We start from the raw sequence: 54,097 nt of genomic DNA on the forward strand, positions 1-54,097 counted from the left end.
ACAGTGCTGCTATGCACTGGCAGATATTGTAGATACTAAAAACTGAGGATACCTCTGAACAGTTTATAAGACCCACAAGTGTTGGGGTCCAACATAAATCCTTATGTTGGATTTTTCTGCAGCAATGCCAGAAATAGTGGATGTCACAAGATGCTGTAAAGAAGAGATACTTCCTGTTGCAATGGTATGGAACTACCATTGTGGTCTGGGCATGTTGCTAGGATATACCCCTCATCTGGATTAAATAACCATCTATTTAGTTAGTAGGATCCATATATTCCTATGGTAATTCTGAACGACATGTGCCAAGCTGCCTTTTCTTCAGAGTGCATCATCCTGTGCTGTCCAATGGCCATACGGATAGCAATATTTATGGTTTGGCCATTTGTGGATGATCACCAGACTTCATTGGGAAAACCACCCTTTCTTTACATGGTGCCTTCTGGATGGATTGGACTACAGCTTCCATTATCCCCCTGTCGAGTTGTGGTGCTCCACTAGTCAGTGTGGATTAGTAGTGAATCTGGAATCCTGACTACATGCAGATTTTCTATGCTGTCATTAAACTTGAGTGCTTTAATTCAGAGAGCTGAACACCTAGAAACTGCAAGATCCACAAGCCATCAGATTTTAATGATCCACCCTTGATTTTAATCTTTGATTGTGGTTTTACTATCGTTTTGGTAACACACAAAAAATGTGGAAGTGGAGTTCTAGGGAGATGCTATCCAGGTTTTACCAGTATTTTGAGACGTATTCCGGGATATATTTCTGTAGCATGGTGAAGCAGGCAGGATAAAATGAGCTTTGGCAGCTGCTCATACTTCTGTTGCCTTGAGCAGGAAAACTGTCCGTGCAGCAAGCTGACTTCCCTCAGCCTCTAAAGGCCATTTCGTTCACTGTGGAGAGGTGGAGGGGAAGTCTCCGCATAGCTTTGGAGCCAGCTGAACATTCTCCGAATGGGCCCACGCTCAAAGCTTGGCACTTATTTGTTTCAGGCTTCTCGATCTCACTTGAGAGGGAAGACCTCACTGTACAGAAAGCAAAACCCACATAGGGTCCTATGGCGACTTAAAGACTAATGAAGGCTTTTGTAGTGTGGAGCTTACTTCATCACTGATGCATATATACTGGTATGCACAGACACAATATCCACATGCTCCGCTGTACGGGGAGATGCAGACTGCATCGTCAAAGGGAACGGAGATGCAAGGATAACTGTACTTTTAACAATTGCCATTCATAAAGTGTTAGGCGATAGCACTGCCATCATCAGAAAGCGAGGTTTGGGTGTCTACTTCGGCTCTTTAACTCTTCTACAGTCTTACTGGTGATAAAGCGTGCAATCTTATGCACCTTTTGATTTAAGAAGAGCCTACATCTCCCAGCCAGTCACAGCCCTGCTGGGAGTTGTAAACTATCCTTCTTTCGGAACATGCATATAGTATCGTGCCTTAAGAATGCGAATTCCCAATATTTTGTTTCTTCAGTAATCTTATATATGTGCTTCTTTTTATAACCTTTTCGTGTTCAACTTAATTTCAAAATGAAGTAAAACTTCATGAAGGGAAATATAGGGATCATTCAAAGACGAGCCGACTAACACGCGTATTGTGATTTCAAACCTTTTGTCCACACCACACCGTTATTGAAGCCATTTCTCCGCGTCTTTCCTCTATGGCATACTAAACCGAAGGCGGAGCTAATCAGGCATGTCACCCACAATGCCTTTGGATAATCGAAGGCGGGTGTCTCGGCTTCTCTTCCGAGGAGTGAAAACTAGCTCCCTTGGCAAGCGCAGGGTGAAAAGAACCCAAACGCAACCAGCGCTAGGCCAGCATTCCAAGCAAACGTCCGAAGCGGCTTGTGATTGGCTGAGACTGTAGATCTCGGCAGCTTGCTGCATATCTTTTTCAGCCCCGAGGATGCTGATTGGTAGAAATGGCGGCTCGGGCGGGGGTGCGCGCGCGTGGCCCGAGTGGGCGCGGGAGCGAGTTATTGTTGCTGAGCTGCGCTGGGTGGGCGAGGAGCGCAGGCGGTCGGGGCTTTTGAGGTTGTGGCGGTCCGGGAAGGACAGTTGATCGTGGCCTGGGCGCTGGTGGCAAGTAAGGACGTGCTTCGGTGCTAAGGGAAGTGGTTCGGGTTGGTTCGGGTTCCTTGGGCTCGAATCGGCTGCTCGGGCTTGAACTCATCTCGCCGGGATAGAGTCGGGCCCAGCGCCGTCGGGGACGTCTTTTTTTTTTTTCTTTTTTCCTTTGTGTGCTCGGGCTTCCCTTCCTCCCTCCGTTCCCCCGCGGGATTATTTGGAGTGAGAAACGCCAATGGGGCTGCCCGGAAGATCATTTTCCTAGCTGCTTGTTTTTGTTTTCTTGCCCTCCTTACTTGGGTTGTGTGGGCAAACCCAAGCCTTTCAGGCTGTTGCGTTTGCAACAGGCCAGAAACCGTGGCGGGCCTTTTGCGTTTCAAACGCGGTGTTCTTACTCCGGCAGTCTTTACCCACGATCGTCGCTCTGCTCTTTTCCTGCGTTGGAGATTCAGGCGCCGCCGCATCTGTGCGCGACGATCGGTGCTTCCAGGTGGTTAAAAGGACGCAGTTCACTGTCTGTAGGGACTAATCTTTTAGCCGAGGCAGGATCACTTTAATGGCAATCAAAGCTCACCACGGACGTGGAGGAACGTCGCGAAATACCTCTGGCCAGGGACTTGGCTCGCCTGTTTTCGAAGCCTGGTAGCTGGTTGCAACCAGCAAAAGGAAGGATTCGCATTGTGTAGCAAAGACCGCGTGCATCTCACCGCGTCACGCCCCCTCCCTCTGATCGTATATTCTGTTCTCTGAGTTTAATTTTGGTCACGCTTTTTGTACACTGCCTTGGTATCTGTAAGGACAAGGGGTGGTTTAAAAATAATTAGATAGACCAGAGCATGTATAGTTCTGGCTTTTCCCTTACTTTCTATCCATCCGCCTTCCATTAAAGTTCCCAGAGAAACTTACTCAACTATCCGGTGGTTTCATGGTCTGGTCAGTGTCTCATTGTATCAAAGCAGCAGTCTTTGTAGTCGGAAGAACTAATACTGTGCTTTGTTAAGAGTCACGCTTAAATTTAGACTAGGCCATGTGTTTAGTGGTTCTCCATAAAAGCAATTGGAAGAGAGCCAGCACTGCGAGGAGCAGGCAAGCACAAACAGCTGGTAAGGGAAACGTGACCTGCCATTTCCCTTGGGTCCACTTTGTGTGTGTATGCACACTCATGGATAGCCAGAGTGTAGCTTCCCATTTTTGTAGAGTGCTTACAGGTGCTGAGAGGCTGTGCTTAACTATAATGAGGAGTTGGCTTCCTTGTGGACTTGTGAACTATAAGGCTGTAGATTGTTGTATCTTCTCTAAGATTGCTTGTTGATGGACCTGAGTTATAGCTGAGTTCTGCCTACTGCGGGAGACCCCAGTCTTTATTCATTTATATATTTATATCTCATCTTGCAAGAAAACCAAGGCAGATGTTTTAGATCCACTGGCACATTTAGGAATTTGATAAACTGCAAGGGGCATCACCACAAAATGGCTGCCCTGGTTGGATGTGGATAGTCACACACAATAGCTGCCATGGTTAGTCAAAAGGAGGGTGGGGAAAGAGAACAAGGTTGCCAGTTGTGGGGAGGGAGAAGCAACAAGGTAAAGGGGTACAGGGAGAGAAAGAAGAAGCATTGCTGGGGGTTAGAAGGGTGGGGAAAGAGACTGCTGTTGCATTTTCCAAGGTTTTGGAACATTTATTTTGAAGGATGTGGGGACGAGTACCATAGCGGGGACTCCTTGGCCTGAGCACAAAATCCTTTCTTATAACCAGAAGAGCTTAATTAATAATGGATCTTAAGAAGATCTGTCTTATGGACTCTGCCTTTCTAAAAGTTCACTTTCAGGTTTCCTTCAGAACCAAGAGGAAAACAGAATAAAACACAAGTGCCTCTACCACAGTGGACTACTTGGATCACCAGTTACTTTGACTTGCAGAAGCATCAGAACAAACAGACGGTGGTTCTTCACTCAAGACATCATTAATGTAAGGAATTTACTGGCACAAAATGTTGTGATGGCTGCCAAGTTGGGCAACTTTGAAGTGGAATTAGAACAATTAATGGGAGTGAAAGCCTGCTCTTGGCTAATAATTATGATGGATTTCTGGAGTCCCAAGGCCAGGGTTGGGAAACTTGTAGCCCTCCAGGTGTTGATGGATTTCAGTTCCCATAAACCTTCATTGGTTATACTGCCTGAGGCTGATACGAAGTGTAACCTAGCAACTTCTGTAGGCCACCAAATCCCTATCACTGCTACTCTGGGTTCATGGGGGAGCGACTGTGAGGGAGTCCTGCCCTGCTTGTGGGTTTCTCAGAGGCACCTGGTTGGCCACTGTGGAAAACAAGATAATAGACTAGATCAGGGAACTGCAGGCCAATTCCAGTCCATTGTGGTTCCCCAAGAGACTCCACCCTCTTTCCCTCAACCACCCAGCAATTGATGGTTTCATGACATTTGCTTATTTTGCCCCCATTCTAGAAGGTGCAAATGTCTGTCCTAAGGCTTAGTTACTGTCAGCTGCAGTAAGCCGGTGCTCTTTGTATTTTTGGACTTTGCCCTGCTGGCCACTAGTGTGGCTGCCAAGAGTTTATCCAAATTGGATTTTGTCTCTAGGTTTGAAATAAACTTGCATCCCTGGGTTAGATGATCTTTGGTTTGATAAGCCAGGCTTTTCTTATGGTTTGAAATGCTAAATTAAAATGTAGCCCTTTCTGCATTCTGATATGGGGTGAAGAAGAAAAGGGAAGAGTTGGTGAGACTGCACAGGCTTTATGCCACTCAAATGCTTGTCAGTGTCTCATCTGTCTTTGAATTACAAGCAAGCTACCCTCAGTAGGGCTGGACCAAAATATTGATACATGCAGGAGAGCTGCAAATTCCCCCCACCCATCAATGTAAATATTATCCAGACTGGTCAAATCAATCTTGCATCTGAAACAGAAAATTCCACACCTGCATATTCTCTTCCCTGTCAGTAATGGTGATGATTCCAAACATTTTGTTGCCCTTTGATGATACCCAAAATCAGCTGCAGGAAAAAGCCACCTCCTCTGCCTCATCACAGGTCTGGCTGAACTAGCCGTAACATGAGCCACTGTGGTGGGTGATGAAGAACATGCAAGCCAGAAGTAATGCAACAGGATTTATTCAGGATAATGCTGAAGAATCTTCAGCTGCCATGGAGAGAGACAATGAGGCCTTGCATACTTTCTCTTTCCTCCCTGTAGCAGCTCTCCCCAAAGGTGTCCACTTGTTGAGGGAAGCTCTGAAGGGTGAAGTGTGGTACATGTGTAGACTGTCCCCATGGTGTGGAATCTGGTGTGCACTTTAGCTTATGGAGCTTTATGGAGGAGTCAGTGTGGTCATTACAGTGGGGGCAAACCATTCAGCTCCACTCTTCTTCTCTTCACACAGTCTCAGTTGCATGGAGAAAAGTAACACCTTAATGTACCAAACACTTGTATACATGCAGGTGGGATAGTGAGAGTGAGCGCAGGCACTCCCCGAGTTACGAATGTCCCAGTTACGAACAACCTGTACTTAGAAACAAACTGCAATACAGCCTATTTTAAAAAATAACTATGAAAAATTGGAATCACATGAGAGAGACAGAGGAAGTGAAAGGGGAGAAAGAGAGGACTTCAAAGCATGCCTTTCTGCCCTTCTTATCCAGAGAGGGAAATCTCTGCAGCATTTCCTTGCTGCAAAGAGGAGGACTGGTGAGTTTGGGTGGAGATAGGGCTAGAGATATTTGTGTTTTTCCACTTTGATGGGGTTTCTGTGCCCCCCAAGCTCTGTGAATGTGGAGGGCTGACTACATGTTACTTGAAAGACAAATTTCCATTTTTCTCTGGAGTGGAACTTGTTTGTAAGCCAGGGATTCCTGTATTTGTTCATGTCCTTGTGTACTGATGCAGCGATTTAAACAGAACTAGTGGTTTTGTGAGTTCTGAACCAGATGGTAGCAGTTAATGAGAACTGGCTTATTCAGAATGAATGGGGTGAATGAATTTTAGGTGGGTTTCTGAAAGAAATTGTTATGTGATCTAGCAAGATAGGTGGGACTCCGCAGACAATAAAAGGTTATTTTAGTGCTATGTTAGCCGCAGCCCTGATCTAGTGATAGGATGGGGAGGGATGCCTGTTGCAGTTCAAAAAAAATACAGGAAAGGGAACAATGTAGTTCAGTTTATGAGGCAGAAATTCTCACTGTCCAGCATCTCTGGCTAGGACAAGAAAAGCTTTTGGCTGAAACTGTGGAAAACCACTTCCAGTCAGTATCAATAATACTGGACTAGGTGGTGCAGTGGTCAGCTGCGTATGTTCCAGGATTTTTATCTCTCTGTGCACGTGTACTTGTTTGTCATTCGTTTGTTCATTTGTTCATGTTTCTAGGGAAATGCATGTTGGCGATTGGTGAGAGGAAATCACAAAAGTTAGATCAAAAGGCTTGGCAGGTTTTTGTTTTTGCAGGGGGTGTGTATGTTAAAGCGATTTTCTTCAGCCTGGAGACTTCCAGATGTTTCCCACCCAGCCAGGGTGCCCAGTCATCAGGAATGACAGGAGTTGTAGCCTAATATGTCTGAAGAATATTAGATTGGGTAAGGTTGGTCCAAAGCAACTTTGAGCGGCTTACATTAGATGTTACAGCATGGAAAAGTTACCCTGTTACACAGTGTGAAAATAAGTACAATTAGTGCGTACATTTAAGAAGTTTTAGAAGCAAGTATGTATGATGGAGATAGCAAGGAAGTTGTGCATGGATTGTTGTACATAGGTACTAACCAGCTGGCTCCTCTAATATATGGTCCCATTCGATACAGGAGTTTGTATACGTTGGTGTGGGATTCCTGCAGATAAAATACTGTGTTATGCTAGGGAAAAACCCAGGTGCTATCTTTGGGATGTCTGAATCTCCCATGATGATGCAGTAACAGGTGTTCTATTAATGTATAAGAGTCATCTGAAATGTGCTTCGTGTATAGTCTGTCCAGCCTAATACTTATGCCACTGTCATATGCTTTTGTGATGTGGTCAAGATCCCCTCAGGATTACTTTTTTTGCATCGTGAGATGATCAGCCATCAATGAGCACAGCAGCTTAGTGATCCCTGGTGGTGCTTTCATTCTCCTAGGCTGAGCAATGTGCTTATTGCTGTAAATTTTATGGAGCATTAAATTTGCCTCTTTCATGCTTTGTAGTACAGGGATTCAAGTGTGCTTGGCAACAGCAGTGCTTGCCCACAGCTTAGGGATATCAACAAAATGCTTAATGCACAGTATTGCCACCCTGATAGAACGCCTGCGTGGCAAGACTGATTTGCCACAGCAAGTGACAGACTGTGTATTAAGAGCCCGGAGGAATTCAACCAACAGAGCAGCAGCTTGGAGAGGTAGCGGACTGCAAGGAGAGACGTGCCAAGGCTGGGCGATACAACAGTGACTCTAATGCTGGCGTCCTCAAGGGACCGACTGGCATGTGGGAACATGTCTGCTGTACCCCACTCCCACTATATGTTTGGAATTATTATGCTGTCCTTTGCTAGCTGAATAAAATGAAGGCTTTCCTGCTTTCCCCAGCACTGGTCTAAGGTGCACTCCTGTTTTTCATATCAGGGAGACTGCTCTTGTCACTTGCTGTCGTGTCTAGACTGGCCTCATGGGAAGACTCCAAATGGAAGGCAGCCCTGTTTGTTCCCTGAGGAGAAAATCCGGAGCAACAGTAGCTTGGTGCTTTTAGCCAGAGAAGATCAGCCAAGACTGGAGTGCCCTCAAATGCTCCGTGTTCCAGCTTGAAAATTGGCTCTTCCCTTTCCTTGCACTTTGTTTCCCTTACAAATTAAAATAAGCCTAATGGCAGCCCCCCTGCCCCCCGTTGGTCAGTTGTCCTGGGAGACAGTTGTCTGCAAAACACAGTAGAACCACAATAAATAAATCACATGTATTGCATTTGGCTTAGGAGCATTTTACAAATATGGTAAATGGTTTATAAATCTTTTAGTAATTAAAAGATGATATATAAAAATTAGATCCCCTGAAAGTAGTGGGAAGAGTTGACATACACCGCTGTTTCACATTGATCTATGGGTGGAAAAATTTGGGAGAATGTCATACTCAGAAGTTTTAAATTTATCATAGTTCCTGCCCAAGCTCATTTCCCTTCCCCGTCGCCTCTCCCAAACAGAATTATTGGTGGGAGCATCTAAAAGCCAGAAGCCTTCATGTTTCTTCCTGAGGAGAATAGCACAGAGGCAGGAGAGGTTGCCTGCTTCCTTCATTCACTGGAATGCATGCTCAGATGAGCAGCCCCTATTTCTTCCCTTTATTCTTTAATATTTGCCCTCCAGACCTGGAAAGCAGGGACAGGGAATCCCAGGCTCAAGGACCAAATCTAGCCCTCCTGGGACCAGGAACGAGTTAAGTGCTATGTAACTAGTTACAGTGTACTCTGAGCAGTTGATTTCTTTTATCACCAAGCACTGGTCCTTCCAGCTTCTCTTTGTGGATGCCTGATCACCTTACTTGGCACATTCTGTACAGATACGACAAAGGCTATAGAATTCTAGGACTCCACGAAGAGGGCCATTCCCCATTTCCTGTGTGCTGAGGCAGGACCCTCCTTATTATACAAACATTCCTTGCAGAGTGGTTCAGTTGAAACTGTGCTTGTGGCGTGAAACTTATTCTGTGCTGTTGATTCAGACCTGCAAGAGAGGAACAATGATCACTTGACAAGGCAACTACAGAAATTGGTTTTTCTTCTTGTTAATGTTAATTGAAGACCTCGAGGGGCACAAAACAGAGGAAATTGGGTGGCAACATAAATTCAAAAAAGTTCTCCCTCCTTTTGTCCCAAGAATGTTTGAGAAATTGGAGGATTCTCCCCCCACCTTGTTTTCGCCATTTTTCTAGTGCTTTTTCCCAGAAGGAAAGCATTCATATTTCTAGCTATGCTACAAGTTGCTGGCTTGGATTTAAGTACACTGTTAATTTGGGGATTTATTGGGAACACTGTGCTGATCCAGTTAATAAAAGATGCACTATGCCAGTGGCAACTGTAGGTTGAGGAACCCATTCAAGATACAGCCAAATCAGATTAACTGCACTGAATAACCCACTTCTTCCTGCCCATATGAATGATTCCTTTTGTATGCATCCTAAGGAGACACATCTGAAATAGGAAGTTAATATTGCTGTTCTTGTTAAAATGATTGTGTGAATGGAATTTGCAGCATACAAATGCATTCATTTATTGATTACTTTCATATGTCATCCCATAGCAACATTCTATATGGTTCACACAGTGATAATATTCTGGGGGTAATAGAAAGCATTTGCACAGACTTGGAAATAAGATTTGAAAAAGGATGTGCTAGATCTGTTCAGAAGCATTATTTTTGGCACACAAATGGAATTTTGGACAGGTGGTAGTCCCTAAACATCTCTGCTCAGCCTCTTCTATTCAGTGTCTGTTCACTGGCCCTCTTTTTTGAAGCTGTTGCAGCACCAATTTTGTTTGCCTGCTTTTTAAACTGCTGTAGCTTCTGGCTGGTTATGCGATTCAGCTGTGTGGCAATCCTGAAGCGACCACATGTTATCCAGGAATATGGTATCAGTGTAACGTGGATAGTCATGTTTGATCCTGTGATGTCACTGAGAGCAAACGAAGTTCATTCTCTTGCTGGTCTAATTCTATGTGGGAAGTGGAGGTGAAATGGGTTCCCATGCAAGGGCAGCCAGAGCAGTTCCAATCATTTGCTGCTTTGCCTATCAGTCCCTGCACATTGTACGAAGATGACATGTCTGCTCACCTGCCCTTCACAGCGTGCCCATTTGCTTGTTTGCTAGATTGATAGCCTGCTTTTTTCTTACAACAAACTCAAAGCAGCTTTTATCATTCTTGTCCTCCTGCTCTCACGCTTATCCTGACACGAACAAGCCTGTGCTTGGGCTGAGAGACTTTGTCTGGTCCAAAGCCACCCATTTGGCTCCATGGCCAAACAGGGACTAATGTCAGATTAGTCCCGTGCTCTTAACCACTACCTGACACTAGTTCTCAATATCTATATATTTTGTCATCTCCCAAAATATCACCTAAAGGGAAGATGCTTTTTAGGGAGTCAGAAATGTCCTTTGCCCCCTGGTTTGAAGCATCACTGGTTGGATGTTTAGCACAATCCTATCATGCTATTAGCAATCTTAGTTTATTCACTGTTGGCTTGATCATGTGGCAGCTTCAGCCAGAATGTGGAAATTAAAACAGTGGAACAAAAAATGACAGGTAGCAGCTTGTGTTTATGGTGGCTTCATATGCAGGCTTAAACACATATGTACGAAATCCAGGAAACCTAAAGCAATAATACTGTCTGTACTACATAAAATAATAGAGGTCTTCAATTATGGGAAGGTATTAGGTGATGCCCACCTCCTCCTCCTCTTTATTTCAGAAATACTGAGTAAAATCCGGTGAAAGTTTTCTGCTTACAGGACTGTTTCCATCCATACAATTGTGACAGTTCCACCTTATTTCTGTTTCTGCTTTCTATTACTCCTTTGTGCCCGCAAATTCTTCATGGGATTGGGAGCCCCTCTGGGGTGAATTTTCAGGGGTTATTACAGTAACACACATTCAATATAACGTTTCTAACATTTCAGAGATTTGACCCCTTTCAATCACCAGGATAGTACACAGCCAAAACGAATATTTCTGCCCACCAAGTGAGGAAGTGCCGAAAGAGAAATGGTTTCATTTTGCTAAGGCTTATCCTGTTTTGGAACATAAACCTCCTCACTGTATTTCGTCTGTCAGAGTGGAAAGCTGCAGCTGATCGTTTGAAGACTGCACCTAATATCTTGATAAAATTACGGAAGGACCTTCACTTGAGTTCCACACTCTGTAAGCCTCCTGAGTGGGAGACATGGAAGAGAGGGGTAGATGGGGAGGTTCGTTTGCTTCCCAGTAAGCTCTGGGTTAGCCTCCAGTTTCTAATACTGAAAGCAGTGGGGCCCTTAGCAAAAGTTTTCCATTAGGCGCTGTAGATACGCATGTGCAGGAGTCAGTGGGTTCAGAAGGGCATCATGAAGGAAGGGCTGCTGCCAGTGCTGCTCCCATGGAGGACGAGAGGATCAAAAAGGATTTACCTGGCGGGGCTGGTGTGTATTGGGTGGGTCTCTGTATTGGGCTCTGCTGGGGGACAGACAGGAGCCCTGCTTTGTAGCATAGGGGCTGCCTGTGAGAGCTTCTGTACAGTGCCTTGCAGAAGTATCCACACACAGCCTCAGCATGTCCATATTGTGTTGCTCTACAGTCTGGAACTGAAGAGGGTTTAATAGGCATAGATACCGCTTGATCTATGGAAGATACTCAACAACTGTGAAGATGCAAAATATTTTTATTATGGCAAAAAAGTTAAGTAAAAACAAATTGGCACGTCTTGATTTCATAAGTATTCACCCTCTTTGCTCTGGCATACCTAAATAAGCTCTGGTGCAGCCCAGTGCCTCCAGAAGTCACACACTGGAAGTGGTTGATTGGAGCCAATTTGTGTGCAATTTTATTGCTGCATGATCTTGGATTAAATACAGCTATTTCCAGAGTTTGTTGGGGAGCATATCAAAACAAACAACATTGCAAAGACCAAAGAGCTACTAAAACAACTCCAGGATAAAGTTGTAGAGAATCATCATCAATCAGTGTTGAGTTATTTAAAAAGAAAAAGATGCCAAACTATGAACATGTTCCGAAGGACTGTTGAATGCAACATTACAAAACTGAGAGAAAGGACCTTGCCTAGAGATGTTCGTCTGCCAGAACTCAGTGTCCAGGTAAGGAGAGCCTTACTCGGAGTAGTACCCAAGAGACGACTGGTAACTCTGAAAGAGTTGGAGAAAGGCTGCTGAAATGGGCAAAACTGTTGGCTGTTCCATAAAGCTTATGGCTGTTCCATAAAGCTATTCTTTATGGAAGAGTGGTGAGAAGAAAGCCATTGCAGAAACAAACATGGGGGAAAGGGGGGAGACCAAAGCCTACAGTGCTGATTGCCCTGAGAACACCCTGCTCATGATGCAGGTGGCAGCATCACGCTGTGGCGGTGTTTTTCCTTGGCAGGGACTGGGAAACCAGTCAGGGTTGAGAGCATTATGGATGGAGCCAAATACAGGACAATTCTAGAGGAAAACCTGGTTCAGCTTCCAAGAGACTAGATACTGGGGCAGAGATGCACCTTCCATTAGGACGTGACCTTAAGCACACAGCCAAAGTAATAGTAGAGTGATTTGATGTCCTGGAATGGCCCAGTCAAAGCCTTAGAGCACAATCTGAGAATCTGTGGCAAGACTTGAGAATTGCTGCTCAGCAGCAGTCTGGAGTAGGAAGACTGGATCCAGATTGTGGGATCCAGATGCTCACACTTTCAAGAAGATTCACAGCTGTAAAGGTGTTTCTACTAACTGGCCAGCATGTGCCAGTTTGGTTTTGTGCCACAGTAAAACTTTGCACCTTCACTGTGTTGTGTATCCAGTGTCCATCAGCAGTAACCATGTCAAGTCTTTTTCAAATCCAGTTATTTGAAATTAACAGAATGAGGAAATTCAAAAGGAGGGTGACAACTTCTGCAAGGTGCTTGGTATAAGATCGAAGTTTCTGGCAGCCTAAGTTTCCTAAAGCTTTTGTCTGGATGGCTAGTTGTTGCTTTTTAAAAATCACCTTAATCAAGAAAATTTGTTGCAGATAATAGTGCCACCTAGCCTATTTAATAGGGGAAAGGCCAGTATTAGTTGATTTTTGTTTCTTGGCTTGAGTGCTCAGTTGCTGAAACATAAGACACAAACTTATATAATAAATGGACTTTATTTAATATAAAAATTAAAGATTTAAACTCATTCAGGGTTTGTGTGCATGAGTTATGTGTTAATGCTTCCTGATATATAGATATATAGGGAGGAAGGAAGGGAGGGAGGGGGACAGCGAGAGATCAATCTGGGAGTTTTTTCTCCTGTTAAACAGGAGTAGAAGCTTGCGGTTAACAAACTTAGAGCAGTATATGCACCTTCAAAAATTTTTTTTGATTAGAAATGCACGCTGAAAATGAGAGCTTTATTAACATGAGTTCAGCAATGTATACCCAATTCAGAAAGGTAAGTGTTGGGGGTCCATTTTGGCCATCCCCCCTCCTCTGTCTCTCCTCCTTTGCATTTCTCCCTTTCCTTTGGAGGCCTCTTCTGTGGAAGCCATTGTTAGAAAGAAAGTGGAAGTAACCCTTTCCTCCTTTGTATGAAAACAATAGGCAGTGGTGGCGGGCAGGAAGGAAAGGACCAATGCTGAGGAAGTTACAGTTGCTGCTGGCAGGACGTGGGAAGGCAGTCTGAAGGCCAACACTGACAAGATGTTTGGCATTCATATGCTGACCTCATGAAGAGGTCCTTGGAGAAAACTTAGACACATTGGGTTGGAGCAGTTGTGCAGATTTTCTGAGGTTTTATGAGCAGGATTGGAGATTGCAATTGGACCTTTACCATGAATATGTCTACAGAACAGTTATGATGTATAAGGCCAGCTTGGATGTACCTTTTAAAAACAATTGCACACAGAAGGAACCTTTTCAAAATCCTCATGTGGACTCTAAACATTTATTCTGACTTGATCCCTGTATCATGGGATGTTGATTTTAGCAAACCCAGCATTGACTTAACTGATAGGGTATTTTATATAATGACTGGAGAAAAAAATCCTTAAAAGTTACCTGTGACCTCTAATGATTGAATATTCTGACTTCATGATTTCAGGAAAACATGTACAGGTGGGTTGACACAAATGATGAGAGAGAATTCTGTTTGGATAATACTGGCTCAGCTAGTTAACAGGGCATTGATTAGAAATGCAGTCACAATTTAGGCTCCTTGGAGGATTCTAGTACCTGCTGTAGTGCTTGGAGAACTTGTTAGTTTATGGATCCAATTGGAAGCCCGCAATAGGAAATGAGTGTCATTTATTGTGTCATTTATAATGTGTACCTATAATGCACGATCAGGTTGGAGGCAAAATATTCACCTTGCTTCTGGACCATGGCTCTTTGTTAAAGGCAACTTTTCTGTGTAACAGTCTGTTTGGTAGATGGTTTTAGTTTGGTTTTGAGAGAAGTGTGCACTTTTAACATTGTTGTGTAAACAGTGTCTTCCCTTAAAGTGAAGACTTCACTTTAAGGGAAGACACTGTTAATAACAGATATTTCAGCTGGTTTTAGTTCAACAGTATTAACTTAATCATTAAAGTGAATTTATACATGCACCCTGGGAGTAGATCCTGCTGAAAACAATATGACTGCCCTACAAATGGATATGCATTGGATCTTGATAGGATATCCAGGGGAACAACTGTGGAGGATTCTAGAACTAGGGAGCAACTTTGTGCCAGTTTTCTTGGATCTTCCATCCCATTGGAGCTTGCTGCCCAGTTAGTGTGCTTAAGATTACAGTCTTACTATTAGATATGTGGAGAATGATCATTTCTGCTGTGCTTGCTTGGTTTATTTCAGGTTACAAGACCTCATATTTTGGGGTCCTGAAGCAGATGGCTTTGGAGCTGGAAAAGTCTCCTTTTGATGCTGCATTAAGTTTGAAGGCAAAAAACTGTGGTCGATGGAATTACACCAAGCTTGAGATGAACTACTCTGCTTTGGTTAACCAGACTCACCAGCCCTCGGAGGTGGAAAAGGAAGCCCCTTTGCTCAGAGGAACTGAAGATGAAGAGCCCAGAGGTGTAGAGGAAGTTTGTCATTCAGCGCCTAGCGTTTCCAAGAAGAGTGGAAAACATTATGAAATGCCTTTTATGCCTTCTGGCAGGTTTTGCAAGGTAAAAGCAAACACAACATATTTGGAGAGACAGCCTCTTGGTGGCAAGGCTAATGACAGCAGTGATGGCCCTTATCATTTCAGCAGGGGTGGCTTGCATCCCGAAGAACAGCAGGTGAGAGCACTTTAAATAGCCATACTTGGGCACTACTGCTAAAGCACTCCCATGGAGGGAGGGTTTTGCACTTTGTAACATTGGTACATGTAGTCAGGGTAGAAATGCAGGGGTGATAGTCAGTGGGGAGGATCAGGTAGATTGAACCTACAGTCTTAGGAAATGTCACGGGGAGTAAGCCCCATTGAACACCATGAGGCTTCTGACTTAAGAGCACAGTAGGATTGTGCTGCGAATCACGAAAGTTAGTGCAGGTTTGCTATGATTTGCCTGTGATGTATAGCTGAATGCTCAAAGGGGCCTAATGCTCATGGATTCACCACCTTTGGCACAAGCATGTAAATCAGCCTTCCTCAGGCTAGTGCCCTCCAGATTCCATTACTAGAGAAATGCCTTTTGTAATAAAATAAATGTGAACAGTACTTCAGATGCATCTACAGCAGCATTTAACCTTGTGAATGTGGCCTTAAGCACAAGCCAACTAAGCAGGCCTTACTTGAACTGATAGGAACACCATTAGCTGGCCTATGCTTTCTTGTAAGATCAATAAGGCTAGTCTTCTTCCCTGCTTTCTTCTTTTCAAATTGGCTTGCACAGATGAACGCAGTCAAGCGCTCCAATTCTGCAGAGCTGCTTCCCGGTTGGCTGGAAGTTCCTGAAGTCCTCCCAGTGAAAGCTGTGGACTCCGCCTTTTACAGCCCTTCTGCTGGGACCCATCGCAGCCATGATGCCGGCTGCAGGAGCCACATGGCCTTTGCCCCTTATTCGTCCACCCCAAAACATTTGTCATATAAAAGAGACCCTTATTTCAATGCTGGACTGCCTGCATTCACTAGGACTGACATTTCTTCACAACCTCCAGAGGACTCTGACTTGGAACAGCAGGAAATGACAGGATCCAAGAGCTTCTCAACTGGTGGGGCTCTTTTATTGCCTGAAACATCTGCTCCATGGTATCGGCACAGTCTGTCTGATCTGGAAGACACTCCCATGGTAGGCACCCGCAAACCAATGTCTGTGGATTACTGTTCCCTGCTGGGGCAAGTAAGAAAAATGTCCTCCTTCCAGGCAGATTACTGGGCATGCGCAATTCCAGATTCCTTGCCACCATCGCCAGACCGTCGGTCCCCTCATTGGGACCCAAATAAAGAATATGAGGACTTGCTTGATTATACCTACCCTCTGAGGCCAAAATACAAGCTTGCAAAGAACCCCAAAGACTCCACTGTCCATGATTCTGGGGTTGAACTTGATACCCTTTCCATTTCTCCTGAGAGCACCTTGAAATCTGGGAGTGTGCAAGACCAAGAACAGCCAGCTGTGGGGCTCCAGAGTGTACAGCGGTTTTCAACTCCATGGCTGAAAAGATCTGAGCGCTTGGCTCCAGCTTCTCACTACCGACTTACACCTGTTGGAAAAGTCTCTATTGCAGATGCCGGTCACTCTGCCTGCAGGATTGGCATCTCCAGAGAAATGGCGGAGGGGTTGTCTCCTCAGTGCACTGGGCCTGCTCCATCCAGTTCTGCCAACATAGGCCAAGGGGGCTGGAGCTCCAGGGGACATGACTGCCTTCAAAAGAGGGAGGCCACTGCTAGCAACTTCATACCCTCTACACAGGTGCTGCCCTTAAAGAAGGCATGTTCTAGTGATGAGGAGTATCTCTCATTACCCCCCAGACTCAAGGAGCTGGAGACATTGGCTCAGCAGTTGACTGACCTTTCTTTGACCGAGAGGAAATCTGAAGGTGACCATGTCCATGATGACTTACCATGCATCAGTATGACTGGAGAGCATCAGGCTGAGGGTGGCGGTAAGGAGAGCCCCTGGGAACTGCCTTGTGACCCTTGCCCTACCTCCAGCCCCCAAGCACATGGTAAACAGGGCCTTCCGAGGAATCAAGACTGCAGGGACCGGGAACATGTGCTCCGAGGGACTGCCTGCCTTGACTTCCTTGAAGCAAGATGCTTGGAGTTCCTGGAGGGTGGGAGCCAACCTAATGAGCAAGAGAAGGACCATTGCACAGACTCGCTTGCACAGCATATTAAGGTAAATGTTTAAGAATTCAAATCTGAATCTGGACAGTTCATACAGCTAATGCTATGATACTTAGGGTGAGGGGCACTCCGGGAAGGTAAGTTTTGCTGCAGCCCAAATCAGGTATACTTGCAAGTAGTTTCAACAGGGCTTATTCCCAAGTAAGTGTGCATGGAACCACAACCTTGGTCATTTTGAAGGACTGATCTTGCTGATCTCAAATTTTGTCATTGGGCTAACCCATGCAGAATATGACAGCATCCAAGATGCTCATCCATCATAGTTTAGTTTATCTGTTTGACCAAATGATATTTATGTAGTAAATACTTCAACTTTTTAAAGTTTTCTTTGTTACATTTATAACCTGCCTTTCCTCCAAGGTGGAATTTGCAGTTGTCTCCCTCTACCCTTACCCCAGGCCTCAATTTGATAGTTGGAGTACATATTAGTGTTTGGATTAGTTTATCAATCATATCAGGTGCTATGGTATAGGGTTTCTTCATTTAAGTTGATAAATGGAATAGTTGTTCTCTCTATATTAAATGTTTGTGTGTTCTACTTCATCAATTGAGAATAACACAGAAAGTAGTAGTAATATTGATGCTGTTCATAACCTAAAACTGAGTTCCAACATAAAGGTGCGTTATGGTTATTTGGGTACAGACCTATTGAATGGTTAAGAGAAATTTATTTTATTCCAATAAATAAGGCTTAAATAAATTCAGCTTTGTGGAATTCTGGCAAGCAGTCTGATACACTTGTTCAGATCTTCTCACCTTGAAAGTTTGATTAGCATCTCTTGAAATTAAATTGCTTAAATTTAATACTGCTGCAGCTGCTCATTTGGCTAATGGATGCTTTTGTTCTGTTTCATCCAAGTAGATATTTTGCTGTCAATTAGAAGAGCTCATTCGTTGGCTCCACAAAATAGCAGAAGTCACAGACAACTGGATTCCTCCCAAACCAGATATTGAAAGTGTTAAAGCATCAGTACAACACTACCTGGTAATAGTTTTCCTTCTGCTTTCTCAAATTATGAATTTCAGTAGCAGGGAAGTTTGGCCTTTTTGTTTCATCATTCATAATGGCTTTCATGGGCTGCTTAGATTCACAAACTGGGTGTTGGTTACTGACCTTTGTTTTACTGTACTTGGTGGGAATTGGGAAATGACGTGGATAATGCTTTGTTTTGTCTCCCTTCCTAACCTGCCTGCTGTAATGTGAACCGGTCAGTCACTCTGAAGGACAGGGCAGGGTTAACTGACATGAGGGGTAAAATGCTGGAAAATCCAGGTGGCAGCCTTTGTTATTACACATAAGGAAAAAAATATCGAAAATTATACCCCAAGGATACAGGAGATAGATGCAATGAGGGCAAATGGTCTGCACTAGGAGGCTGTCATGACTATTACCTCATGAGTCAACTGACCTGGGCTGGGAGGAATAAAGCCCCGGGCCTGGAGAGGCTTGGTGTCCGTCTTCAGGGAGAAATTCTGCTTCTGCTGCCATTATTCTGTGCTACCCTGTGCTTGATGCTGGTATAATAATTGAGTGCCTAGGGTGAACTTTGTTGTTTCATGTCTGAGGGGGCCAACAAGGCCTGGGAGTTGGGGGTCTTGGGTTGGCTGCAATTCCTGTTGTTGCTGCTCTGCAAATCCCTTCCCTTCCCCCCTTCTTTCCTTCCTTAGCCCCTTTAGCTGTTTTAGTACCCTCCACCCCTATATGTTATCCTTTTAACAAAGCTGTATTTTCCCCTGACACTTGTGTTTATCGTATGCTGAATCCAGTGTCTGGTCTAGGGCCCTGGGACAAGGGAGTTACTAGGCAGGATTTTTTTAGCCTGGTTGGCCATGGGAATGGGGCATCTTGGTCTGTTTTCTGCTGTACCTGCTTCTGGCAGTAAGCTCAGTCGTCTCTGTGCTGGCTTTCATCATATGGGAGGAACTAGTTGCTGAAAAGTGGTCTGTTTAAACCCAGAGGGTTAGGTGCACACGGGGGCTGGGTTCATGCAACTGGATTGCTAGGAAGTGGACTTCTCTGCCCCCCATTTCTATGGTTAATTCTGGTAGACCAAACAGCTTGCTCAAACACCAGGGAAGGATATGAGCAATGTTTTTAAGCCCATCCCACGCAAGCAACCTTCACCAGCTTGGAGCCCTACAGAATGTGCAGCAACACAGATCTGAAGGGATAGGTCAGGAAAAGCTGCCCCAAATGATGCCCACTGTCATGAATCAGTGTCCTGCTTTGGAATACATCTATTCTTCTTCTGTGTTCCTTTTCCTTGAATAGTGCTGCTACGCTTGATGTGCAAATGAAAGAAACAGAGGTACAGATATGCTACAGCCCTTAGTTAATCTTCCAGCTTTGTTTCATTCACAGGACAGGTCATTATTTGCTTTACAGCATATGCAAAACAGCAGCAGAAATCTATGCCTTCTGTATTACTGAAGTGAAATTAATTGTGCTGGCTAATAAAATAGCTCCAACTAGTAATTGTTGTGGGGGCAGAGAAAATTGGATTAAAAATGTTTAAATTATGCATTTAAAACTGTACAGTCCTAAATGAGTCATTCAGCTTATGTCTCAGCTCCCAAGTGATGCATTCCAAAGTAAGAGTAGGTAGGATTGCAGCCTAAGTTGCTGTTTTTTAAAGTTAAATTTTGGTGCATATTATATTTTAAAATAAACTTACTTTGCAAATGTTTAATACCTTGTGTGGTATCCAAAGTCATGCAAGCAGACTTCATCTCAGGCAGTGAAGCTTCCCTTTTCTCCCTGCATGCCTCTGTTCTGGAGGGCCCCCCTACCATCCAGTGTAAAATTGGGAGGGGTGACAAGCTGCAGTGAGAGCATAGTTATCTCCACTAACTGTTTATTTTGTGTGGATGGATGGACATAATTGGATTTCTCTTGTTTTATTGACTCCGGGTAGCTGCCTTTGGATAATGAATAGTTTTGGATTCTGAGGGGCTCACAATTTAATCACCTTGATCATAGAACCTAATTTAGGCAAGAATTCAGTGGCATTCTGAGTCTTCAAATGTTTTTCATGTTGCAGTTCATAATGTCAAACACATTTCTTGACAGGAGTTCAAAAAGGATTTGGCTGACCACCAAGCACTCTCTGAAGGTGTGTTGCAGGATGGTGAAAGACTGCTCCAGTCTATAGCTTCAAATTCACCAGGTAAGAAGAGGTGATTGTGCACAGGAACTCGAAGCAAAGTTTGATGTTAAAAAGGGGCAAGACACAGAAGGGAGCAGAGTTTTTAGCTCTTGTGGTTTTAAAGCTGCTGAGCTTGAGCCAGCCAAAGCGGAGTACTTTTAAGTTCCATTAATTTCAGGAGGGGAGACTTGCAATCCTGAGTTCAGTAGAACTTCCAGGGAAGTATGTACAAGATCACAGCCTCAGCATTTATTTACTTACATATTTATAGGCTGCCTATAACTGCCAAAAGGCCTTCCTAAGTGGCTTATAGCATATTACACACACACCCCAGCACCACCACCACATTAAAACGTATTAAAATACTTAAAAGATTAAAGACATCAATACATTTAATGCTCACAGTAAATTTAGTGGGACTTAAAATGCTTAATTGTTCTTAAGAGCTCAAAAACTGGAAGGCAAACTGGAGTTTGAGAGCTATCTGCAAATACATTATTTTCTAAAATTTGTTTGGGCTGACCTCAAATTTTATAACCTTTGGGCAGTACAGTACAGAATGTGATAGAATGCAAGTGAGTTGTCCTTCCATTATAGTGTTTGTTCGCTTAATTTGTTCATATATTTATATCTTGCCCCTTTTCCTTCCAAGGAACTTAAGGCAGCTTCTCCTCCTCCTCCTAACTTATCCTCACAACAACAGCCCTGTGAGGTAGGTTGGGCTGAGAGAGTGTGACTGGCCCAAAGCCACCCAGTGAGTTCAGTGGCTGAGCATCTCCTGAGTCCCAGTCCCACACTCTTAAGTACTACATTACACTGGCTCTCAATTTGCCAAGTGACACACTGACTTTTAGTAGCTGTTTAATTATATTTCATCTTTCCACCAAGGAGCTCAAGGCTCTTCTTTTCTCCCCTACTACGTGTTATGTTTAAAACGATCCTGTGAGGGATGTTAGGTGGAGAAAGAACAAGGGGCTGGCTCACCACAGTGCTACAATAGATGCAACACATTTTCCCATTCTTTGCTTGCTAGTTTTACAGGACACTCTTAGCTTGATTGCCAAACAGTCTAGTGAGCTGGAAGGCCACGCTGCACGTTTGTATGAGTCTGTTCTAGCAGCGATGGATGCTCTCAGTGCTGGCTTGATGAGGAATTGTGATGCTTCACCAGCAGAAGCCCAGGCAGAGTCATCCAGGTGGGTAAGCAAAAGGGGGAAGGTTGGGCGGGCAGATGTTAACGAAATGCATGTTAAGATAATGAGGCCAAAGTGCTTCAACGAAACTTAGAAATTACGCTCTTCCGAGATGAAATATTTAGAGCAGGGGTCCTCAGACTTTTTCAGCAGGGGGCCAGTTGAAAGGGGCCAGTGCTGGGCGCAGGCTGGAAAGGTGGTGCTGGTGGGGTGAGGGGGCGGGGGTGGGGCATGCGTGCACTGAGGAGGGGTGGGGCGCGAGGGGCGGGCGGGTGGGTGCACGCAGCAAGGGGAGGGGAGGGGAGGCAGGCTCACAAGGCAGAGGCTTGTGCGCCTGGAGATCGTTTTCCCCGAGCAAGCCAACCGCTGCCTCCCTGCACGCGCGGGGTGAGTTGGGTGGTGGCGTGTGTGCGCATGGGCGCAGGCCCAGTGGGTCCAAATGGGCGCGGCGGGCCAGTTAAATGGGCATGGCAGGCCGGATCTGGCACCCGGGCCTTAGTTTGAGGACCCATGATTTAGAGGTTCCCTACTGTGAACTAGAGAGGTCATCCATGAGTGCTCAGCCATCTTCAACTTCACTAAATCCAGCTGAACCAGAGAGGTTTAGCAGATAATAGACAGACAACAAACTTTGTAGGGGTGGATTTCAAAATAAATTTGCTTAGGTTTGTGTAGTGGATGAAGGTGAGAGATTGCTTTGATTCTGACTGAATAAAACTCAAAGTTTGGAAAGAAAAATGACAGATTTTTATATCTTAGCAGTTCTATAATGTGCAGACTGCTATGGGATTAGCTGTAACGTAGAATTCTTATTTGATTGTTGAGGTTCAAATTATTGTGAGATGATGCACCGCATTGGGAAATGTAGAATAACCTCCAATGCAAAGTAACTAGCCTTGTTTAGTGTTATATTAACAAATACAATATTTTGATTTATACAATGCACCAGTCCACCACTTTTAATTTTACTTTGTTGCTCATGGTGGATTTTCCTCTGCATAGGCATACAAGCCTAAAAATAGTGTGTGCCTGTTCACAAGTATATGCAAGAGCACGTGCCCAAAATTAGCACTCGAAAAAACAGCAGTGTACTGGTGACAGCAGTGACAGAGCATGTGCTTTGCATACAGGTAGTCTCAGGTTTGCTCACTAGCTTCTCCAGGTAGGACTAGGAAAGACTCCTGCCTGAAACCCTGGAGAGCCCTTGCTGCCAGTCAGTGTTGAAAATGCCAGGCTTGATAGACAAGGATCTGACTCAAGAAAAGGCAGCTCCCAGTGTGCCGTTTCAGATGAGGCACTGATCTGGGCAAGTAGTGGGGGAGTCCTTGAAGCCCTGCTTGAAGAAGGGCAAGGTCCACCCTTTACAGTCTGACCAGTTTTACTGCAGATAGTGTGAAGGATACGTTCGTGGTTTCCAAACCAGGGTTTTATTCATGATTGTCATGATTCCCAGGGTGTGATCTAAGGACATCCAGTGTAGCAGTGTTGAAGTTACATAGCTTCAGTGTCTGGATGGGGAACTGCCTGGGCAGCCTACATACACAAATTTCGAGTTCCACAGTGGAAGAAAGACAGGATAAGCATGTAAACTATTATGATTACTTTTATTTCAGATAACACATCCAGTTGAGGTGGAGCTTTGCGGACAGTCTTTAACTGAATGGGAGAACTGCATCAGGAAATAATTTGATGAGGCACTGCTGAGCTGTTCTTCAGCTGAGGGCTGAAACTTTGGGGGCTTTCTCTTCAAAGCTGTGATCTGTTGGGAGTGTGTTTAAGCTTGATGTCCAAGCCCAGAAGTTGCTGCAGCTGGCTTCAGATCGTGGGTCAGAGTGTTGGAGAGGAATGAGGATGCCACTTCCATGGATGTTGGAGTGATGGGTGGATTGGCTTAATGATGCACTCTTTCTAACAGCTGAATATCTGATTTGATTTTGTATTTCTTCAGGTGAACAGTGGAGGATCGTCAGCAGCTCTTTCCCCTGTGATTCCCTTTTGAAAGATTCTTTTAATGTTTTATTAACAAGACACTTCTGTGGAAGACTAGATTTCAAATAAAATCAATATTTTAACACTGTATTATCTGTTAAAGCATGTACTGGAAATATGTGACTTCAGTACCCCCAACAGATCTCACAGCTTCTTAGGAACTTGGATAAGGGCCTCATTCTATAGTTCAGCACAAGTATTGAGCTTCTGTGCTCCTCAGCCCTCAATAGTGTGGCGGTAAGCTGGAGAGTGAAGTGGTTGTGCCATTAACTAAGCACAGTTTGGACACAACAGTTTTGTCTGTACAAGCCATGATTGTAAATTGGAATTCAAAGTTGGCTTGCTTGGATAAGTTGTGCCTTTTGCACATGACTGATTTAAAATACAAAGAGTATGCTGCAGGTTGAGAAGAAAAGCGGTAACTGGGTATGTGGAGCATCCTGCTTAAAAGTCATCCTGGTAGCACTAGAAAAGGCCATTAGCTTTGCCTTGAGACATGATAACTTGTAACTAAATGCCTAATAATTTTCTCTTTTGGAATTCATGGAATGGGCTTCCATGGGAGGTTGTTGAGGCCTCATTGGTGAGGGTGTTCAAAGATAGGCTGGACATGCACATGGTGGGCGTGTCGTGAGCGGAGCCGGCTGGAGCCAGGGGTCAGACTAGATGGCCCGGGAGGCCCCTTCTGACTCGCCGTTCCTATGTTTCTATCTTACATGCAAAGGTTTGAATAATTGCATTTCTAAAACAAGCGTCTAGCTAAATGGAGGCTCCATATTCTTTGTGACAAGAGACACAGTTTATGAGAGAAATCTGGTTTAATGTTGCAATATGAGCAGGCTTGCATGTTTCCTTTTTCTTTGTCGGAATAGGAAATGCTCTTTCATAGTTTGCTCATAAATCAGAATCTAAAGCCATGGCTTTATGGCACAGTATTGGTTGAACTATTTTTTGCTATATGCTCCCCACCCATATGCTTGGTTGAAATGGCAAGTTATGCATCTGATTGGAAGCCAAATAGCTCTACTTCCATTTTTGCTGCTGCAGATGCTATTTTCCAAGTAAACCAATTAAGTAACAAAATGCAACATCTGTGTAATGAACATAAAGCCATATTTATATGACTAAAAATTAAAAGCTAGACAAGTATTTAAAGTAATGAGTGCTTTGAACAAACTTTCCATTCATTTTTATTTAGTTTAATTACTATGGGGTTAAAGCAAGAGCAGGCAGAAAGATCACAGATCAGTTACAATGTATCAGGAAGGATCTGTCTTTTTATCAGGTGCTGTTTAGAAACAGTGTAGTGTCTGTATGAAATTTCTTGCTTGATTTGGGGCACATTGTATCGTCAGACTCAGTATTGACTAGTTATTAAGTAAAACTTCTAAGGGTGCTAGCACAACTGGCCCTTTCATGACACTGCCAGATTTCAAAAGATCATTCTTAAGTATTCCTCAGCCAGAGACTATAATTACTAGTTGATTGCTTTTGGCCAGGTCTATTTTCAGCACTGCTGGCTGGCTTTTGTGTTAGTCTTTGACCTGTAGCCAGATGTAGATAGGTAAGTCATCCATCCCAGTGTATGAATTAAAGGCTGCAGTAGACTCTACTGGCTGGGCCACTACTTTGGTTCTGCTTCTGCCCCCTGCCATTATTTTGAAATTGACTAGAAATGTCAATTCTACCAACAGTAGTCAACGTTTGCTGCCACCTGAGTTAGATGACTTGCTCAAGATCACCATGTTTTAAGTAATAATTCATACTGATTTACTTCCATTAAACATAAATGTGTGTATGCATGTGAGTACACATATAAATATCTGGTAGCTCCAAAAATGGTGTATGTCATAACTTGTTCACAAGGGACACAACAGGATGTATCTTATACATGCTGAAGTTAATCTGCTATTGCTCTTTATGAGCGTATTTCAGGAATATCTGAGTCAGTGCCTCATATGTTCCGAGATGCACAGTATCACACTAAAGTAGCACTGGACATTATTTTCAAACCTTTGGGGACATGTGCCTGAACATTGGGCAGGGGAAGTCCACCCCCCCCCATGTGGGTAATTTGACTGCAACATCTGTCACCTCCATTGTCGTGATTGATTTGGCCGATCACGTGGGCCAGGTGGGTGTCCCCTCCCTCACTGCTTCATGGGTGTCCCTCCAGAAGCTCTGTGCTTGGTGGAGAGGACCATCCCAGATAGAAGGCTAATCTCTCCCCAGCCCCCTGTGCTATGTAGGCTCTCTCATACATCTTTGTTTCCTCATTTGGGCTTCATTGCCTACAGAGGCAATCACAGAAGTAGGCAGCAAAAGGGGGCAGGCTGCAGAATTCTAACCAAGGGTTGGGGCAAGTGGGGGGGGGGCAATGTTACGGGTTTTGTTGTATGCTTGTGGGTGCTGTGCTGCTGTTTCCTGCCCTAAAAGTGTTGGTTACATAGCTTTTATAGCTATAGCTGAACAAACTGATGTTGCAGATTACAAAGAATTTCAGACTAAGTTTTGGCAGTGGGTGAGAATCGTACTATTACATAGTCTAACCAGGGTGCAAAACTGCAATTCATACGTTAATGTTTTTAATGGTAATAAAACACTGAAAGACTTGAAGGCTCTTTATCGCCGCTTGATAGAAAAGGATGCAATAGCCTCTTAAGTTAATTTTAGAAGATTTTGGAGCATAGGTATCAAAACATTTGTCAACCAAAACTGCTCTCTCCAAGGCTTCAGGTTCTGTAGGCTGGGTCAGGTTTTTTTTTTTTTTAAAGCCTGTCAGAGCCACAATTGATACCATAGGTCAGGCAGAAGATACTATGCAAGTACACATTCATAGAAAGGAAGGGGAATTAAGATTCAGTTTCTCAAGTTTAATTTGACAGCTACTTAAAGCACAGTATGTGCAGATTAGAATAAGAACCCTAAAGTAGTCATCCATTGCTATTCTGTGTGTTTTCCAAATATTAGAAAAGGAGCTGCATAGCAGTTCCCTGGAAGAGTTTAGCACCAATAGATTAACTCTGGATATTCTTGAATACAGAGCTTCAGTCCTTTGAGAGCATTCCATGAGCTCAATTCTTAACTGGCCTAGGTATTTCCTTGCACAAAACCCAGTTTGATCTATACCATACATGTATATCCTGTTATAAATTGATCCACTAAGCACATGTTATTATGAAGTACACTTTATTGTGAGGGTCAAGATAGCAAATTCAAAGTTTCAATAATTTCAATCATCTGACAACAGTATGAAGAATTAGGGTACTCCAGCTGGGGATGCAAATGCTAATGTTTTATGACAGGGATCAAATTTTCCTTTTAGTGTTTTGTGAATACACTTGTCTCAACATATTTAAGTGGCCTATTTTATAGTCACACCTGGATGTTTTCTTACAAAACAAACCTTAATGGCAGTTTCAAATTAATCTCTTTTATAGAGATTCTTTCATCCAATTAGTAACTTCAAAATCCAGATTTCAGGCACTAATGGATTAGTTCATCTATACAAAAAAATCTACATGCGGGCACCATAGCAGTAAGTTAAGCCACAATTTTCTGCACATTTTTATTCAAAACATCTCCCTGCACAAAATTTCATTAGTACTCTGGTCATTTACCTTATGACCAGTTCCCACTTCAGCCTCCTTGTGCCTTTGTGCATAACAAAGCCAACCAATAAATTGCACTAAGTTTATTAAAGTCAACAGTATTTGATTGTGAGAGAATGGAAGTAACATTATTTAGAAAAGACATAACATACCATCAGAGTTAACATCACTTTGTTAGTTTGAATTCATTCATATGTTAGGAAAATACTGCTTTCCTCTTATGACAGAGCAAGAGACACAAGTTATTTCTAAATGATATCATTTAGAAACAGATCCAGACACACGTAGGACTCGGGGGAAGGAAAGAGAAATATGGTACATTTAGAGTGATTATGATTCTATAAACAATGTTAGAAGTTGTGTTTCAAGTATAGCATACATGCCAGAAACACCTGACAACTTAAGTCTGTTAGGCCATACTTGCTAGTTATTTGCTGGGCTGGCAGGGTATGGTCTAGGTAAAGGTTCTAAAGTGCCATTACTGCACATTAAAAGGTTCATGTGGGGCACAATGCAAGCCTTTCCCCTTAGCCATAAGAATTAAGACAATACTTATCACCATACAGTTTGATATTACTTCCAATAAGTACAATATTTATTAAACATTTCTTCGGTTTGTTACATATTGTGCAACAAATTACAATATTCTGCAGCAACAAATTATATGCAGAGTATGAAGAAAAATCAACATCTGGGATCCAAAGAGCTAGACAGGACTGCAACTTTTTTTTGAATGGCAACTCCCCTGCCCTTATGAAATGACCCTCAGTTTCACAAGAGGTTTGCCTTGGGGAAGTGCTGCTTGAGAAAAGTCCAAACCTGGAGGTGCACAGAACTAATTTGTGCAATTCTTTGGATCCTGGCCAGAATATAATCTTTCCATTTATATCTCTACAAAGAACTAGCAAAGTAGATCTTACATAGAACATCGTACTGAACTTTATGCATGGAAAAGTGACACAGTTGTGCTGCTGGATACAAAAAATGGCTAAACTTCATCTTCAGAAAACTAAATCTGACATCTAAACATGCCAATATGATCAGAACAAAAAATATTCCAAGTTTAGCCAACCACAGGAAACAATCTGGTATAAGAAAAAGCAACAAGGATTACACGCATTTATAAACCAGCACACAAAAGGTTTAATGCATTTCTGAAAATGAAGTTAAGCTTTATTGAATTGGGGAAATAAAAAAGTCAGTATTGACCATTTACAATTTCTGACCTTTGTGGAGACGATAAGAATCTGTTGTAGTGCAGCTACATACAGTACAATTCAGGCAATTCTTTCAGCTGGGTTCTGATTTCATTGTTGAGAGGGGAGGAAAGTTTTAGCAGCAACCTCCACTAGACGGCTTGACTGGAGTGCTCTGAATTTTAACGTTGGACTTCTCTGCACCACCTGCTGTAGCTCCAGGACCCATTCGTTTTTTGATCTCAGCAGCCATGGTCATGAAAGACTGTTCTACGTTAGTTGCATTCTTTGCACTGGTTTCCAAAAATGGAATCCCAAGGGAATCTGCAAATTCCTGTAGGGAAAATACATCACTGTGTTAGCCAAGTAGCTCCTCGTTTGGCCACCGTACATAAGCAGTTACCATCATCCCTTCAATTAAGTACACTTAACAGATCTTGAATTAACCATTCCTGCTGTACTGCTGTGTTCACACCCAAAGTCGTCAGTTTCTTTTTTTATTGACATACCTTTGCTGTTGTATAGTCTACGACTTTCTTTGTGGTCAGGTCACACTTGTTCCCTACCAACAACTTGTTTACATTTTCACTGGCATAACGGTCGATTTCTTGAAGCCACTGTTTTACATTATTGAAAGATTCCTGGAATATACAAGAAGAACTTGTTAACTCTTGCCTTTAGTGGACAGTGGTATTACCATCTAAGAAGGATTTTCAAGGGATCTTGTAAAATTACAGATGAGCTTAATGCCCAACAAAAGCATTATCTTTAACTTGGAGGTTACATGGCTGCTTTAAAGACATTCTCTATATTACTCTTACAGTTCTGGAATAATGTTGCCAACAATTTACCATATTTTTCGCTCTATAAGACGCACCTAGTTTTTAGAGGAGGGATCCATGGAAAGCTTCCTGATAATCACAGGCACATTCCTCATCACTTCCCCATGGGCTTCATTAAAAGACGGGTTGCCATTTGAAAACACACACCGCCCTGTGATTAACAGCTCTCACCTGCGCCAGAGAAGGGGGGCGGAGCAGGGCGCGCCGAGCACGTGCCGGCCAGGTGTGGTGCAGCCGGGCCGGCAGCATGTCAGCGGTGGTCTTCCAGGCGGCATGGCGGCAGCAGGTCTTCCTGGGAGGTGGGGGTGAGCAGTCCGCCTCTCTGTGTGGCCGGCGGGTTAAAGCCCGCAGCTCCTCCTCCTCCTCCACAACTCTCCCTGAGCGGCACAGCTCTCACCTGTGCCGGGGGGTGAGGGGGTGGAGCAGGGCATGCCAAGCACATGCAGGCCAGGTGGTGCCACGTGATGCAGCTGGGCCGGCAGCGTGCTGGCAGTGGTCTTCCAGGCGGCGCACTGGCGGCAGGTCTTCCTGGGCGGTGGGGGTGAGTAGTCCCTCTCCGTGCGGCCGGCAGGTTAAAGCCCATGGCTCCTCCTCCTCCGCGGCAGGTCTTCCCGGGCGGTGGGGGTGAGCAGTCCGTGTCTCCATGCGGCCGGCAGGTTAAAGCCCGCGGCTCCTCCTCCTCCTCTGCGGCAGGTCTTCCCGGGCGGTGGGGGTGAGCAGTCCGTGTCTCCATGCGGCCGGCAGGTTAAAGCCCGCGGCTCCTCCTCCTCCGCACCGCTCCCCCTGAGCGGCACAGCTCTCACCTGCGCCGGGGGTGGGGGTGGAGCAGCGCGTGCCGAGCGCGTGCTGGCCAAGTGGGGCCACGTGGTACAGGCGGGCCGGCAGCGTCTCGGGCGTTGGGCACACACACATTTGCTCTATAAGACGCACAGACATTTTCCCTTACTTTTGAGGGGGGAAAAGTGTGTCTTATAAGGCGAAAAATACGGTAAGTGCTTGGCAGGCAAGCTGGCAAGCAAGCCTAAAGATGATAGATAAACAGCTTACTGATGATCAAATGGCACAAACCAGTCAATTCCTTCATAGATTGTGAAGCATGACATGCAAATTTGGATCACTGTGTTGTTTGAGGCTAAATGATCCCGCAGTTAACACTGCTTTTGTTGCATTAATCACTAGGTGGTTTAGCCCTAAACAATCCAGTGGTCATTTCCACAATCTAAAGAAAAGACAATTGTGGCTGTGGACTAAAAGATGAAGAGTCAGATACTCTGGGGACAGTTCACCTGTTTGTGCATGACAACTAACCAGTTTAAAAAATGGCTGATTGCAGATGCATTTAAGCAGGATTTGTATTTACATTTTTACATGTCCCTACTGTATGCTCACAACTCTATGCTCACAAGTCTTAAGTAAGCTTTTAGATACACTTTCCTGAAATGCCAAGCAAACAAATACTGACCTGATCTGTAACATCATACACAACTATGATGCCATGAGCTCCTCTGTAATAACTAGAAGTGATCGTTCGAAATCTCTCTTGCCCTGCTGTATCCCACTACAAAAAAGCAAGAAGAAAAAAGATTGCATCTATTCAGAGATGCAGCTCATTCCATTTTGGGTAAGTTAAAGAATTCTGTAATATTACAATATTAATATATTCCATGAAATACCTTAAATTACAAAGCAGAATCCATACTTTATGGAAGTCAATTGTGAAAAAATGACATATAATAAGGCAGAAGATTCAAAGTAAGTTTCAGGATTGTCACCTTTTAAGAATAATCAGGAAGCAAGCAAAAAGCCATAGTCATCCAAGTGCTGAGACTGCTGGATCCCTCTACCAATGGAAGGAAGCTTTCTTTTCCAAAAGAGACAGTGCTTGACCCAAGCCCGTTACGAGTGATATGCAAGAATCTGCCGTAAGTCTAAAGTATGAGACAGGCCTGTACTGGGCATTACAGTACATACTGCTTGTGGAGCAGGCAGGCCTCCCTAAGCCAGGTCTGTTTTATTTGTGATGCGCGCACACTCACACACTACCCAACTGATGAAGCTTTCAGAGTGACTCAGCCTATGGGATATTAGCTTCTACCCAGAAACACCATAAAGCCCTCCAGCCTTTGCCATGCAGAATTTGATTGAAGAGTTAGTTGATCACACTTCCTGTAGTTTTCACTTCTAACATCCAAGGAGAGCCATGGCTTCAACATCCTAAAACTTCCTTTTCAGCTATCAAATAAGATGCTGCAGCACTACTGCTGTTCCACATAAATCTAGCAGTCTAGTCCTTAGCCATGCTGCAAAACACATCACTAAAAATATACCAATTTTAGATGCAGAAATTCATCTTAGATGCAGAAATTCATTTTAGATGCAGAAAGCATCAAGTCCTACTAAGGAAGCTTAATTCACATTTAATGATGCTAAGAGGGCTGTAGGGTTCAGGAAGTTTTCAATAATGGCTCTAATAAGGTATGCTGGGAGACAGAAATGGATGTTTCGACTAGCTGACTAGCCTCACAATGCCTGTCTAGCCAAGCATTGCAGACAGGGAATGAACAAAAAACAAGCAAAATGAGTTTCAGTCAGGAGTGTGAGGACAACTTGCAAGATAATGCAAATACAACTGATACAGAACCTAGCTGATACAACCAACACTATCTTTCAATGGTCTATTGTAAGTGTATTAGATCCCATAGAAACTAATTAGCATATAGCATTGTGAAATATTGTAGCACCCTAGACAAGTGGTATAACTATACCCCTGTTCCAGGGATAATGCAGATTTATCAAATTAATCTCTCATCAGATTTTTTCCTTAGTTTGCTGCTTTTCATTATACTTCAGGAGTGCTAAGCCTATATTTGGTTTCTTACTGGGCCTGGTATTATCAGGGCCTCCTGACTGTACCATTGCTACTGCATCCCTGCATTTAGTAGATTAAGATGTATCAGATTTCTCAAACTGGTAATCTGCCAAGTGTTCAATATAAAGATTTGCCTTGCTTGGTAAAGAATACAGTTTGCATCAGCAGACATCCAAGGCAACAGAAATAAAAACTCTTCCTTAGAAAATAAATGATTAAATAATAAACAAAAATAAATAAGAGATTTCCTATTAATTTCTTCTATCCAATTCACCTTAGAGAAAAGAACATTGCTTTGCTTGTCACTGCATCAAATTCCATGGCCAGAATGAATTCTAGGTTTCTAGCCTGAAATCTAATGCTTTTGTTATATTCCAAAGGAAGCTAATTTTTGGCAAACATGTGACCAGACTGTATTTTGATTAAATAGTAATAAAATATCACCATTCTGGACATCTACCTGATTAACAGAAGCAAAGCACTTAGGTCACTCATATGGTTCCCGCATCTAATACTTAATTGTGAGCATAACACTGATACATTTAAGTTTCACATTAGAACTAAGTTTCACCAAAGCAGGTAATACTTACTATCTGAAGCTTGATTGTTTTTCCATCTAACTCTATAGTTCTGATTTTAAAGTCCACACCAATTGTGCTGATATAGCTTTCTGTGTATGTATCATCCTATGAAAAGAATGTCACCATTAGAACCTGTAATGTAACAGCATCAATATGAGAAGGAACAGCCTAACCTGAGGCAAGCAAGGATCCAGCAAAAGCTGAAGCCACTGTAGTGCTGTACCTGTATGAAATGAGCACAGGCAGGGCTTCAAAGAGGGTAGAACTATCATTAGGTACACACACATGCAGACTTTTCATGTGAAGGCCCACTCCTGTGGCATGTCCAGTTGCACCACTGTAAAATGTTATGGCGTACTGGTTGCCAATGAAAAGAACACCATAAGGCATGGCAAAGATAGTTCCCTGGATTCTACCTCTTTATTCTCCCCCAGCATTGCCCACTGCCAAGTTCAGTGGATGACAGAATAAGCAAGACAACCAACCACAAAGCTCCTTCTTATTGTGGGCTACAGAGTTCAGGAACTTGCTTACTGTGGGCCCATTTATGCATTGCCCATAGATGCTGGATTTTTTGCCCCAACAAGCATTACTTAACACTTGCGTACACTGAACTGCATTTGCTGCTTGATGCCCATTCTACGAGCATGGAGTGATCCCTTCGGAGGTCCTCACAATCCCTTTCAGTTTTAACCACCCTAAAAAGTTTAGTGTCATCAGCAAACTTGGCCACTTCAATACTTATTCCTAACTGCAAATCATTTATGAATAGGTTGAAAGCATCAGTCTTAATACAGAACCCTGTGGGGCTCCACTGGTTCTCTCTCTCCACTGGGAGATACTCCTATTTATGCCCGACCTGTGTCTTCTGATCTTTTAGCAGTTAGTGATCCATGAAAGGACCCTCACCCTTTATTCTGTGACTGCTTACTTTGCTCAGCAGCCATTTGTGGAGGACTTTGTCAAAAGCCTTACAGAAGCCCAAGTAAACAACGTCTACTGGATCACCCCTGTCTACATGCTTACTGACAGACTCAAAGAACTCCAACAGGTTAATGAGACAAGACTGGCTGATTTTCTCCCCCCCCCCACCCCACCCCAGGAGAAAGTGTCCCTCTATGAGTTTATTGATTCTACCTTTAATAAAGCTTTCAAGCAGAAAGCATTAGTTTCAGAACAGATCTTAAACTAATTTCCTAGCCTCTATTTTCCCAAACCACCCCCACCCTTGGGTCCCTTTTAAAAAATTGGTATTACACTGGCCCCTCTCCAATTCTCTTGGTACAAAGGCTGATTTTAGGGACATCTTAAATATTTTGGTAAGAATGTTAGCAATTTCATGTTTAAGTTCTTCAAGAACTGTAGGATGGATATCATCTGGATCAGATGATTTGCTGACTTTCAGTTTGTCAATAAGGTAGAGAATTTTATATTTTGTCAGTACTATGTGCCTTAATTCCTCAGACTACACGAGCTCAGGTTCTACATCCTCTGCTGTGAAGACTGATGAAAAAGTTCATTCAGCTTCTCTGCAATCTCTTCATCCCCCTTAGTGCTTCTTAAATTCCATTATCATTCAATGGTCCAACTGCTTTCTTTCTTTAGATATATTTAAAGAATTATTTATTGTTGGCCTTGATGTTGTTAGTGATGCACTCCTCAAACTGTTCCCTTGCTTCTCTGAACATCTCCTTGCAATTTCCCTCATGTAAGCTTGTGGTCCCTTCTGTTCCCCCCATGCCCACCCCCCCAATTTGGGCAAGACTTATTTTTTGAAGGAAGCTTTCTCCATAGCCTCTTTGACTCTTGTGCTACCTTTCTTCACTTGCAGTATGCATATTATCTCTGCCTCTTTGATAGTGTTTCTGAGCAAACTCCAAGTGCTTGGATGCAATTTAACTCCTGGATTTCCCTCTTCCAACTGCTTCTTTAACAGTTGCCTCATTCTTGGGAAATTTCCTCTTTTCAAGTCAAACACAACTGGGTTTGAACTCTTTAGCAATCTTCCACCTAACTGTATATTAAATCTGATACCACCATGGTTACTGTTTCCTATTGGCTCAACAACATTTACATCCTGTACTATGACTAGGACTAAATCCAGGATTGCCTCTCTTCTGGTTGGTTCCACAATTGCCCCAGGGCACAGTCATTTAGGACACTGAGAAATTTAACCCCTTTGTCAGAAATGGAACATACATTTATCCATTCAATGTGTGGGCAAGTTGAAGTCACCACCCATTATTACAGTACTGCCTTTATTGTGAAATGAAACGAGGGAGGTCTCCATCTCAAGATCACCCTAAGCATTCTGGTCTGGAGGATAATAGCATACTCCTAGGACTAAGTTAATTTTATAGCTAGGCATGCTCATCCACAGTGCTTCTGTGGAGAAGCCTTCACTTTATATCATCAAGTCTGCTGGACTCTATGCCTTCTTTAACACAGAGAGCAACACCTCCTCAGGCACAGCTTATACCTAAGAGATGACCATATCCTACTGGATATCTCCACTCCATCAGGTTTCCATAATGCCCACTATATCTAGTTTCTCCTTTATCACCAGGTACTTCAGCTCTTCCATTTTGGTCCAAAGCCTTCAAGCATTTGCACAGAAACATCTGAGCACTGCTTATTCCAAGTCAGACCTGTGCACCTGCACACAAGTTATTTTCAAAGTAACTAACAGAGACCAGGCTGTAAGAGTTTAGAATGATTATATTCCATATTCTACAACAATCACAGGATGAGCTCTCCATGTGACCATCTGGTGACTGCAAACATCACATAGCAATATGTTTTGATAGGCATCATTCACTGTAGAACTGGTTATCAAATGAAGCTGTACCACATGACAGCTGCCAGCATATAGAAAGCAGAATTCAACACTGCATCAGTTTTCATATCCTTATATAGTCATATTAAGCAAAATAAGAAGTTTTGTCTGCTAGAGGAGCACATGCCAAGAAATATGTACCTAGCTTTGTGGACAAAAACTGTATGACTTATTAGTGTGCCCACAAGTGTAGCATTCCTTTACTTGTGACTGTAAATGGATTTACAGGTTATTTTTCTTTTATTATGATAGGTAGCAAAAAAAAAAAAAAGGGAACCCATAGTACAAGTTTATCAGTTTCTACAAAGGCTGGTGACTGAAAGAAAACTGAAAATACATGACAACTTACTGCAAACCTAAGCAGAAGGCAAGATTTTCCAACACCAGAGTCTCCAATCAGAAGCAGCTTGAATAAATAGTCACTGCAAAAAGAAAAATGTAATTATATTTATATGACAGTGGATGTGCTAAATTAGTGACAATGATCAGCAATGGACTAGACCAGGGGTCGGCAACCTTTAACACACAAAGAGCCATTTGGACCCGTTTCCCACACAAAAGAAAACACTGGGAGCTGCAAAACCCTTTTGACATCTAAAATGTAGATAACACTGCATATATCATTTTTAACCTTAATGCTATGTATATCTTCATTATGATTTAGCTGCAGCTCTTGTTCAGTCACTATAATGTTCAGTCACATTAGAAACTAGTAGGACTCCTTTCATATATTTTGAATAGGAGAACAGCTTCCTGAAGAGTCAAAGTCGTGCTAAAGGGCTACATGCATTAAACAGCAAACCCCATAAAGTTTGTCAGCAGTAAAAGCAAATGAATCTACCCATGTATCATTAAACGTTTGGTTTTCTTCAGAAACTTTTTTTTTATTTATCCATGGTTGGCCTACAGGGAGGGGGGGCGGGGGAGCTCAGTAAATTGGAGGCTGTGCAGGAGATACAGGTGTGTTTAGTGACTGATTAGCAGATAAACAGTCAAGTGCTGTGAATTGTGACAGGTCCTAAGCACAGCTTTTAACATTCAGATGAAGGAGATTATACTGGGACAAAGAGAATACTTTCAGCAGCTTTTCATGTAACATGAGAGCCTGCAGGAAGCTTGTTTAGCAGAGGAATGTAGGATTTACTTAACTAGCTGATTTACTTAACTAGCTAGTGCTGATGTGCGGGCAAGCGATGGAGCCACAGCAGAGGGGTTCAAGAGCCATGTGCGGCTCCAGAGCCGCAGGTTGCTGACCCCTGGACTAGACTAATAGCAAAAAGGGGGGCAGATTCAATTCACATAAGATTGAACTGTTGATGGTAGGCAGCTCATCTGACTTGAGTTGTGGCCTTAAGACTTTTTCTGGACTCCCTTTAAAGGATAAAATCATCAGCTTGAGATGTTGTTAGAGCAGTCCTGTCTCTTGCTGATCCAGTGGCACCTGCTGAACTAAACACTTCCTCCCAGCACTGGTGTGCCAGGTATAACTTCTCTGACATAAGCACAACTTGCCCACTGTTAGCCATGTTCTGGTAACATCCTGATTAGTGTACTGTAATGCAATATACATGGGCCTCTCTTTATAGATGGCCTGGATATGTCACTTGGACCAGAATAAAATTCCTAGACAGCAGGGACTGGGCAGACATAACTTATCCTGCAGGTCTTAACAGCTTAACTCAAAGTGCTGGTTAAACCCTATATTGGTTAAGACCCAAATATCTAAATGGCTATTGGTAAAATAATCTTCCCCAGGCATTCTTTTCCTTTGTCTAGAATTAAAAAGCTGGCAACTGAAAAAAGGGTGAGATTTTTTTTTATCTTTGGAATGCTCCCACTGGGAGGTTCATCTAGAATCAAAGTTAATTACTATACACAATCTTCTATGTATCGGGTAATTTTAACAAACAATATTATATTGTATTTTTGTTATCCTTGGTAAGGATTCTATTAGTGTATCATTTCTCATGTTTCTCTTTGTAAAAAATATTTTACAGAAAATAAAAGCCTGGTACCATCATTTGGTAAACTTGGGTTATGCACAGTATTACATCTTTCTCCCACACCTATTTCATATTCACTACAGTGCAGTGCAATACAATACAGTCCATTTTAAGTTGTATGCAATCCCACTGTTTCAATTTCCTAAGACTCCAAAATGCTAGATAGTGCATTTTATCTCATTCATAACCACAGGCTCTCAAGAAAGCTCCTCTGGAATACTCTGACCAAGTGAAAGAATCTGTCATATCATTTTATGAATCTATAAAGAAAATAGAGTAATCCAATATGTTTCAATAAAAGAAATAAAGAGCAATTAAAAACTATGAATCATCAGGAGCTATTTGGGAGACTTTGCCCAGTTTCGGAACTGTAGGCATCACTGTGGAATGGGTGCAAAATCCTGCTGCTTACCCACCAGCTTTGCACTTATCCATCCCAAAGGATGCACCACTCTGTTATGCAAAGTTCTTTGTAGTAATTGTGTAAGAGTTTGATGTTGCCTCAACATCACAAGTAGCTATGAAATGGACACTTGGGAAATTTGTGGCAGAAAAAATATCAACCATGCCAAGTGTTTCAAACACTTATGCTTTAATACATTCCATAGACTGTGCTACAATGAACCACACACACCTTGTCAGCAATTCTAATTTTAGGTGATCATAAATTCTCTAGAGGACAGGAAAGTAAATCTGAACAGCAATTATGGAAAAGCCTTGTGTATGCAACACACTCCTAAACTCATTACTTCAACTAAACTATTCAAACTGATAGGATTTACTTTCAATTAGTTTAGGATTAGCATTCAAGAAGAGAGACAACACTGAACCAAAAATGATCTAGTTCACATTCATTCATTCTCTCCCCCTCCCCAACAAGGAAGACAATCTAAGAAAAGAGATTTATTTACACTTCCACCCACAAGACAATCAACTTAGTGAAGCTACTCTATGTATGGGCGGTGGGGGGGGGGGCAGTCTAAGGCAACACGCTTTCGACAAGAAAGTCTTCATTTTAATTTTATTCCTCAAAACATTTTATCAGACACTATTGCTGCTCAAAAAATCTTCATTATAATTCTGTTTAAAGCATTTAATTCAAAAATATTTTCAAGTATCACTGTTTATATACAGCAAATATGATTCTATCAATATTGAAGCATATTTAATTAATAGACATACTTCTTCACATGGTTAGATCTTGATGGGATTTGAGAGTTTTATTTATTTATTTATTTATTTATTATTAAAACATTTTAAAACTTCACACTTTGCTGGGAGCAAGCATTATTTTCTGAAAGCAATGTCTGGATACACTGGGCTTACTTTGGAGTGTACATGCTCAGGATTATGGTGAAAGCTTGTTTCACTTTTGTGTTAAAAATAAAAATCACTGACTCCCATAAACCTTCGGATATGCATAAAGATATGCATATATGGGATATGACTGAATACTCCAAAGTAACAGATTAAGACAGACATTTTCAGCAACTGAAGCTGCTTATTGGCATATATTAATTTCTGATTCTCTTTCTTGCTATTTCAAAAATCCAATGTATGTTTTGCAAATTAAGGTTTCTGACCCAAATCCAGTATCATAAAGAACAGCATTTTATTCCATCAACAGCCTTTCTTACCAGTACTTTTACACATCCATTGCTAAAAGATATATACATACCTTCCCCTCTAAAGCAAACAAATTCATTTCCAAAATTGTTCTAACCACTAGTTTTAGCACCACTCTAACATTCCATAACAAAAGCAATGAAATACTCCTGCAAATATACAACTTCAGCCCAAAGTACTTTTACATCCCATTAATAACTGAAGCATTAAGTACCTGCTTACAATTCTCCCAATTGACATGATTTGAAAATCCTGAACTCTGAGAGGTTTCTGCCTTTGACCATTTATTGCCATCAGCATTTATTTATCTTAAGGGTATTCATGCTGCCTTGGGAGAAAAGTCCTCCCAAGAAAGTGCACAATAAAAACTGTTTGTTTATTTTAAACTGTTTATAAAAACTGTGTTATTTATAACACAGAAAACATAAGATTCTGCTTTGGAACAGCAGTATCACACACCTGACTGACAGTCCAACCAGTGCAGTCAAAAATCAATTTTAACAAAGAGATTAAAATAGAAAGGTATGCAATGTCCATTTAAAACCAGTTTTGGAAGAACCTTGGGAACAAGATATGGGGCTACCACTGAAAAGGCCCTGTTTATTATTAGCCTTGATGGCAGGCCTATGAACAAGCCCTCTGTGGATACTAATGTCTGAGAAGGTTCATAAAGGTGCAGATAGTCCATCAAGTAATCTGACCTCCAATTGTTTTGGTCCTTCAAGGTAATCTACAGCATTTTAAATTGGCTGGAAAGCAAAATGGCAATGAACATAAATGACTGTTTTGTAACTGCTGAAGCTTCCAAAACATTTTTAAAAGGCAGCCCCACACAAAGTAGTTTAGCCTGAATGTAACCAGGACATGAATAACTATGGCAAGGTCCACTTTCTCCATATATGGTTACAGTTAGCAAATCAGTGAAGCTGATAAAAGGGGCTTGAAGGATCAGTGTAAATTAAGCTTCCATCTACAAGACCACATCCAGGAGAGATAACAAATATCCAAAGGGATGGCGCTACCATAAACCACTTCAAACATAATACCAACAATATAAGTGGTGCAACTAATTTGCTTGGAAAACACATTGTGCAAGTTTATGCTATCAGCATTCCACTAGAGGTTGCTTACACTTATGTTACATTAATTGCACATGCAAGTGACTCTGCAGGATACTGCCACTGGTCTTTCAGAGAGAAGACAATTCTATCCAGAAATGTATGCACAACTCCCTCCCTCCAAGATTTCCCACCTACATTTTTTACATCTTAACAAGTTTATATTGCAGCTCATTTAACCTCATCTATCCCAAAAGTGTCTTGAGACACTTTTTGGGTTTCCATAGCCTCCACAGCATGAGAAGAGGCATTAACTAAAAGCTCTGGTTGATATCTCCAATGCAGACATGTTGTAAACCACCTGGAGAGCTTCAGCTATCAGCAGTATAGAAATGATGATGACAATTACAGACATTTTAAAAAAAAGTATGCAGGACAAGATAGAACCTTGAGGCAATCTAAAAGAGTAAACTGCCTCTGTAACCCATTCAGCGAGCCATTAGTCTAATAGGAATGGTATAAAAATGTTTGAAGTAAATAAAAGTCAGGGGTTGCATGGCAAAATAGTTGTCTCACAGCACCACCTTTTTGGTCCTTTCATTCAGAAAGAACCATGGGCATTGTGACACAACTCACCACTATGTTTGATAGTATCACAAGCTGTCAGGGTTTCACTCCCATTGTCCATTACCCAGCATCAAGCATTCACAAGCAGATCCCACTGCTCCCCTGATCGTTCCCACTATCATTTCTGCCTCTCACCATGCTCAACAACTAGGAAGTGGAAACTTGGCAATTTGAGAGACTTATTGCCCTATCTGATTTCCTGCTTCTATAATGCTGAAATGAGTGCAACAGGAGGCAGAAGCGGTGGTGGAGTGAGTGGGAGGTTTGTGAAATTGTGTTAGAAGGGAGTTAGCAATTCCAGAAGCAGTGAGACTGGGGAGAAAATAGAAGCAACAGGAGAAAGAAAGCTCCTGTGAGGAGGAGGGGCAAGAAAAGAAGGAACTCAAGAACCGCCTCCCCATTAAAATGTGCTCATGGCCCCTTGAAAGAATGGGGCTCATGTGCCTGCTGCCCCCAAAACATTGTCTGTTCTTGCACTAGGGTGACCAAGAAAGTTTTGATCTCAAAAGCAGGCCAGAAACTATACTGGAACAAATCCAAATAATCCACTCCTGGAATGGAGAAATTCCTACTACCTCTAGCGTTTTGTTCAACATCAGAACCATGACAACAAATATTCAGCATCACAGACCCAGAATCAAGTGTTTTAGAAAGTTCTGTCTATTGCCCTCATATCTTTTTTTATATCATCACACTATCATTTTCCCAAATTATTTCTGCATACTGCAGTACATAAGAACCACCATGCTAGATCATACCAAGGATAAATCTACTCTAGCATTCTGTTCACATACTGGCCAACCAGTAGCCTGTTTGTGTGACCCCATAAGCAGCCTATGAGTGCAAATGCACTCCACTGCCGATTTTTCCAGCAACTGGTGCACCCAGGCATACTGCCTCTGATGCTGGAGGCAGCATATAGCCATCAGAACTAACAGACATTGAGTGCCTTATTCTCTTCATGAATTTATCCTTTTAAATCCATCTAACTATGTGGCAATCACTACACCTTGGAGAAATGAATCCCATAGTTCTTTTGGGGGGGGTGTTAACTAGTGGCTCTCCTGCTGTTCTGGACTACAACTTCTTCAGCCAATGGTGAGGGATTATAGGAGTTGCAGGCCAAATCATCTGGGACACTACAAGTTACCTACCCCTGTACTACCACAAAATCCTGACAAACTAGATCTTGATACCATTTTATCATCCAAGTTTATATTACAGCCAGTGCAGTGTAGAGGTTAAAGTGTTAAACTGAGACTTGGGAGATCTGAGTTTAGTACTCAGCTGGCCATGAAACTCACTGGGTGATTTTGGGCTGGTCATGAAGTCTCAAATTAACCTACCTCACTGAGTTGTTGTAAGGATAACACACGGAGGAGGAGGATTATCTAAACTACCTTGAATTCCTTAAATAAATTTGAGGTTCCACAGTTAGTCAAAATTATAAGGTATAATTTGCATTGTGTCCTCAGATATGTCAATGTCACACTAAATCTATGTAATTTCAGGAAAAACTCTTGGTTTCCGCTTCTAGTTAAAAGACCAAACATTTATGTCAAAATATCTACTCCTATATTATGTATCACTAATAAGAAAGCACTAGTAAGGAAGTCTTCTCAAAAGTACAGTTTCATTCTGCTCAATATTTTATTTTGGAATATCCAGAAAGTTACTCCCACAATTTCCCCCTGCATATCAAAAACAAGCTACAGTTTTCACAAAAAATATGATGTCAATACAGAACATGAATATAAGATCTAACAATTTCATTACTAGTAGAAACACATATAAACTTACTGTTAAGAAGTGTTAGTGCTTACCCCATGCAAAAGTATACACATGATAAAATTAGATGTATTGTCCCAGAGCTTCACTGCCATTACTGTTGCCAGGAGACAGCTGAACAAAATCCTCCATACTAGATAGCACTACTCTTAAGTGAAAGGATCCAAAGTGCAAGAGGCAAAGGAGTTATCAATGAAAACCCCCCTTAATAGTTAAAGATCAACGTTCTTCATTCTTGCCTATTGCCTCTACAGTTTCATTTTACACTTCTTGGAAGTGTTTCTCTGCAATGCAGCAACATTGCAAAATCAACGTAAGCTCAGAAAGCATTTTGTAAGAATCATGTGGTAAACACATGACCCTCAGCATAATCAAGAGTGGACATCCACATTAAATAGTCAATAGCACAATAAGGCCTGATAAACAATCAATTGCTTCTCAGTGTAAAGCACAAAATATCATTAACTTTTCATGACGTGTCATAAAATCTCACTCCCTATCTGCAGCAACTGCTGTTTGTAACTCAAATTCTTACAGGAGAATACTGCAGGCTTCCTTCATTTTCCCTTCACTTTAAATTTCTCAACACAGTTTGAAGACAATCGCCTCCCATATAGATTGAAGCAGAGTAGGAAAAATGGCTAACACCACCAGCTTTCAAGCACAAGATCACTACTTCCAAGTTTTGCCTCAGTCATTAATTCAGTAGATGGCCACGCAGTGTGACTCCTCTGACCACACTGTGGACATAATATTGACCTCTCTTGTACAGCTTCTTCCTTGTAATGAGGGCCTAAACACCTGATGACCTACAGATCCACCAAAACTGGTAGTCTACATCACCATTTTGCACTGTCTCTCCTCTTTCCAAATTCATGGTGAAGGTGACACCAGTTTTTCCAACTATTTTCAGTCAGCCAGGCATCTCAGATTCCTTTACTAGTATGAACTCCTCCAATAAGGAAAGCCTTGCACACTTTGCAGCCAAACTAGAATGAAAGAATGAAAGAAGAAACGAAAAAAGACAGACTAGAGATAAAGCGGGTGGAGAACAGCAATGAGCCAAGAACAGATGCTGAGAGAGAAAAAAGTTGATAAAAGATGGCTGGCAGCTAAGAATTATGTAGGGGAGGGGAGGGTTTACAAACACCAAGAAATGTAGCTGTTGAGACACCTATTAGTAGCTAACGAAGAGATGAGAGTGCAGATCTGTGGCAAACAGGTAATACTCAAGAGAAGGGAAAGAGAGTGCTATGAAATATAAAGAGAACTAAACAAATGTTAATGGGTAAAACTGTTCAGGGATCCCATAGTTGTGCGATGAGTATGTGCATATACTATGGACAACAGAAAGGAAGTATGTGAGAAAAGGTTAAAGTAAAAAGAAAGTTATAACTGAGGACCAGCACGGTGTAAAGTCTGGAGTGTTGGGCTTAGGTCAAGGAGATCTGCATTCAAATTGTATTTTAGTACATTTATTGGATGATGGGTGATTATTCACCATCTTACAGCCTAACCTATCTCAAAGGAGCATTGTGAAAATTAAAAAGGAATTAAAAACCTCCCCACTATAAAGTTTACTTAAAAATACTCAAGCAACTTTCTTAGTTCATAAATCCAAGTTATACTTACATACATCCACTTATACACTTATCTCTTGCATACATATTCCCAGAAATAAAAAATAAATAAATAAAACTCTTTCTCAATCTCTCAGAAGTGGGTAGGGAACAGGTTCAGGCAGAACTCTACCATTTAAAAGGAACACATATCCACAGCAGACGCCGTTTGCAAAAATAGTGAGCTACAAAACACCACCTGTAGGACCCTGCATTCAATGATTTCTGGTTCGTGCCTCCTATATAAGCTCTCCATCCCTCACCAAGCCTTGTAATCGCCTTCTTCCAACCCCAACACATCGCTCACGGTTCTTTCCGAAATAGTATTCAGAGACGTCTCGTGACATTTTAGTTTCAACTCTGCCCTTGCAGCAAGCACCTTTCGTTCTCCCCCACACTCTCCCATTAAAAGCAATCAGCAGCTAAGGCTTGTGGTCTACGCCTATCTAGCCACAGTTGCTTTCCCCAAGACCCCCGTCAGAGTCCCTACTTTTTTCTACAGCTGGGAGGCCAGGGAGAGCAATCCCTTGGCCCAAGCCCCTCACCCAATATGCCAATATCACTTCGCTTACCTGTTTTCACCTCTCACTACTCCAGCACTGCTCACGTCCTTGTCCCCCTCCCATTCCCCCATCTGTTCCCTCCGCCCACGCACAGACGACAAACGCCACGTTGCCCTTCCCAGCCCCACTACTCACTATTCGGGATTCATGCTGGACATGTCAGCGGGGGTCCCGCGGCCTACAGAGAACGAGCTCGCTCCGCGGAGCAGGCGGCGGTCAGACCCACCGGCGGCAGCTCCTTGGGTGTCTGGTTTCCTTTTCAAGCAAACAGTAGGAGGAGACGGCACCGGCAGTGTCAACGTCTCCCTTTCCACAGGGCTCAATAGCTTCCCTCACAGACAGCGGTGGTGACGGCAGCCTCCGCTCTGGTACCTAGAACCCAAAATGGCTGCCAGCCCCCGAACCAGGAAACAGAGAAGCCTCTAGCGGAGGGCTGGGGCTTACATGATGGGAGGTAGATGGTGAGAGCCCTCGCAGGGAATGCTGGGAAATCGAGTTCTAGGTGCTGGTAGCCTTGGGCCGACGCGCAGCTGAATGGGCCAAAAAAACTCGGTTTCCCGGCAACTTCCGCCGCATGATTCACGCGTGCGCAAACAAAGTCTTTCCTTTGCTGTTTCCCGGTTGCCTCAATTTTGATATTAACGTAACGGATTGGCTGAAAGATTCAGCCGGCCGGGCAACGTCAGCAGGGAAACGTGGCAGCTCGGGCGAGCCGTTGACCTCAGCGGACTGGATGAAGAAAGGGCGGGGCCACCGGCGGGGAAGGAGGGAAAGGCGGGGCCATGTGGGCGGAACGACGCGGTTTGCTTTGGAATTTGAACTGGGAGAAGACGCCGCGCTGACAGGCAGAGCATTCGAAATGACGCCTCCTTTGGTCTCGGGCATACACTGCAGCGGGGGGGAAATCCTTCGTTTACGGAACGGGTGACTGCCGCTTAGCATTGCCTGTAACTTCTGTTAATTTAAGACTGTCGGTGGTGATAAGGGAACGGCATTCTACAGATGGTTCAACACCATTTAATCATTCCCTCTCTACGAGGCTGAGGCTTTGGCATGTTCGACAAAAATGGAAGTCTATAGTTCGCCAGGATAAATATTGAAAATAACTGAAGATATAACTGGCTTGAACTGTCCGTTTGTTTATTGATTAAAATGCCACATGTGAATTGTACTGTAACAAGTGCTATTTCATGTGCCTAACCCCTTTCATAGAAAGGCAGAGTCTGGTTCCCTTTGTACAAGACTCTGATAGATTTTAAACAGCCAAGATGCATAAGGATCTAGCTTACAGAGCTAAGCCAACTATGGGCAATTGTTAACTGGCTTGTTTAAAATCTATTACTGAAAAGGTTTACTTCAAAACATGTATCAGACACACAGATCAATAATTTAAGTGCAAGTAACACCCTAGAAGCATATTGGTGATCTTGGCTTTATCAATTTAACCAGAGTGAGTTGACAGATTGCCTAATTTTACATGGGCTTGTTTTGAAACTTTTGCAGTGTGGTAAGTCTACAGTCGTTTAATGCTGACAGAATGGAAAATCTAGCAGACCTCATGAGAAGAGCACATCCTTTATGAAAAAAAGAAACATAGAACAGAGTGAGTCAGAAGGGGCCTCTTGGAACATCTAGTCTGACCCCCGGCCCCAGCTGGCTCTACTCATGATATGCCTACCATGTGCATGTCCAGCCCATCCTTAAACACCCTCACCGATGGGGCCTCAACCACCTCCCATGGAAGCCCATACACCCTAGGGGTCCTAACTGTCAGGAAGTACTTCATGACATCTACCTTGAATCTTGGTTCCCTGAGCTTTGCTCCATTGGAATGCATCTTGCCCTCCACTGCAGGGGAAACAGGTCATGCCACCTCTGCGTGGCATCCCCTCACATACCTGTAAATTGGTAACAGGTCCCCTCTGAACCTCCTCCTCTCAAGGCTGAAAATACCCAGTTGCCTCAGTTTCTCCTCATATGGCTTACCCTGCAAACCAGCTACCATCCTAGTGACCCTCCAACTGCACTAATTCCAACCTTGCTATACCCTCTTGTAATGAGGGGCCCAGAACTGAACACAGTACTCCAGCTGCGGGCGCACCAGAGTCATATAGAATGACAATAATCTCTCTCTCAATCTAGAAGCCACACTTCTGGCTATGCATCCAAAGGTAGCCTTCTCCCTCTTGACTGCCATGTCACATTGCTGGCTCATGTTTAGCCTGTAGTCCACCAACACCCTGAGGACCTTTTCACAAGTGCTGTTCTCCAGCCACTTGTTCCTTAACCTGTACTTATGATGCCCAATCCTATGCCCAATCCTATGCCTCAAGCTTTTTGAATAGGGGGCAAGTTGAAAGGCTGGTGAGGTGAAGGGTGCCTGGGGGCGCGTGCTGGTGAGGTGCCATTGGGTACGCGCAAGGTGGCATCAGGCACACACGCCGCTGGCTCGCTCGCTCGCTCGCTCAGAGATCTCCCATCGAGTCCAAAACCATCTCCAAGTGAGTGAGCCACCACCTCCCTACCTGCACAGGAAGTACGGGCGAGGGTGGCAAATGGCGGGCTGGATCCGCCCCGCAGGCCGTAGTTTGAGGACCCATGCCCCAAGTGCAAGACCTTGCACTTCTCTGCACTGAACTCCATCCTGTTGTCCCCGGTCCACTTCCATAGTCTGTCCTGATCCTTTTGGATCCAGAGTACCTGCTCCTCAATTGTAGCCACCACCCCCATTTCAGTATCGTCTGTGAATTTGATCAGCAGACTGGTAACCCTCTCTTCCAGGTCATTGATGAAAAGATTGAACAGGATTGGTCCCCTGCTTGTCACCGTCCGTCATCCTGATGATTCTCCACTAATAGTAACCCTCTGCTTTTGGTCCATCAGCCATGCCCCAATCCATGACAGTGCATCAGACTATCCCAAAACTCATCAATTTATCATGTGGCATCTTGTCAAAGGCCAAGCTTGCTGAAATCCAGGCAAACCACATCCCCCACGTCCCCTACATCTGGTTACCTGAAGGAGCGCTTACATCCATATATGCCCAGCCACCCCTTGAGATCTGCGGGAGAGGCCCTTCTCCGGGAACCCTCCGTGAAAGAAATTAGGAGGGTAGGTACTCGGAGGAGGGCTTTCTCTGCGGTGGCGCCCAATCTATGGAATGCGCTCCCCAGAGAGGTCCGCCTGGCGCCGTCGTTACTTGTTTTTCGGCGCCAGGCAAAGACCTTTTTATTTATTTTTATTTATATATATAATATAATATTTATATTATATAAATTCATTTTAATTGTTAACAGTATTTGCTTATTTATCTGGCCAGGGCGACTTCTTTTATATTGTTATTTATTTTATATTGTTAATTTTATATTGTTATTTTTGTATTTTATTGTATTTTATTTTGTGTTGTGAGCCGCCCCGAGGCTTCGGCAAGGGGCGGCATAGAAATGTTTTAATAAATAAATACATACATACATCTAGCCAACTCGAAACCTTGTCATAGAATTCCACAAGGTTTGTCTGGCAGGACCTGTTCTTGCAAAAACTGTGTTGCTTGGCTCCCAACCTCCCTTCCCTATCTAGGGACTCCAGAGTGTTTCCTATTATTAGCCTTTCCATTGTCATTCCCAGAATGGACGTAAAGCTAACCGGCCTGTGGTTCCCCATGTCCCCTCTGCTACCCTTTTTAAAGATTGGGATCACTGATGCCATCCTCCAATCCTCGTGTAACCCATCAGGGCCTGGCACCTTTGTAATGTCCAGTGCCCTGAGGAGCTTCTCAACTTCTAGGGGAGTGACTCTAATCTGTGCCCCTAAATCCTCAGCTTCATCCGATCCCCCATGTGGATCTCCCCAATCCTGCTTTGGAGAGAACACAGAGGCAAAATAGTCATTTAGCATCTGTGCCTGTTCCCTCACATCAGCCACCAAATCCTCTTCCTCATTAAGCAGTCCCTCTGCCTGTCCCCTCTCCCTCTTGTTATTTACATGTTGGTAGAAGCCCTTTTGTTCCTGATAGTCTTTGCAAGTCTCAGCTCATAATCAACCTCAGGCCTGTAAAGAATCCTTCTGCAATTAGCCTCCTCCTCCTGGTATACCATTTGTCTCTTGTCCCAGTATTCATTTCCTACAGAGGTTCCTCTTATGCCTAATGCCTCTTACCTCTTAAATGCCTCTTAAATGTATTTGTATAGTTATTAATTTGTATTGGAAGCCACCCCGAGGCTTTCGCGAATGGGGCGGCATATAAGTGTTCCAAATAAATACATACATACATACCAGTTCTCTTCTCAACCACAGGGGCACTCTCCTTCACCTTCCTGCCTTGCTAACTAGTGGTATCATCAAGGCTTGCACCTCCAAGACCTCCCTTTTTAGCACCATCCACCCCTCTTCAACTCCCTTGCCTTCCAGTACCCTCTCCCAGGACACTTTCCCCAGTATGGCCTTCAACTGACCAAAGTTGCCCCTTGTGAAGTCCCAGCTTCTAATACTTGACCTGTCACTCATCCCCATTCCCCTGATCTCAAAGCAAAGGAGAGGTGATCACTCACAACCAGAGCGCCCCTAAACTGCACCCCATCTATCAGCTCCTATCTCTTGGTCAAGACCAAGTCAAGGGTACTTCCTCCCCTTGTTGCCCCCTGGACCCTCCGTGTGAAAAACTCTCTCTCTATAGTGTCTAGGAAGTGACATGACCTGGCTGCCACCACCGAGTGTGACTCCCAACTAATATCGGGGAGACTGAAATCTCCCATAATTACTGTGTCCCTCCCCTGAGTTATCCTTTGAATCTGGTCTGTCAAAGCAAGGTTGACAATAGCCTTGATGCTAAAGAGAATCCAGCCAAAAACTTCAAGCCCTCACCATATTGACATAAGGGTAAGTGGCTATGGTACTGAAGAGCAAGAGGCTAGAACGATGCATAGAAAGAACAAATAGGTAGGAGTGACATGGGGAAATAAAATAATTATTTGACCTACAGCTCTGCTTTCTGTTTCTTGAGTAGGTAGTGTAGAGGAAGAGGATTCAGTAAAGCCCTTTCACAGAACAGTATGCATGTGTCTATGCAACTCTGGGCATGCATACCCCACCCCCATATTGTACTATTCTCCTGTTTGAGATTCTGTGTGCACATGGAATATATCCAACAAGCAACTTTATATTTCCCTCCAGCTCTGTGTATCAGAAAGCACGTTAATATGTTACCTGCAAGTTTTAATTTCTAAATTTTGCAAGTCATTCATTTCCAGTGTACAAGCAAAATGAAAACTAGATTCAATAAAAGCAGTTTTCTGCATTGGAAGTTTACTCCTTATATAAGTGAATTATATAAATAAGTAGATGCAAGAGGATAAGTGGTGCTGTGCATGTAATTACAATGTTCAGGCAACTCACATCATGCTGATGCTCTTATCTTAAGTCTCTAAAGATATTCTAAAACTGGTTGAAGAAATGGTTGTTGACCAAAAGGTAACTGCAATCCTGTTTGCTTTTATAGAACAAAGGCAGTGTCCAAATGACAAAGGCAGTGCATAATTATCAACAGCCCAAATTTCTACTGAGATGGCAAGCTGTGATTATATCCTAAAATGTCAATGTATTCTTATCCTCACCCTCTATGTAGGCAGAATGTTGTTTTCTGCTTATAGTCTTTCTAGGCACCAGGTCACACATTTTTAATCTGAAAGATAGCCAACTGTTAGTTAATGGGCTACTTACTACTCTCACCCACATTTCTCCAAATATGTTCATCTAATTCCATGTAAGAAGTGGGTTTTTGGTTTAAGTACAGAGGCCTCCCTTCAGGTGTTTCTCACACAACATAACCAGCCCTGCAAATAGAAACATAGAAACAGAGCGAGTCAGAAGGGGTCTCCCGAACCATCTAGTCTGACCTCCGGCACCAGCCGGCTCCGCTCACGACATGCCTACCATGTGGACGTCCAGCCTATCCTTGAACACCCCTACCGATGGGGCCTCAACGACCTCTCGTGGAAGCCCATTGCACACCCTCGGGGTCCTAACTGTCAGGAAATGCTTCCTGGCATCAAAATGGAACCTTGGCTCCCTGAGCTTTGCTCCATTGGAGGGCGTCCTGCCTTCCTCTGCAGGGGAGAACAGGTCTCTACCCATCTCCATGTGTCATCCCCTCACATACCTGTATGTCACCAACATATCCCCTCTGAGTCTCCTCTTCTCCAGGCTGAAGAGACCCAGTTCCCTCAGTCTCGCCTCATACGGCATCCCCTGCAAACCGGCCACCAACCTTGTGGCCCTACGCTGCACTGATTCTAACCTGGCTATATCCTTTCTGTAATGAGGGGCCCAAAACTGAGCACAATACTCCAGTTGAGGGCGCACCAGAGTCATGTAGAGTGGTAGTAATACCTCTCTTGATCTAGAAGCCACACTTCTGGCTATGCAACCAAGGGTGGCGTTCGCCCTCTTGACCACTGCATCCCACTGCTGACTCATGTTTAGCCTGCAGTCAACCAGTACCCCGAGGTCCCTTTCACAAGTGCTGCTCTCCAGCCACTTGTCACCTAACCTGTACTTATGACAGCTATTCCTATGCCCCAAGTGCAAGACCTTGCACTTGTCCACACTGAACGCCATCCTGTTGTCTCCTGCCCACTTCCATAGTCTGTCCAGATCCTTTTGAATCTGGAGTACCTGCTCCTCAGTTGTGGCCACTGCTCCAGTTTTAGTGTCATCTGCAAATTTGATCAGCAGACTGTTCACCCCTTCTTCCATGTCATTAATGAAAAGATTAAACAGGATCAGCCCCAGGACAGAGCCCTGGGGGACCCCGCCTGTCACTGGCCACCATCCTGATGATTCCCCGCTAATGGTTACCTTCTGCTTTCGATCAGTCAACCATGCCCTAATCCACCGGACAGTGCTTTGGTGTATCCCAAAACTCCTCAGTTTCTGCACCAGGAGATCATGGGGCACTTTGTCAAAGGCCTTGCTGAAATCCAGGTATACCACATCCACTGCATCCCCTCCATCTAGCCATCTCGAAACCTTGTCATAGAATTCCACACGGTTTGTCTGGCAGGAACTGTTTTTGCGGAAGCCATGTTGTGTGGCTGTCAGCCTCCCTTCCCTATCTAGCATCACTAGATCTCTCTCTATTATGAGCCTTTCCACTGTTTTTCCTACAATGGACGTAAGGCTAACAGGTCCTTCCCCATGTCCCTTCTACTACCCTTTTTGAAAATTGGGACCACTGATGCCACTCTCCAGTCCTCTGGAACTTCACCCGTTCTCCACGAGGTCTCAAAAATGGAGGCCATTGGGCGTGAGAGAACCCCTGCCAACTCTCTAAGGACTCTCGGGTGTAACCCATCAGGGCCTGGCGCCTTTGTAATGTCCAATGCCCTGAACAGCCCCTCGACTTCAAGAGGGGTGATTCTAATCTGTGCCCCTAAGTCCCCAGCCTCATCTAATCTCCTATGCGGATATCCCACGTCCTGCTTTGGGGAGAACATAGAGGCAAAATAGTCATTTAGCATCTGTGCCTGTTCCCTCACATCAGCCACTGGATCTCCTTCCTCCTTATTTAGTGGTCCCACCACTTGTCTCCCCTTCCTCTTCCTATTTACATGCTGATAGAAGCCCTTTTTGTTGCTCTTGATATTCTTGGCAAGTCTCAGCTTGTAATCAGCCTTAGCCTTGCGAAGAATCCTTCTGCAACGGGCCTCCTCCTCCCGGTATACCCTTTTGTCTACTTGCCCCAGTACCCATTTCCTATGGAGGTTCCTCTTTCGTCTAATCCCTCTAACCACCTCCTTTCGCATCCATGGTGGCACTCGTCCACCTCCCCACCTTACTAACTAGAGGTATTGTCGAGGCTTGCGCCTCCAAAACCTCCCTTTTGAGTGCTATCCACCCCTCCTCAACTTGCTTACCTTCCAGTAACCTATCCCAGGAGACTTTCTCCAGTCTGGCCTTCAGTTGACCAAAGTTGGCCCTCTTGAAGTCCCAGCTTCTAGTGCTTGACCTGCTACACATCCCCAGTCCCGATCTCAAAGCAAAGGATGGAATGATCACTCGCATCCAGAGCTCCCCTAATCTGTACTTCATCTATCAGCTCCTCCCTATTGGTCAAGACCAAGTCAAGGATGTTTGCCCCCCTTGTTGCCTCTCAGACCCTCTGTGTGAAAAACCCTCCCTCTATAGCTTCTAGGAAGTGACTTGACCTGGCTGTAACCACGGAGTGAGTCTCCCAACTAATATCTGGGAGATTGAAATCTCCCATAATTACTGTGTCTCTCCCCTGAGATATCCTTAGAATCTGGCCTGTCAGGACATCATCCAGGGTCTCAAGTTGACCTGGAGGGTGATAACATACCCCCACTGTCAGGTCTCTTTCCCTGTCAAAACCCCTAAGTTTCACCCAGACTGCCTCAACCGAATCCCCAGCTGTGCTGCATTCTATCTCACTGCATCCTATCCCTTTCCTGATGTATAAAGCCACGCCCCCACCCCTTTCCCTTCCTGTCCTTTCTAAAAAGGTGATACCCTTCTATGTTCACATTCCAGACTTGCTTTTCATCCCACCAAGTTTCTGTGATTCCCACCAGGTCATACCCTCCTATTCCCAGGAGGGCTTCAAGCTCTTCCTGCTTATTACCCATGCTCCTAGCATTGGTGTACATGCCCTTCAACCCCTTCCCACCGCTTCCTTTCCTTGGAGTTCCCAGCCTCCTCCTTCCTCCCATCCTCCCTGATACCTGGCCCCTCTCTGTAGGAGTCCTGTCAGTCCCTGCAGTATCTCTAAAACCCTGCTCCCAGAGCCCTGATCCTCTCCCCACACTTGTCCAGTGCAGGCACGTTACTGGGGGGCCTGAACCCCCCCCCCAGTATATGCTATGCAGGAGAGTAGTGAAGGAGCCTGATTAGCTTAACTAACGCTATTTGCTTTTGCAAAAAGCCGCTTGCATAGGAGCTTGGTTAGCCATTTGGTTTTTGTAAAACTGCTTGCTTTGGAGAGGAAAAGGGAAGGCAAAAGAATGTTGATAAAGTAAGACAAAGAGGTAGTGTGAAGAAGACTGGCACTCAGTGATCACCTGTGAGGGGGATTAGACGTAGATAAACATGCATGCGTCAGACATGCAAGGGTCAAGCAGACCCTGAGTGGGGATTGGGTGAGGGAACAGTGGGGGTGAGATTAAGGAAAAAGGTATAAGAAGGATGAGTTGGTGAAATGTGGGGTGTATCGCTTCCTGCCTGCGTGTAGGGAGCAGACACCCGGTTGCTTTGCTCAGCTGAATAAAGAAAACAGAGCGAATCTCCGCCTGACTGAATCTCATTGGCACTTGGTTTAGTGGGTCTGTAAGTCACCTGGCTAGCAGGGACCTCAACAGTAGGTTGTTAATGGAACCACCTATGACAGCTCTTTAGAAGGCCAGATACTGAAGATGAAACTCAAATACTCTGGCCACCTAATGAGAAGGA

General features: G+C 43.6%; 2 protein-coding genes across 9 annotated transcripts; one reads left to right on the plus strand and one right to left on the minus strand.

Moving 5' to 3' along the window:
* The first annotated feature begins 1,765 nt into the window (after positions 1 to 1,765).
* CEP68 (centrosomal protein 68) lies at positions 1,766 to 23,506 on the plus strand. 8 transcript variants are annotated; one of them, XM_044454186.1, is made up of 8 exons: positions 1,766 to 1,935; positions 3,905 to 4,055; positions 14,604 to 15,034; positions 15,632 to 17,080; positions 17,951 to 18,073; positions 20,159 to 20,255; positions 21,268 to 21,430; positions 23,041 to 23,506. In XM_044454186.1, the coding sequence occupies exons 3-8, from the start codon at positions 14,639 to 14,641 to the stop codon at positions 23,042 to 23,044; spliced, it is 2,232 nt and encodes a 743-aa protein (XP_044310121.1). In that variant the 5' UTR covers positions 1,766 to 1,935; positions 3,905 to 4,055; positions 14,604 to 14,638; the 3' UTR covers positions 23,045 to 23,506. The 8 variants fall into 8 exon arrangements, with proteins under 8 accessions (XP_044310121.1, XP_044310117.1, XP_044310118.1 ...); XM_044454182.1 differs by lacking the exon at positions 1,766 to 1,935 and adding an exon at positions 1,946 to 2,105; XM_044454183.1 differs by lacking the exon at positions 1,766 to 1,935 and adding an exon at positions 2,121 to 3,604.
* A 3,082-nt stretch (positions 23,507 to 26,588) lies between these two features.
* On the minus strand, positions 26,589 to 45,047 carry RAB1A (RAB1A, member RAS oncogene family). The gene is made up of 6 exons (XM_044454189.1): positions 44,771 to 45,047; positions 35,701 to 35,773; positions 32,525 to 32,620; positions 30,528 to 30,623; positions 28,733 to 28,864; positions 26,589 to 28,557 (listed from the first exon to the last, which is right to left on the minus strand). The coding sequence occupies exons 1-6, from the start codon at positions 44,791 to 44,793 to the stop codon at positions 28,360 to 28,362; spliced, it is 618 nt and encodes a 205-aa protein (XP_044310124.1). The 5' UTR covers positions 44,794 to 45,047; the 3' UTR covers positions 26,589 to 28,359.
* Positions 45,048 to 54,097: the final 9,050 nt, after the last annotated feature.

The sequence above is a fragment of the Varanus komodoensis genome, unplaced genomic scaffold, assembly GCF_004798865.1.
Source record: "Varanus komodoensis strain SLA01 unplaced genomic scaffold, ASM479886v1 scaffold7_3, whole genome shotgun sequence".
NCBI classification, from domain to species: Eukaryota; Metazoa; Chordata; class Lepidosauria; order Squamata; family Varanidae; genus Varanus; species Varanus komodoensis.

What these genes read in the sequence shown, in the direction of transcription:
- CEP68 (XM_044454186.1), top strand. Translation starts at nt 14,639, where the DNA reads ATGGCTTTGGAGCTGGAAAAGTCTCCTTTTGATGCTGCATTAAGTTTG. An exon ending in CATCAGTACAACACTACCTG is followed by an intron (nt 18,074 to 20,158) that starts GTAATAGTTTTC and finishes ATTTCTTGACAG; the next exon opens with GAGTTCAAAAAGGATTTGGC. An exon ending in TATAGCTTCAAATTCACCAG is followed by an intron (nt 20,256 to 21,267) that starts GTAAGAAGAGGT and finishes TTTGCTTGCTAG; the next exon opens with TTTTACAGGACACTCTTAGC.
- RAB1A (XM_044454189.1), bottom strand. Translation starts at nt 44,793, where the DNA reads ATGTCCAGCATGAATCCCGAATA. An exon ending in GCCTTCTGCTTAGGTTTGCA is followed by an intron (nt 32,621 to 35,700) that starts GTAAGTTGTCAT and finishes TTCTTTTCATAG; the next exon opens with GATGATACATACACAGAAAG. An exon ending in TGTATGATGTTACAGATCAG is followed by an intron (nt 28,865 to 30,527) that starts GTCAGTATTTGT and finishes TGTATATTCCAG; the next exon opens with GAATCTTTCAATAATGTAAA.